At 36.8% G+C, this 67,988-nt stretch overlaps 1 protein-coding gene across 2 annotated transcripts; it reads right to left on the bottom strand.

The window, feature by feature from the left end:
* Window positions 1-7,585: 7,585 nt before the first annotated feature.
* On the bottom strand, window positions 7,586-58,053 carry Slc38a11 (solute carrier family 38, member 11). Of its 2 annotated transcripts, XM_005393302.1 has the most exons (12): window positions 57,914-58,053; window positions 57,371-57,485; window positions 55,347-55,421; window positions 49,984-50,118; window positions 48,968-49,033; window positions 46,421-46,527; window positions 44,629-44,708; window positions 26,450-26,520; window positions 25,609-25,770; window positions 22,455-22,567; window positions 17,827-17,958; window positions 7,586-8,040 (listed from the first exon to the last, which is right to left on the bottom strand). In XM_005393302.1, exons 1-12 carry the CDS (start codon window positions 57,950-57,952, stop codon window positions 7,747-7,749), a joined length of 1,389 nt encoding a protein of 462 aa, XP_005393359.1. In that variant the 5' UTR covers window positions 57,953-58,053; the 3' UTR covers window positions 7,586-7,746. The 2 variants fall into 2 exon arrangements, with proteins under 2 accessions (XP_005393359.1, XP_005393360.1); XM_005393303.1 differs by lacking the exon at window positions 25,609-25,770.
* Between the last annotated feature and the right edge of the window lie 9,935 nt (window positions 58,054-67,988).

The raw sequence follows: 67,988 nt of genomic DNA, 5'->3' as shown, positions 1-67,988 counted from the left end.
GAAGACTGGCGCTCCCCACCTGTGGCTCCCTGTGTGCCCCCAGTTTCTAAATTCTATTTTTCTCAGTGTTCAGTCTTGTTTTCTTTCCTTGTCTATTCTTACCTTTTTTTAAACTGTAGAGTTTTTGAAACATGAGACCCAGCACAAGAAATCCAGGGAACATTAACTCCCAACCTCTGCATCCTTTACAGAGTACAGCTGTTAAAATGTGCAGCCCAGACACTCTTTTTTTTTTCATACATATCAACTTTTATTCACACAAAAAGGAGAAGAAAGTATGAGGTGAAGAAGTATTTTTCCATAGAAACTAATCAGCATAAATATGTACAAATGCATTTTGCATACACAAATAAAAATTTAAGACAAATGACTGTCCAAAAGCCAATTAATGACAACTTTTGTCTGAAGCAATTTACTCTCAGTTTAATGCAGTGGCAGCATTAGTTGTTGGTCTCAAAACTTTGAATTATGCCCTATTTTCATGATTATATTTGCAAACGGAAAGGGGTTCAAGTGTGGATGGCGTAGGAAGACAGAGGAGTAGGGCATGAACAACAGAAAAGAAGAATTAAAATGTAATACAAGTGTACAAAGTTTACTTAGTAAATGTCATCATTATATGTGGCAAACATGTACAGTACTAATAAGAAATAAAAACATTTAAAAACCTTTAGAATATGCAAATCTTAAGAATGAACAAATGGAGATGGAAATTGGCTTGAAGAAAGTTGTTCTACCTAAAGTCACAGGTCCTGAGAATGAGGTACCCGTGGATGAAAAGGGAAAAAATGAAAAACAAGAGAGCCAAAATTCTGGGATCAGGGGGCTTACAGCCTCTTGGACTGCTGCCTCGAATACCAATTTCGGTCACCTTTTATTATGCAATAACCAAGGGCGAAGCTAGTACAAATGGGAGGATACCATACAGTTTAGCAAGGATAATTAAAGGATTACCCTTGTACACATGTAATCCAAGACAAGTCTGTAATCCCAGCACTCAAGAGGCTGAGACAGGAGGAGCGTAAACTCAAGGTTAATCCAGGCTGTATAATGAAGCCTTATCTTAAGATACTCTAACAAATAAAAAACAAATCATTGTGTCCTCAGTGCATTCTAATCAAAGAATGTCCTTCTCCACATTTCCCCCTTTTTGTTTTGCTGCAATCCTTTGAAGCATCAGCGAGATTGTCTTCCCATTGTCTTCCCATTTCTCGTCATTTTCTGGATGAACTTTATCAGATTAAGAGGTTACATCTTGTGGTTATACTTTTCTACTGGATGTCCAAGACCAAGTTAAAATGAGACTTGTATAAATAAAAATTTAACCTTTTGCTCTCTACCAATGGTCAGTTAAGTCTCCTCAGGAATCATCTGGGAACCAAGTGCAGCATCTCTTGATCTTCAGTCAGTGTCAGCCATCTTAGCATCTTCAATTTTCTTTTTAAGTTTTAAAAATAAAAGAAGGAAAACATTAACAAACAGACAATCACTTACAAAGTAGTAAAAGAACAATACAAACAATACAGAGTTACAAACAAAGTGTTAGGAAATTAACAATGCTTGTTCTATTACATATTGATATCTTCAAAGTGGTTTCTCAGGAAAACAAATAGAGACATGCAATATTGATCAATCAAGGAATCATTAACCATTTCTTTCAGCAAAGAAATAGAAGATAGTAGTTCAACTTTGTTAACAATCCTGTATATACATACAAAATTTCTCCTTCTTTCCCTTCTCTTTTCCCACATCCCAGTTGCCCTTTACCCTTCAGCATTTTCCTTTCATTTCACAATGTCTATCATACCTCCTAGGTTTTGTTCACTCTTTCAGGATTCACACTAGTGAGACAATGCATTGCTTGTATATGCAGGTCTGATTTATTTCACTTATGAGTATGGTCTCTAGTTGTGACCGTTTACCTATAAAAGCCTCGAGTTTATCTTTCTTTATAGCTGAGTAATATTCCATTATATAAAAGTATCACAATTTTTTTTATCCAATCCTCAGTGGATGGACATGGCCTTAGGTTTCAAAGAGCTTATGAATAAGAAAAATACACATTATGTTCATTTAGCAATGAAACAAATGAAAAGATAAATACTGATTTTTATGTACTTGAGCCATTTAAGACTATTTTACATAATTTTTGAGGGTTCCATGTAGAGTAAATAGAAACAAGAGATCCAGTTCATGTAAAACAGCTTGTTAGATAAATGGCTATATCACATTAAATTACATCTTTATTGGATGACAGTTATAACTGGGAAACCCAATATAATATTTTGCATTGTTGTTGGTGTAATTAACCAATTTCTGTTTCCCAGCATAACTCTCATGTGAAATTCTTAAGAGTTTGTGTTCTGAGGCACCACATCATGGGCGATAAAGGATGAAAAGGGGCTTTAAAGCACATTCTCCATTCTCAAGGAACTTCTAGTATGGTTGGTCAAACACGGTTCTTTCATCTAACATCACTGTAAGAATTACAGAATCCTCAGGAAGCACCAGCTTCCCATCAGTGAGGCTGTGAGGACTGAATGTGGAGAAGACTCAGGACTGATAGAATTTCCGTGGTGGCTTTAGGCATTTCACATGAGAGAATGCCAAGGATTCAGGGACAAAGGTGAAGGTGCACAGAGCATTTTCAGGGTGAAGAAATGCTTCCTTTGGTTACACGGCTTCTTCCGCAGTAACATCCCAGACCAGCATGTTGAGGCTAAACTATGAAAGGTTTGAATATAGGCTGCAAAGTTTGTGTTTTATCCTACAAGTGCAAAAATTTCTTGGAAAGCTTTAGAGCAAGCAAGTGATGCTTTCAAAGCATTGATTTAATAAAGTGATTCTTGTAGTGACAGACAAATTGTCTTGGTGGGAAGAACCGAAAGGCACATTGCTCAGGCTAGAGGTTAGTCTGGCTGTGGGCTGGTAAGGGCCAGAATCAAATGAGAGTTAGGATTCAAGGACAGGCTAAACCTAGTGTTTGCTTGTTTTTGTTTTAAGGGAGCACGTACAGATTGCATAAATGAGTAATATAATGAAAATATCAAAGCTAAACATATCAGGAATCTTTATGAATGAGTGAACATGAATGGAATGGTGAAATGTCTTACAAGAGAGGACAGAAGGATCTCTTTATATGGGTGATGTTATCAAGGACATTGTGAACGTTATTTATAACCTACTTTTATTCATGTTCTGTACGTAATATTACAAGTAAGACACTGTCCTCAGAAAACCTGAGGTACTTTGAAAAATATTTTTAACAAGTTTATTAACTGGCATAAAAGTGTAGAATTTGATAAGTTTGACATATATCTTAAAGAAGTAGCTTTGAGTTTAATTGACTTTATTATTTCTATTTTATATCATGGATTTATAAATTCAGCTTTTTTATAATTAATTTTTCTTTCAGTTTACTGGCTTTAATTTGCTGTTTCTGTTTCTTTTTTCTCTCTAAAGTTTATTTTTATCAGAATTATTAAACTGGGTATGGTGGTGCAAGCCTGTAATCCCAGCACTTGGGAGGCTGAGGCAGGGGGATCGTCATGGGTTTGAGGCCAACTTGGCTATAAAGTGAGTTCATGACCAGTGTGAGCAGCACAGTGAGACTCGGTCTCAAAAAGACCAAAAAAAAAAAAAAAAAAAAAAAAAAAAAAAAAAAAAAAAGAAAAAGGACAAAAAGGAAACATTATAATTATTAGTGCATATCAATTATACAAAATAATGTTTCATTCTGACTTTTTCATATATGTATATAATTAGATTTGATTGTAGCTGACGTACTTTTGAGGGCTGTTGTATTTTCTTCTTTCTCGCCAGGAGGCTGTAAAGCTCAGACAGTCTTCCCTGAACGCAGGCAGGCTGGGACCAGGCTTGCTGCCTGAGGACCACAGCTGTGTTGACTTTAGGTTGTAATATCTGTTTTCTCTTTTGTTCTTAATTCTTCTCCCCTCCCTTCCTACATCTTGTTTGTATTTTGCCCGAGCCTCTAAGCTGAGTCCTCATCCATTGCTTCACTGTGTCCAGCCTCCAAATTTTATTAGAGTGTGACCCTGGAACCAATAGCAGCAGCAGCTCCAAGGACTTCTCAGAGATGCAAATTCTCAGGCCCTTCTCTGGGGTACTCAGCCAGAAATTCTTGGAGGAAGGCCTGGATATCTGTGTCTTTTCATATCCTACAAGTTATTCTGCTGCACACTGAAGCTTGAAAACTACTACCCTGAAGAATAAACTATTCTTTCCCTTTAGGCCTATGCGTTCCTGAGCTTATGCTATCTCTGGTCCACTTTGCATAATTGTTCTGTTATCCCAGTAAATTATATGTTTCTGTTTGTTTGAGACAGGATCTTGCACTGCAGACCTGGCTAGGCTTGCATGCACTGTGCCGCCCAGGCATCATCGTCCTGAACTCATCATCGTCCTGACTCAGCCTCCTGTACAGATATGCACCACCCCACCCAGCTCTGTACCCTTTCTAGAATAAGTATAAATTCTTTAAGGAGTTTATCCAACTGGTGTAGCTAATCATTATCCTGCCACAACCCATGAAGCACATATAGGCAGCCTGCCTCGTGGCCACTTGCAGGACCATGCCTAAAGTACTCTCGGACTGGTGAAAACACCTGGTCCAACCAGGGGCTACCCCTCATTAAAAACAGATGAGAGCTGCTTTCCTGAGTATGGTCAGAGCAGATAAACCAGAAGGAGGCCTGCGCCTGTCCAAGAAATTGGTCTTATTGATATGAACATGCATAGTTTGATTTTCACAGATGATTAGTTAGGGTTTTCCTAAGTGGATGACCTGGATTCAGACTCTTTTTAGGAAAGACAAAAGGCAGTAAGTGCTGCTTGATAAAGGCAAGGACATTTGCTCCTTCTGGGGTGTGTGTGTGTGTGTGTGTGTGTGTGTGTGTGTGTGTGTGTGTGTGTAGTGCTAGGGATCAAACCCAGGACCTGCACATCCTAGGCAACCATTCTACCACTGAGTTTTATCCCTTATCCCCATTCTGATTTTTGAAGATGGTTCAAGAAATGGTTGAAATTAAAGATTCTAAGTTAACAAGAACCCAGTTCCAAAAGTATGTAAGACATCCTCCAACTTCTATTCTTGAAGGAAAGGTATTCCTAGGTGTTTCCATTACAACGTCCAGACACTGTTGCTTTCCAAACCACCTTTTAAAAATTGTGAAATACTGAATAAGCTTAAAGATAATGACAGCTTCAAAAGCTGGTGTAAAACCTCAAGTTTCTTTGTTAGGGATAAGAAATCGCAGGAAAGAATAGCCATACGCAGTGGCGTGCACCTGTAATCCCAGCACTCAGGAGGCTGAGGCAGGAGGATCGGTGAGAGTTGAAGGCTAGCCTGGGCTACACAGGTGAGTTCAAGGCCATTCTGTATGACACAGTGAGACCCTGTCTCAAAAACAAACAAACAAATGAACTAAGAAATAGCAGGGAAAAAAACCCTCTTATTAAATTGAGACAGAAAACAAATAGAGGAGGAAGATTTATTTTGCCATCACTTTGTTCTCCACAATGACAAAATAAACAGAAAAGCATTCTTGCAAAATAGTCGTGATATCCTAAGATTTATTCAGTCATAACTTGCAAGATGTTGGTGATCCATGCACTTGGTAGCCGGGCTAAAGGCAGTCGTGTTCTACAGGTGACTCACTGCAAACAAATATTACTACTGCTGCATCTCAATCCCATGAGAAACTTCTCACCTACTTGAAGATGCAAAGTGAACATGTCTGAGACAATATCTGAAGTACAAATAATAGATGGATAAGGCTAAATTACGTTACCCTTGACGTACTTCTCTTTGTCTGCTCTTGGAAATCTCATCCCTCCCGTCTTTATCTAGCGGCTATGTAGGTCAGTGTTTCTCAGTCTCGAGTAATGCAGGGATAAACTGCTGCAAAAAACTCCGAACATTCCCTCGCTCTAGAATGAAAGCATTTTTTATAATTATTTTGTCTAACCATGTACTAATCTAAAAATAGCCACAAAATGCTCAGACTTACGACTTTTAAACAGTGGTAAGAAACAAATTTCCAAGTTATAATTCGTAGAAACTGTTCAGGCGGCAGAAGTTAATTTAGTGGGAAGGGTGATATTTTAGGGAAGCAGATGTCACCACTTCTCTGAGGCTCCTATGGCTCAGGTTCCTTGGTAATTTTTAGGCCTTTCTACCAGGAGTAATGTGATAACTCAATCCTCGCTGCTTTCTTCACACTGCTGTGAAACTATTTTTAATATACATCCTGTGGGATTTGGTTTTGCCTGTGAGTTGTACAAACAAATTATGTATGTATGAACTCTGCCTGTGATATTTTCTCATTTTGCAACAATGTAGAGCCACAGAAGAATGTCAACCTGATTGAAATACAAATAAAAGGTTAGAAATTCAGTCCTGGATGGCGCTTGATAAAAGGAAACTACTCAGATGGTCCCATTTTTTTCTTTGTTACATTTTAAGCATTGCCATAGATACAAAGATGTGACTTCTTTGTGCAAAGGCATAGAACTCCTTGTGAAAAATTGAGGGCCTCTGCAGGGGACACAGCGATGCCTCTCAGCTCTCCCTCCAAGGAAGTGTGCAGTGCCCAGCCATCAGCAGACCGCTGGTTTCTAGCTCTCACTTCCTGTAGGGTTTGCTCAGCTGCAGAGAGCTGCCTTCCCCAAGAGCTCGTCCTACCCCAGGTGCCCACATTCAGTGACTGATGGAAGCCGCAGTATTAAATTTGGCAGTTTCCTCTGAATAGGGTCGACTCCGATGACCCTATGTGCTCTGGGCTCCGTGTGGAGTTGGCGGCAGCTTCCTTCTCTGGTACCGCAGTTCCACTTCTCTTTCCCAATCCTGGTTTCTTCCCTGTCTCCCACTTTCAAAACTTTTCATAAATGCCCTGCATGACAAACTCCACTTCAGCATCTGCGTCCAAAGAACCCAGTCAGTAATCGCTCCCAGCGTCCCTCCCCAGAGGCCCCGCAGGATTGAGAACGCCTCTGGAGTAGCCCCGATTGTGGTCGCAAGCTTCTAGTCTCAAAGCTCAGCTTCTGCTTGTGTGTTCTTGCTAGCACTGGAAATTCAGTGGGTCCAAATTTGATGCGGAACTCATCTTTTAGGTTCAAGTCTCAGAGCAATAGTGTGTTTTCTGTTTTATAATAGTATGGCCCTTTTGATTCCTCACACACCTTATTCTGCACGTTCAGTTTATTATTCATGCTTCTTACCCTCTGTAGGACTTTCTCATTTCTCCAGGGATCCCCTTTTCCCTAAATAAGGGATGCTACTGAAATTATAATAGACAGTTTCTTTTTGCTCTTGGGATAGCTACTTTTTGTAATACTTTTGGGTTTCCCTCTCCAACCAATTCTATAGACTTTAAAGCTGTTTTTTTTTTTTTTTTTCTCTAGAAGGACACATACAGAAAACTTCAACCCATAATCACCTACTTATTAAATAAAAGGGGAAATGGCAGCCAATGCTAAAGGCTTCACTTTTCCTTCTTCAACGAGTGTTAGTTCGGAGCAGCCATTAGAACAAAACATTTGTCCTAGCTGAAGATAAAACGCATTCTTTTTTTTTTTCTTTAACTTTTACTTTGCACTAAACAGCGAAGAAAGCAAGTCTTGGTAAGTGCCAAACTGAAAACTTTATAACAGAGAGACTAGAACACGTGAGTATTATTAGGTGACTTACAAGTCTATGGAAACATGCGTATTTTTAAGGCAGTAAGCTCACTGAAAGGTACTGGTGTTTAGGAGGGAATATTGTGTTGTCAGTTGAAAATAAGAATCTGAGGCGTTTGTGAGGGAGAAATTGTTAGAAAGGCAGTAGAACATTTCCTGCCCGTGAGTACAGTCCTGAGGATTTGTGATCGCCATGACGAATCCAAAAACCATCACCACAGCTCCAACGGGCAGCAGGACACAGGACATGATCTTATCTAAGTGTGTCCTTGGTTCTTCAGACAGTTTCAGATAACACGCTGACGGGATGATGAAAATCAGGGGCGCGGCGCAGAGTGCACCCTGTGTATTGAAATAAAATAGCGTTACTGGGCGGAAGCGCTTTTGAACAGCTTTGTCTTAATCATTTACAAAACTTTTTCACTGCATATATTAAAAGTTTGATGGGTTCAATTGAATCAAACAAAGGAAAGGAAAATAATTTTGAGACTGAGAAACAGGCTTTCCCTTTTCTAAGGGAATATTTACAAATGAATAAAGTAGAACAATAAAAAATACAGAAGATATGATCTGAGATGATCTGAGAATAATATAACAAAGTAGGTAGTAAGAGTAACTTCTGGCAAAAGTCATCTTCCATTTTTGAGTCACAGCCTATATTTCCTTCTCTTCACTTAGTCTCCCTGTCTATCAATTGTGTGAAAACAAACTTCATTGGTTTATTTGTCAATTGTGTATAAATGGGGACCTTGGAAAATTTTTGTGGGCATAACTGCTTTTCTTTTAGAGTTTGTATGAAAACAGACCTTGACTGTGAAAATTATAACCTTCAGGGAATGTACTGTGAAATGGCATTTCTAAATCCTCTTTCAAGTAAAATTAAACACATTATTTGATCCCCAAAATTGACAGCAGAATGAAATGATTATAACTTGCGCACCTCCCCCTACATCAGCCATGGATGGATTCAACCTCCGGGGAAATGTCAGATTGAAAATAATGAGTAGTAGAGTTTTCTATTATAAAAATTATCAACCACTATTGCTTTCAAAGGAAAAAAGGCTTTCTTCTTTTTAGGCCAAATTCTCAACAGATACTTTACAAGTAAGTACATGTTAAAATTTAAGGTATTTTAAGTAATATATTTTTCTAATTATGTCATGTTAATTATATTGCATACTAAATATCAAATGAGCCATAACATTAATAAAATATATTAAAATTTTATAATAAATGTTATTTTCCTATTCTATAAGATGTACATTTTCTTTAAAATTTTTTTGTGTACATGCAACGTTTTCTGGGGTACATATGAATAGTGAAATGGTTAGTACAGTGAAGCAAATTCACCTATCATCTCATGTAGTTTTTTGTGTGCTTGACAAGAACATCTAAAATCTACTTATTTAACAAAAAATACCAAATATATATATTTTTTAAATAGCAAAAGAACAGTACGGACAATACAGAGTTACAAACAAAGTGGTAGGAAATTAACAATGTTTGTTCTATTACATATTGATATCTTCAAAGTGGTTTCTCATGAAAACAGATAGAGACATACAATATTGATCAATCAAGGACTCATTGACAGTTTCTCTGAGCAAAGAAATAGAGGACAGTAGAACAACCATGTTAACTATCCTGTATATACATACATACAAAATTTCTCCTTCTTTCCCTTCTCTTTTCCCACATCCCAGTTGCCCTTTACCCTTGAATGTTTTCCTATCATTTCACAATGTCTGTCATACCTCCGAGTTTAAATTAACTCTTTCAGGTTTTACGCTAGTGAGACAATGCAGTGCTTGCACATGCAGGTCTGATTTATTAAAAATCCCCAATATAATACAAATTTATGAACTTACATTGTACTTAAACTTATAGTCCTTTTGCTATGTTAGGTCTTTAGAGTTGTTCATCCTACTTATCTACAGCTTTATGTACCTTGACCTACATATATTTCCTCACTACTCTTCCACCTCTGATAACCATCATTTTGTTCCTTGTCTCTGTTTATACAACCCCCTCTTTAAGATTCCACACACAAGTGAGATCACGTAGTGTTTCTTTCTGTTTTATTCAGCATAATGTTTACTCAAGTTGTAGCAAATGGCAGGATTTCCCTCTTGAGGCTGAATAGCATCCTGGTGTGTATATATGCCACATTTTCTTTATTTATTCATCCACTGATGGACCCTTAGGTTGTTGCCATGTCTTGGCTATTGTAAGTAATGTTTCAGTGAATGTGGGAGTCTAGATATCTTTAGAAGATTTTGAGATAAGATTTAGGATGCTACTAGGCATTAAGGACAGTGACCCTAACATGGAATCAGGAAGCCCAAAATGGAGTGTGCTGAGTTATTACCCTCAAGGGATCTCACAAAAACATCTGCCAGATGTCCTGAAGCTGTCACTGTCTTCTCCAGACCATGACAGGATGTGACTAGGCAGGCAATTGGCTCAAGGGTGCATGGGTCTTGTGTGGGCACTGTAAACATTCCATAGATTGGACCCCAAAAAAGTAGGTAGTCTCCTAACAGATACAGATTGTAGCACTTGCACAACACCCTGAGCTTCCCTCTAAATCCCTTACACCCTTAGGCAAATGGTCTTTGGGGGTATCCCACTCAGAACACCTTTCTGGCTAGGGGCGCTCTACTTTGTTGTCTTTAAATCTTTTAAATATTATTGCTTGTGCTGTGCCTCCTCTGTCCTAGGCTTCCTTCTTCATCACTGTGGACATGACTCTGAAATTTCCTGTCCTTTCGGTATAAAAGCCCAGAATAAAATGACTGGATCATATAGTAGTTTTGTCTTTAATTTCTTTAGAAACCTCAGCAATGTTTTTCATAATCTATAATATATTACTGATTTTTATATCTATACCAAATACTAACTACACACAATAATCAGTGTGTTACTGATTTTTATATATTGGTTTTTAGTCTTTCATATTTGCTAATATACTTATTCACTCTAACAGTGTTGTGTGTGTGCACACACACGCTCGCATATGTGTGTGTGTGTAATCACTTTTTTGGTACATATAGGGTTGTCATTTGCAAATAGAGATAGTTTTACTTCTTTCTTCCTAATTCAGGTATATTTTATTTCTTTTTCTTGTCTGATTGCTCTTGCTAATACTTCTAGTAATATATAGAGTAGAAGTAGTGAAAGTAGGTGTTCCTAGTATACTGGATCTTAGTGGCAAAGCTTTTAGTTATTTCCCATTGATTATGATGTTAGCTGTGGACTTTTCATAAATAGACTTTATTATGTGGAGGAACTTTACTTCTATGCCTAAAATGTTAACAGTTTTTATAAAGAATTGATGCTGAACATTGTCAAATGCTCTTTTTCTATCAACTAAAATGATCATATAGTTATTATGTTTCATTCTGTTAGTGTGATATATCACAAATAGTATTCTCTTAAACCATAAAATTAAGTTTTTAAACATACAGTGAAGGGGCTGGGGATTTAGCTTAGCTGCACAGCTCCTGCCTGGCAAGTGCGAGGTCAGGAGTTCAATTTCTAGTACCAGAGAAAAACCAAAAAAACCAAAAAAATAAAAAAAAAATACAGAAAATAGGAAATGTGATACTGATTCACAATTAAATTTGTTTCCATTAAATAAGTTTTCTATATTTTAAAAGGTTATTATGCAGATTTATATATATATATATAAGAATGGTATAATGAAACTGTGTAAATCTGTCACCTACAGTTTACAAACTGTTGACACATAAGTTTTGTAGATTTTCCCAGGATCAATCAAAGCAAACTAAACTTGAAGTTGCATGATGTAAAAATAACAAATCACACCTGAAATATTCAAAATAATTATTTTGACAATATCACTAATAAAGTTATTTTTGTTTCATATGAAGTGCCAACCCCAAACCAGAAATATTACCACTAAAATTTCAATAATATGTCTTTTTATTCTTTTTTATAAAAAAGGAAAAGACTCCAGAGAAATGACAATTAAATTTTCTATTGTGAACTCAAATAAATGAGGCAGTTTCTAAAAATTTGAAGACACATAGTAGGGAGCACACTGCCTGAAATATTTTTCACAGGAAGAGATATAAAAATAAGAAAATACTACTTGTTACTGCTTTTGCATTCTAATTTAAAATATATAGAAAAAATACTTTTTCCATGCACAGCACCTGAATAGAAATGATTACCTACAAAAATGTATAATAAATAGAGATTAGTTGTGACTGGAATTAAATCAGTTATGGATTCTGTAGATTCTGTCACAATTTTTTAAATTATAAAAAATACTATAGACATCAATCTGTATTTTTAATTAAAATATTACTCTTTGATTTCTTTAAAGTAATTATTTCTGAAAACAAAACAGTTCAAGTATATGTGTGTACTGGTTTTGCTCTATAGTCTCTTCCTCTGTAGGAACAAACATGTGAGCTAAGGATTGGAGATACAGCTCACTGGCACAAATGCCTGCCTGGCAAGAGCAAGGTCCTGAGTTCAATTTCTGGTACCAAAAACCCAAAAAACAAAAAACAAACACATGAGCTAAATCCTTCTGAGCTGCAGATGAAAGGTGCTATCAGGATGAAAACAGCCACTAGCTGCTGATAAGAAGCTGTCATCAGTCGGCCCTTTGGAACTCTTTCAATCTAACTTTCTGGGCAGCACAATGTAATGGGTGTTCTGTTTATATTGTAATTCTCAAGGGTTCAGAAAATAACAATTAGAGGGAAAACTACATGGCTGACGTTTGTACTGAAGGAAGCCCAGTTGATTATCTTGAACAGATACCAGTTACTTTCCAGATATCTAAAAGCTTAGTTTTGACAAAGGTCATTGCAAAGATTGAAGATTATTAAAAAAAATGACAGCATAATTCCATCTGATCTATCCTCTATAAATTAGTCCATCTTGGCTCATCTATTTAATGTAGGCCTATCTGAGGATTCACCACTGGCTTTGAAATGATTTATTTTAAATTAGAGGACTGGTCATGAAACCATAACTGCTTATTAAAAACACAGTAAAATATGATCCTATTCATAAGGACAAGATAATGCTATTCATTCACAATAACACCACGAATGCCAGGACATTCCGCATTTGCAATAGAGAAAGAACACAAGGTGTTGAAGATTTTTACTAGCAATGCTGTTTGGAAAGTGTCTGAATGCTCTTGCCTGAATAAAAACCTCTCAAGGATGGTGAAAACTAAAAGGGTGCTTATACATCTTTTAAATTTCTACTTTGTAATCAGTTCAGACACATGAAATTTATTCCTATATCATAAAAATGAAGACCCTCTCTCTAGCTCAGGATGTCTTTGGCAATGTGGACTGCAGCTCGCTCACCCTGGTGACTGCGTTTCTGTGACTGGGCTCTCACTGCGTTTGGCTCGCTTCCTTCCCTCCACGCAAATGCACACAGCCCTTGTGGGGCTGTCTCCTCTTGCCACAGGCACCAGCTGTTTCATTTTTCCTCTTTGTGCTGCTGCAAGTTGCAACCCATAGGGCCCAATTACTGCAGATGCCTCTTTTCTCCAATAGAAGCATCCCTGCCAAGGTGCCCAAGAATGGGACTTATATTTATTTTGTTAGCTTTTAAAATGAATCATTTAAGATTGAGGATGGTTGGTTTTGGAAAAATATTTCATGGTGCTATATTGCCATGAAAATAGTGAAATTAAAGGAAAAATTTAAGTGATGTTTTAATTTTATTGAATACTATGAACCCAAATAATTTATATTCTTTAGTGTTACAAAATGACAGCATTTCCCTACTGCTGACAGCATTTCCTTGCAAGATTGGATCTATACATCACATCTGTGAAGGTCATTGTTCTTCTCAGTGACAATTCAGAAACTAAAACAGAAAAAATGGCTGGGGATTTAGCTCAGCGGCACAGCGCCTGCCTGGCAAGCACAAGGTCGTGAGTTCGATTCCCAGTACTGGAAAAACAAACAAACAAACAAAATAACAACAACAACAAAAAAACAGAAAAAAAATCCCTAAAATACTACAATGATTAACTAACATGAGGAGTGTCCGTGTTTAATCCCAGTACCTCTCCCACAACTAACTAGAATGAAAGCTATCGATTAAAAATTAAGACAAAAAATTTAGCTTCATTTTATTTAATTTCTTGGTATTTAATCCATTATTAAAATCTACTCCTATATATTATGGATTAGTCTTAACATTAGAGATAAATTCAATGCACATAGATTTTTAATTGTAAGGTCTATTCGTTTATTGAAAGAAAGAGCTAATGATTAAATTTTTTTTTTCTTGACCAATTTTGCATGCTTATATCTGGTAATCAGAACAACTAATTTGAAGACAACAATATGCAATCTAACAAGCATTGTTGAATCGCTACCATCTTGTTTAATGAATGTCTTATCATTTCTAATGCTTTTTATTACTTGTTATTGTCTTTAATTGTTTGATCAATCTTGCATTCTTATATCTGGTAATCTGATCAACTTCGTTGAAGATAATGATATGTAATATAACAACTGTTGTTAATTCCTAGCATCTTGTTTTGAAATCCTGTATCATTTTTATTGTTTTTGTCTTCATTGTTGTTATTTATTTATTTTTTCTCTTTAAAATAAAAAAGTAAGTAGAAGAGCAGAATTACTTCATGTAATTTAACCCCTCAGACCTAGGAAATCTCAGACTACTACAATGCTTAAAAATGTGGGCCAGAGGACCCAAATACCTACAACTAGTATGACCTCAGATTGTTTATTTAATCATGGGGCCTTTGTTTCTTTGTCTGTGAAGTTAACCTGGATTAAGAAAGATAATGCATGCAAAATACTTACCACCGTATAAATAAATGTTCTCCCATATTTTCACCATGAAGTGGAACACAGCATGCTTTACTGGCTTCTAGTATGTAGCATGCTCCATCGTGTATTAGTTACTGACAAAAATAATGCTCCACTGGGCTCTACTGGACATGGTAAGTGTCCACACAAACAAGAGCTGGGTAAAGACATGAGTGTGCCATACCAAAAGACTGTTAATGATAGGGGAAATGTGTATTCTATGGTAGTTTTTATGGAAGGGGGGGCCCAGACTTCATTAATTCCCATAAAGTGCTTAAAACTAGTGCAACTGTCTGGGGTTATTAAATCCTAATAGGCAATGTAGCGCTCTTCCTTAACCGTTTTGTGTATGTGTCTATTTAAGCAAGTTCTAAAAAACATAAATGTCTTGAAGTATGTTTTAAATATTAAAAACAATCCTTCACATCCTGCTCATATCTTGATTTTTTAATAGATAAATGTTCACGAAGTAATTTTCTCTTGTTATAATGCCCAGGATCCTATTAATCACAGAACATTTTCAATATAAGTAAAATAGGGACTAGTTAGTGTACGTGTGCTTACAATTATGTTGCACATGCATCATAGAGATTAACCATTAGTTCTATAGAAAATAGTGGTCAATTTTACAGAGATATATCATTCTTTAAAAATGAGCAATATGAGCTTAGAATGAACCAAAAACTTCTCAGGCTATCAAGATGTGGTGTACATTCAGGCAGCTGATAAGCACATTTGCTCTCAGAACAAAATCTTACAACATTCAACAAGCAAATGAAATGTGTAGATTCAACGAGACATTTTACAAACATTTATAATATAGAGAGATTTTATAAACAGGGCCAGGGATGATTGTGTGGATCCTCTCTATAGCATACTTGAAAGATTACAACTATTGTCAGTATCAACACTTTTCTGTAACAATTTCCTGGTGCTATGCCAAAGAATGTCTCTTCTGACGGAGAGAGGAGGGATAAAGTGGAATGAAAGAATTAAGATATATTATGTACGTGTGCCTACTCCCAAGATGAATGTACTCAGTATGTATTGCAAACATGTACTAATAAAAATTTTAAAAAGGACATCTCTTATGTTAAGGAATATTTGCAGAAATAGGTCCTGAACTGTAGTCTCAAGAACACTCATGTAGTAATTTGAGCACATTGTCCTTATCCCCGCACAAGATGTGGTGGAAGATGGAGAAGGTGGTTAAATATTCTTGTCTTTGAAGATCGTACAATTTGGTAGGTAACTCAAACTTATAAATAATTCAAACAGTACACAGCATGAGATAATATATAAATCAAGTTATTGCATCAGTGATTTATTTACACAAATCAAGGTTGCCACACGAAATTATTTTGAGCAGTCCTACTCTCCTTTGTCCTGTGCAAAATAAGAAGTAGGTTGAAATTCCCTTTGACATTTGTCGACCCCTTGTGTAAGATTTTTTCTCCCAGAGATGGGGTCTCACCACGTTGCCCAAGCTGGCCTTGAGCCCCTGGGCTCATGTGATCCTCCTTCCTCAAGCTATAACTGTAGGCAAACACCACCATATTTGGGTTTTTTTTTTTTTTTCAGTATAAGTGGAATAGAGAATAATTTCCTAGTCACCTGCAGTTTTAGAAAGATGCATATTTTCCATTTTCCATTAACTGTGCAACAAGAAAATACCCAGTAGTATGTTCTTGACTGGATCTCCTACTGCCTTTATCTGGAATTTCAAATCAAAATGGCATCTGGAAGGAATAGTGACGTGGCCACTGACAATAACACTTTCATTTATCCCTGAACTCTCAATGCAGACTTGGGATCTTAGCTCTAAAAGTTAGTTCTCTCTGTGATAAATGGCCAATAATGCTAAATGTTGTGATTCCGATGAGAAATTCTGTAAGGATTGTCATGATCTGGTAGTGGCTGATTTAGCTCAACTCCTGTCTCCCCAAATGCTACCATTCTCCTAGTTTCAGAAAATGGAGCCAAGCACTCATTCTTAGGGTGCTCCTTTATCCTTCTCTTCTCCTAATTGACTCTGTCAACAAATAGTGTCATTTTTTTTTCCCCCCAAAAATCTCTTGGGAGCCAATCTACTTCTTTCTGTCTTCTTTTACAACCTGTATAGCAGCTGGACTTTTATGTTTGTGAGAAATCATAGATCCTTTCTGATTTCCTTCCATTATTATATGTCTATTGTGTGGCACAGAGTAATTAATAAATATATAATTAATGAATAAATAAAATAGAAGTTGTACCAGACTACAAGGTCTTTGTAATATTTTGATAGAAATGAAAGAAAAATAATTATTAAAAGAAAGGAAAAATAGCTAAGATAAAAAGATAAAGAAAGACTTGGAAAAGTGTGTTTATAGGTCCAAAATAAGATTTACTAAAGTTTGGATAGATTTGGGAAGTAAATGAGAAATTGTTCCTTAAAGATATGGGTCAGGTTATTACAGCAACAGAGCTGACACTTACTCTGAGAGGAAAATGGCATTTTATGGGGCAGGATGCTGATTAATTGAAAAGAGAACTCAACTATGTGGTAGTTGAAACAGAAAGGAAAAAAAAAAAAAACAAAAAACAACAGCAGTATAACCAAGATCAGTTAAAATGTGATATGATGGAAACTTAGATTTGGGTTGTGGCATTAGAGGCTATAAAAGAAAAGTCCAGAGAATGAAGTATTTAAAGAAAAAGAAAATTGGGCCATGAATCTCATTAGACATATTTTTAGTCAGCAAAGAAATTTCCAGATCTCTTTTATTTATGAATATTTTTAGAAATATCTATATATTACAGTAGTGAGCTATGCAACCTTGGCAGTATTGGTACTTTTCAGATCAGATATTATTTATTATGAGAGGTTGTTCTATGCACTGGGGGATGTTGGCAGTGCCCCCAGCCTCTTCCAGCTAGGTGTCAATAGCACTACCAGCCCAGTTATGCAACCAAATATGTCTCCAAACACTGTCAAATATCCCCTGGGGAAGGAAGAGCTCCCCATCCACCTGTATTTGAGAACCACTGCTTTAAAGAAAATGTACAGTCCTGTAAGTGCAGAGTATCATCATTAAAAATGCTATTGTATTACAAACACATTTTAATTTCACAATACAATTTTATTAATACAATTTAATTTTAATACAATGCTATTGCTATTGTATTACAAACACATTTTAATTTCACTTTAGAAGTGACACTTTTATTAAGGAAAATATATCTTATATTAAATGGAAACATTAAAGAAATTTTTAAAATGAAGGAGTAAATATTCAAATGTACTTACATTGAGTTCTAAAACTATTCCAAGGCAGTCAATCAGCAACGACACCAGCGTGGCTACAGTAATGATCACCATTGTTATAACAATGTGGAACACTGATGAAAGATTCCCACCAAAAAACACATTGGCAATTACCTACCAAATAAACAGATTATTTTGAAAGTTACTATTGAGGAATGCAGGATTTATTGACAGGGTATTTCATAATAACACTTAGGACTATATCAAATATCACCAATAAGATAATTAAGCAAATTTCAAGTTACTATGAATTTTGATCCCAAAATACTCACACATTGACACACACATCCATATTACTTGTTGAGCTATTAGTTGGGTTAGACTACAGACCCAGAGCATGTTCCCCCCGTGTTTGACTTAAGTATAAGACAGCCCTTGGCAAGTCACCTTATCCTTCTTCTTGAGCTCAACATGGTAACTACTAAAATAATGTATGACTATTATTTAGATTTTTTTGAATGACCTCTAAGGAAGATGTAAGTTACCAAATTAGCTTTTAATCATTGTAGTGGTTAAAGGTAGTAATATGCTTTATTAAAAGAAAATTAATTCTATGTAAGTTAAGTCCCACAATTTAAGTGAATTTTATCTTGCCTTTCCCCAACAAAGATGATCAGAATTTCAATCAGACAATCAATCAACAGCCAGTCATCCATTTAGTACATCCCATACTGTGATACTGCTTGCATAAAGAAAATGCCTAGGAGATGTTCCTGTTTTCAGGAATTAATATCCTAAGAGGAGGTCTACAACCAATCTCAAGAAATACACAGACATCACTTTGTGACAGGACAGGCAGAGCACAGAGAATTTAGAATTACAAGGAGCTTCACTTTTCCAGGTCTCCTTACTGTGGCTTGGGGTAAGGACTGAAATATGAAGAAGATTTGCAGCAGAATTACAAGTTGAGGCAGCAGGGAGGAAAAGAGAAAAGAGAAGAGTAGGAAGAGTATGTGTTAAGGAAAAGAAGATAGTCTGAACAGAGTGGGGACCCTGCAAAAGGTCAGACAGGCAACAGTTGGAGAAGGTCAGACACTGAACATATAGAAGTCAGCTCTCCCAGCCTTTGGGCTGGCCCCTAGTCACACAGGCGCCCAGGAGGTGGGCCGCTGCGCCTGGGAAGCTGCACAGCAGCGCGCGCTAGCACGCATCGGCCCACAAACTGGCCACCACCTCCCAGTCATGTGAGGTGGCACAGAGAAGCAATGACACAATTGGCCTGCCACGCACTGGCCATGGAGGCCTGCCCGGGGATGTGCGTGAATCATCCCGACATGGAGAAGCCCCTGGGAAAACATGCCACATAACAGGTCGCTCTTGCCCCTGCAGTTGAGAACCAGAAAGGTCCAGAGTCAGCAGAGGAGCAGCTGCTGAACAAGGACTCAGAGAACACGAGAATACAGGCTATGCCTGAAGATTCAGAGGTGTAGTTGACCGGGATCATGAGAGCTGTTCCAAAGCTGGAAACCAGGAGGACTTTGTACAATATCTCGGGAGACCCCCTGGAAGCTATTCTTCCCCTGACAGTACAGGCTGCAGTGGAGGAGCGCGTGGAGCTCCGGAGAGGTCTGCACCGAGATTCCTGCTGCCTGTGCTGATGGTTGGGGAGAAGACACTAAGTGGTTGCGGGGTCCCAATGTGCTGGGAGGCTGGAGAGAAAAAGCTACAAAAAATGGCTTTCGCCCCAGATGGGTCACATGAGAGGTTAGTAAGAATTGCCTCCTCAGTATTCTATAGCCGTGAGAAGGAGAAGGCTGAGGAGAGAAAACAGAGACTGAGAAAAAGCAGCTGCTTTTGCTGTAGCACTAAGAGAAACAGACCCTAAGTCTGATTCCCGGGGCCCCAAGAAGTCGACGACTGCATTCATCTGCTACCACTGTTAAAAGCCAGGCCACCTCAAGAGCAACTGCCCTAAGAAGCCCCCTGGGCCATGTCCTGAATGCAAAGGTGACCACTGGAGATCGGTCTGCCCTCTGAAGTGGAGGGCCCAGAGCTCAGACCCATCCTACCAGTTGGTCCAACAGGAATGAAGGGGACCGGGGCATACTCTGCCTTCTCCTTCTGGCCAGACTGTCATCTCCATGGAGGAGCCTCAGGTAATCATGACTATAGAGGAAAAAGAAAACAGCCTGTTGCTAGACAAAGGTGCAAGTCTCTCGGTCCTTCTTTTCAATCCTGGCCTTCCTTCCAGCTGTCACACTTCAGTGAAAGGAGTCACTGGTGAGAAGTTAATATGCTACTTTTCACAACCCTTAGGCTGTAACTACTTAGATCTTTCTTGTGTATCTCTGTCTTCCTGAGAAACCACTTTGAAGATACCACCATGTATTACAGCAGCCATTGATATTTTCCTACTAATCTGTCCATAACTCTGTAATGTTTGTATTGTTCCTATGCTATTTCGTAAATGGATGAATGTTTATTACTATGTATTTCCTACAACAACCATTGAGAATAGTCAATGAATAGTCAATTGGTCACTCATGTATAGCTCTATTTTCTTTAGAAGCCACTTTGAAGATACCAAAGTACAGTACAACCATTGATAATAACCTACCCCTTTTGTGTGTAACTCACTATTATTTGTCTATTTGGTTTCCTGAGAAACTATCTTGTAGATAACAATATGTAAAACAACAACCATTGATAATGTCCTACACTTTTTGTGTAATTTGGTAAGCCCCTCCCATTACTATGTTATCCTTCTTTTACTCTTTAAAATTAAAAAAAAAAAAAAAGAAGTCAGCTCTCCAAGTTCTTTACCTGGATGGGTAAAACCCTCTTAAATCAAATGTTTCAGTGACTGTTACAGATTTAATGGAGATACTAATAACTTTAACTCATTATAATTTAAAATGCTTCTTCAAATATTATCTTATTTAAAATCTGTGTAGGTACCTTTAAAATTTGATCATGAAAGTAAAAATCATGTAGTGAGATGGGCTACTGAGGGATATGTATTGGGGTACACAGCATTTTCATCCCCTTTATAGATATCAGGGTATTTTGCCAGAGAGTGAACATGATTGTGATTATGCTGAAAGTGTGTCTGTGTGTCTGTGTGTGTGCACATATACCCACTGGAAATAGAAAAGAAGTTAATGCACGAGGCGGGGAAGTAGATCTAGATAACCAAAGCTCTTTCTAGTTCTAGATTCTATTTGATCTATTTGATTTTTTTATTTTGTCACAAATTGACATTCTTCTGCCTGTATTTGCTACCATGGCAGAGCTCTTGATTTAGTTCTTTCTTCCTGTCATGGAAGCTAAAAAGGAAACTCAAGTTGCAAATGCTGAAGACAGGAGCCTCACAGGTGACGTGAGTCAGACAGTGCACATGCGGTTTACCAGAAACCGTTCCGGACTGAACTATCTGTTCTTGCCAATCTGCAGATCAGAACTAAACCCAAAGCACTGGGCAGACACTGGAAGAAGACCATTTCCTGCATCTAACAATAGTTAGAAAATAGTTGAAAGGTCTTACATTTTAAAAATAACCCTGAGTTCATTTGCTTCTCCTTTCTAGTCAGGGTAGAAGAGTGGCTGGGGAGTCACACATTCAGTGAGAAGAGGTACTCGCTGCAGAGGGCACATGCGATGCTGAATAAACGTTTTCTCTTCTGCACCTCTATGCTGTTCCTCACCCCAGACCTAGGAAGGGAATGGGCATGAGGCTGCCGTGAGAGCCTGCTGATGGCTTGGTGTACTAGGGCTCTGCAGACATCTCCCTTCATACATTAGACCCATTCACAGTGCACGGTGTAAAGAGCCTCTAGGAACAGACCCGATGACTAAGCCCTGTTTAGGATGACCCCTGAAAAACCACCAAGAAGCAGGATCTTGGTTTCCTGTTAACCAGCACAGTGGGTGTGTAGCTGACAGCAAAGGCACTGCTGACAAGCCGCGTCATCCAATTTGACACCAAAAGCACTAGTTCTCTTTCAGCTAATCTTTCTCCGCAAACCCAGGTGGACTATGTCACACATTCTGGAGCTGATTTTATAAATGAAATATATATAGAGACTACACATTTAAACCATTATATATTATTTTGTGTTATGTGTAAGTGTACATGTATAAATACATTTCTATGGATATATAAATGAAATATATCTGTTAAACTATATTTCTCATGGAATACGATTTTTTTTAAAGTAACAAAACCAATTAGAATTTGGCCTATGGTGTCTTTAACGCATGCTGACTTACAAAATAGCTTAACAGAACACAGTTTTGCAAAAACATTCTTTAAATTTTGATACATTAATTCTTAATAACAATGCTTTAAAAAGAAGTCAATCACTTAGTTTCGCTATACTGGAGGCAGGTATTCACTTTGGAATATAGTTGTATAAATATGTGTGTTTACGATTATATGAACCAAACCACCAAACATAATTTTCAAATTCAATTCTTGAAAAAATTACAAACATTGAATCATAAATTCATCTTTAAATTCTGATCCTTTATGGTTGAAAAAGAAAATTTTAGAATTATATCACTTGTTATGTGCTTGGGAATTTGAAGAATAGAAATATGCATAAATCTCCCATCTTTAAATGTGATGGAGAGATCACCTGGATAAAGTATTGAAGAGAGACTGTGCTTACCTCTCTCGTCACAAGGCATTCAATTGGATATGTCAAGATGACAGTGACGCCGTAGCAAAACCTCCCAAAAGTTACCAGGTCATCACTTCTGCAATAATTTTCAAATAAATCTCCTGAGAATAACATAAAATACATTCATTTAAGAGATACTGGATATTTGAGGTACTAATAAATGAGATGCTAATTATTATGTAAGTGAAGCTCTATTAGTATTATGTTATTTAATTAAGATGATAGGCCTGGTTTAAATATAACCTTTTTGTATTCAGTAAACATATAGTTAGTTATTTACTGATGTTAAAACTAATATATGTTCCACTCAAAGATAAATTTAACTCTAACAGTTTTCCTCACTGTTCATTTTGCTAGGTTTGCCTCAAATTTATATCAACTACTAAAAATACTTTAGCTATTGTCTTCTTACATCAGAATCAACTCCCCAAATTTTTGTGCATCAGCAATATAAATTTGCTTCTGGTCTTTGTTTCTGGTAAGTGACTGCATTATTTGAAAAATAAAGAACTTTGTTAAAATAAACAAATTCTCTTTGAAATGCTATTCTTAGATCAAGGGCAATCCAGAAAGGAAGAGTAGAGCAGTGCATCTGGGCAGCTGCTTTCCTGCATTACACTATAGGGTAACTCACAGACTCAGAGCCAACCCAAGGAGTTCCAAGCGCAAGTTGTCTTTTACATCATCTGATATGCCTACCTGCAAACGCACTGTTTCTAAATTGTGAAAATAGGGCTGTTTGCCAGAAGAACCATATATTTAATTAGTGCCCAACTAAATAACGGGCCCTATATACCTCAAACTAATTTTTATTTAGAGCCTCTATGTTTTTAGAAATCTATAAAGAAATGCAGGTATCTAACGAGGGCACAGAAGACATGCCTGATAAAAGCTCTTGTTAATGTTGAAACACAGAATTTTGGCCTGTTTATTTCCTGATTATGTCATACTTAAACTTGAAAGTTGCAGTCACCTTTTTAAAATTAAACTTAATAGAAAATTAGATCAAAGTCACATATTTTACAATACTGTTTACAAAGGGCATAACAATAACTCTGCATTTTTTTCATTAAGTAGCTAAATAGCCTAAATGACCTGACTCTTCCTAAGACTTCCTTTAAATGACTGCCCCCCTATCAACTAGAACAAATGCACATTACTTTCTAATGTCCATTTCTGGAAGGAGATTATACCATCAAAGTGAAGAGAGAACTGCAGAGAACTGCAAAGAACTGCTTCAAAATTGAATTAAAAAGTTCCAGTTGTCTGGAAAAGAAAACACACAACAAAACTGAACTTCCCTGTTCACAAACTTTCACTAATAAATAGCCATGCATCTTTTCAAATGTCACCAGGAAAATCAAGAACAAGCTAGGATGTATCTACTGAAACACAGGAGAAAAGAGGCATGTGTTTTGTACAAACAAGACCAGATTTGCCTAAGGAGAAATGGCTTGGAGAAACAATGTCTGCTTATTTCAGGGTAAACCTAAGTGTATTTTAGGGAATTACAGCTAAAGGTACAACAACGACAAAAACCACACCAAACACCCTTTGTTAGATAAATATTTAATTTTATCTGAGCAACCATCAGTGATAAAAACACTGGGAAAGTGTGACTCCCAAAACAGGTTTATGTCTTAGAAAAGTGGCATTTAAAGGCCAAGGTCCTCAGTAGAGCAGAGCTTTTAGGCCGTTCATCTTGGCAAGATATGAAGCAATAAAGATACATGGCAATGTTTTGAACTGCAGTTCTTATCAAGACTTTCAAGGACACTTAACTGCACTCGATTGGCATATGCAGGTATTGTATTTTTGACCGCAGTGGTGTCACGTTAATCATTTGTTAAGCCATTTCTCTTAATTTCCTGAGAAATACTTACGTACAAAAACAGCAACCTATAAGTTCTATTTAAAACAAGGCAGCCATTCTCCCAAGAGCATCCCGGTGTCACAAGAAATGAAGCCAAGAGAAGTCAGAGGCTGAGAGACAGCTATGGTGAGTGAGTAGGTCATGGGTGGCCGAGAGAGGGGAGTCAGAGAGAATGGAAAGAAAATTAGCCTTAGGCGCCAGAATCCTTGTTTTCCAGTTTGTCAGCAGCCAGCCTGGGCAAGCTACTTCACCTTTTTGTGTCTTAAGCAGGAGGTAAAACTAGTTATTCCACTTACCTTCAAAGGGTTGTTTGAAGGTCAAATGAGATAGTAGAACTTCGAAAGCAGTGAAAATATGAATCACCAAATTTAGCCTGCTATCAGAGTAACCTGAATGTAGACCACGAAATGAACGGGTCAAAGGCAATAAAAGAGAGGGCCTCTCAGTAGTTGGGCCTGGATGAATACAAGAAGAGAGAAGTTTAGGAGGAAGGAGCACAAGTACTGGTTTATGGGGAAGATGATGTTTTGTGATTAAAGCAAGAATGAGGCAGTTAAGCAGGAAGGTCCCACAGGCTGGAGATGAAAAGGAAGGTCTGGGCTAGGGTGAAATGGTGAAAACATCCAGAGAATTTGCCAGCAGAAATGCAGGCAACTTGCCTGACCTAAGCATCTGGGTGGGTGGGGGATTAGAGAAGTCAAAGAAAGAAAAGAAAGGACAAATATTAACAGAGAGAAAGAATAACAATAATAATGTAGCAGTGCTTTTTCTTCTAAGGGAAGACAGTTTGAGCAAAGAATGTTCAGTACTGGTAAATGACTCCGAGAGATACAGGAGAACCAGCATCATGGAGGCCACTAGCTCTAAACATTGGGAGGCCATTGATACCTTTGAAAATGAAGGTGCAGCTGAGTAGTGGGGAGAGAAACCAGAATTTCCATGAAAGCATAGAAGAAGAGAACATGGAGTACAAAATTAATTTAACAGTATAAGAAGGAAAAAGTGGGCTGTGGATATAGCTCAGTGGCACAAGTGCCTGCCTCGCAAGCGCAAGGTCCTGAGTTTGATTTCCAGTACCAAAAAGAAAAAAGAAAAGAAGGAAAAAGCGATGAAACAGTAAAGAAGTGAAAGAGTAGAGAAGGGGTGGAAGAGGGATTAGTTGAAATAGAAGACTGGACACACTTGTATCAAAAATGATAGGACACTGGTTATACTCGTGCCAATGTCTGGAACACCAAAATATGATGTCACTGAATCTTTCATTTTTACCTTGGGTGAAGCCAGTAAAAGTCAGGTATCCACATGTAGCAAAGAGCACACAGATAAATACCGACACCAAGATGGACATGTGGATGATGCGGGACCACTTAGCTACTGTGGGTTCTTCCAAGGAACCGTAAACTAAAAAGCAGTTGTGGTGGCAAATTAATGCTGTAATAATAATAAAAAAACATTATTAAAGCACGTACCAGAGTTTTTTAATTCTGAAAATTTAAAAATACATGTTACTTCAGAATATCAATCAAATAAAGTTCAGCTATCTTAACTTACTAAATATGTTAGAAAATCAATTGTCGAATTTGTCAAGGAATGAGAAATTCACATCAAGCTTACATGGTACTTTCATGTCATACTTGATATAAACTAGATTTATCCAAACTTCCTCCTCGTGACCCTTCCCATACTAAGAAAAATCTAAAAAATACCGTAATTATTTTTTGTCAACTGGGATATAGGATGGGATTAGACATTTGAGAAGAGGATTAGACACTACTACTCTGTGTACAAGGTTTTGAAGATATTCGTAGCACTGGCTAGAACTCCAAGTTAAGAAAGAAGATAATCACAAAAAAACCCAGAAAAAGAAAATAAACATGATAATCATGATAAATTTTCTGCAAGAGAAATAGATTTCTTCAAAGTGAAGCAAATTTAAGTGCTGAGTGACAAAAGTATGAGCCTAATTTTACATTGGTACAAACTAGACCATATCCTGCTAATAAGAAATCTACATCTTAGATCTGCTACCCAGACAGAAATATGGAACAGTACTTTTTCATGGCATGGATGACTGCATCTTGGGAAAGGACCCTTGAAGCCATGTACTCACCAAAAGACATAACTCCAACAGCCTGAATGGCATTGGGCTTTGCAAAAACCCAGGCATCTTCTGTTTTTGATCTAGAAGAGAATTACTGCGTTACTGAACAAATGCAAACACAAGTATATTAGAGAATAAAAAATGGCACCACAAATAAAAATTGAGAAGCCCCTGTTAATCTTATTTAATTATAAATAAATTTCCAGGGGATATCAGTGTTTCTTCAGCCCTTGTCAGCTAAAATGTATGTTGACAATTTGGAAAGATTCTAGTTCTACATATGTAAACTATCCACTGACTATGTATTTTTTTGTGAATTTGTTTATTTGCTCATCAATGTAACACAAGCTTTTGTTAAATATTTACTTGGGATCTGTTGAGAGAGATACAAAATTAAAAATGTCCAATTACTACTCTTTATTTCTTCATCTTTTCAGGCTCAGTCTACCCTTAGGAAATGTAATTTATTGAGGGAGGCAGACATGAACTAATACCAACTTAGTGTGCATTATGTCCTCTGTTATCTCATTTATAAGAGTATTCAAGTGTTATCATCATGTAACACACGAGGAAAGTCAGTTTCCAGGTGGTGATATAATTTATCAAGCTTCCACAGATAAGCAAAGAAGCTGAGATTTGCCTTCTTGATTTATTGTATCCAATATCGTCTATGTTGAACTGTCAGTGGCCTCAAATTTCCACCTGTGGATACACTTCTCCAAAGGAGTTTTGTAAACACAATATATGCATTTTAAATAGCTCAAGGCATTCTGGATCCTAGTGGAATTAAACTGTTCCATATCCACAGGCCTCATCTATCTGACTAACACCTCCTCATTCCAGCAATGATGGCAAAGAGGCCAAGTCAAAGAGTCTGTGTTGTTCTTCCAGCTTTTCCCACTTACTAGCTGTGTGAACTTAGGCAAGATACTTGACCTTTGTATACCTTGATTTCTACATCTGTAAAATGGGGATAACAGTAATATGAAGTTATTGTGCAGATTAAATAAAACATGTAAAACTTCTGAAAGAGAGACTATAACATAGTACACAATCAGTAAACGGTCATTAGTTTTAGCATCATTATTTTATTATTATCTACTCTTATTTAACAGAGAGTACTGAACAATCTAAAAGCACGACCAACTTTTCTAGAAAGGAAAGATTTAAGTGTGGCCCCAAAGAAAGCATGAAGATAGATGAGGAGCGCAGAGAGAGCACCCTGGGAGACATGAAAGCACTGATAATTTTAAATAAAGAAGAGCAATTCCAAAGGCTGATGCAACCTCTCATAAATGACAATTTATTCCTATAAAGACACAAAAAAATCCTGTTTCATCAGTTTGTGGGATTTACGCATTGTATTATCTTTCCTTCCACCTATGAACCGAGCGATTGTAGTCACAAGGAGCTGTCTAGAGAAGCCAGCCAGGGAGAGGCCTCCCGCTGCTTCGCGACCTACTCCAATTCCAGCTGTTTGAGTGGGCGCTGCTGCCACCTGCTGCCCTCATGGCTCTTAGTGCAGTTCTAAGCGCTCGTCAAATTGCAGCCTCGGCGCGGAAAACGGTTTATCCTCCTTAGAAAATGACTGAGATCAGGCAGTACGGGCAATTGTGCAACTCTGAAAGTTGTCTAACTTTCTAGTATGTTCTAAATATACTTTGTCAGGAAGACTTTCGCATGTGGAGAATACTTGTTTTCCACTTAGTGCAGACTGTGATGGTGCTTTTTACTTTTAAAACCTTATATCAGTAAAGAAAAGATCGGCTCAAGAGGAACTGCCCTAAGAGGCCCCATGGGCCATGCCCTGCATGCAAAGGAGACCACTGGAGATCGGTCTGCCCTCTGAGGTGGAGGCCCCAGAGCTCAGACCCATGCTACCAGTTAGTCCAGCAGGAATGAGAGGGCTTGGGGCATGGCCTGCCTTCTCCCTCTGGCCGGACCATCATCTCCATTGAGGAGTCCTGGGTAATCATGACTATGGAGGAACAAGAAAACAGCCTGTTGCTAGTCACAGGTGCAAGTATCTCGGTCCTTCTTTTCAATCCTGGCCTTCCTTCCAGCCATCATACCTCAGTGAAAGGAGTCACTGGTGAGGAGGTAATATGCTATTTTTGACAACCCTTAGGCTGTAACTACTTATTAGATCCTTCTTGCATATCTCTGTCTTCCTGAGAAAACACTTTGAAGATACCACCATGTATTACAGCAGCCATTGATATTTTCCTACTAATCTATCCATAACTGTGTAAAGTTTGTAATGTTCCTATCCTATTTCATAATGTATGTTTATTATTATGTGTTTCCTACAACAACCATTGAGAATAGTTAATGATTTTTCAATAGGTCACTCATGTATAGCTCTATTTATTTTCTTTAGAAGCCTCTTTGAAGATACCAAAGTATAGCACAACAACTCTTCATAATCTCCTACCTCTTTTGTCTCTAACTCACTATTATTTGTCTATTTGTTTTCCTGAGAAACTATTTTGTAGATAATAATATGTAAAACGATAACCATTGATAATTTCCTACCATTTTGTCTGTAATTTGCTAAGTCCCCCCTATTATTATGTTATCCTTCTTTTATTCTTTAAAATAAAAAAAAAGAAAAGATCGGAGTTTGATTTTCATTTTTTCCTATCGATTATTTTTTCCCTAGTCCATTTTGCTCCTTAAGCGTGTTCCTGCAGTGGGTAACAGTGCATAGAGGTAATTTTGGATATTCTTCCTTCACGTTAATGACGGTGGCTTTATAAGGTATAAAGTATCAAGAGAGATCTTATGGATTGGATAACATATGTGTCCAAATTTAGGGAAGAGAAGGAAAACAATATTACTGTATGTGACTTTCTGATGCTTTATGATATAGACATGGATTAAGTTCCATTAAAAATGTTCCAAAGATGAGAGAGAGAGACACAGAGAGAGAGAGGTTGAGGGAAAGCCTACCAATATATTGATGAGAGTGTTGAAATCTTGATACTCAATCTGGATGAAAAAATTACATTCTAGTGCTTCTGACTTTAGGTTATAGATATTAAAATATAAATAAAATATTAGCAAGTACAGTCAAGTAATTTGTAAGATTAAAATTCATTATTACACAGAATTTTCCTGTAAATTAAAGGATAGATTAATAATAGAAATACATATCAAAGTTTACCATATTAACAGATTAATGGACGAAAAACCTTGCAAACAATTCAAAAAATACAAAAAAGCTTCTGATTCAGTATTCACATTGATAAATATGTTAAGCAAATGGTTAGTAAAATAGAACTTCCTTAACTTGATAAGAAATCTCTATAACAAAGGCTATAGCAAATGACATAACTAAAAGTGAAGTCAGAAGTATTGCAATTAAAAGAAACTCAAGATTAGGATGCTCAGTGTCACTGCTTACAGAGCACATAGATTCTGAAAGGAATAGATTATTTGTACACCATATAATTGTGTACAGGGAAGGTACAGAGACCCCATGGATAAGCTTTTGGAATTAAGAAGACAGAAAAATTACTGGACAAAAATTCAACGCACGCAAAAATCAGTAAGTCTGATGTATATAACTAAGAATATTTTTACTGGCAATGACAATAGAAACACCATTTTACTTCAGTTTTCATTTTTGTTCCTACATGCGTACAGAACATAATGATTACATTCCTTAAAGGGAGTCAGTACAATTACATGTCACATTTTAATTTTTTTCAGTCCATTTCCCTTCTCCCTAGCTCCTCCCTTCAGCTCTTAATCCCCTTTGCATATGAGAAAGCTCTTCTCATTCTTATTGCCTACTTCCTATTATCTATCTTTCATTTTGGTCTTCATGTATTTTGGGGGGCTTCTCATGTAAGAAAAACCGTGCAATATTTAAGCTTGTGTAGCTGGTTCATTTCACTTAGCATTATGATCTCAAGGTGCCTCCATTTCCCTACAAAGGATTCTAATTTATCCTTCAGTATGGCAGAGTGGTTCTCCATTGTATATAAATACCACATTTTTTAATCCATTCATCTGTTGATGGGCATATAGGCTGCTTCCTACATTTAGTTATTATTATAGATTGTACTGCCATAAACAGGTATGAATGTGTGTGTCACTGTGACATAAGGACTTTAACACTTTCTGGAAGAGACCTAGGAGGAGAATAGCTAGGCCAAATGGAATTTCTAGTTTTGGGTTTTTGAGTAATCCTCATACTGAATTCCACAGTGGTTATACTAGTTTACATTTGCACCAGCAATGTGGGAGAGTTTCTTTTTTCCTCCTGCAGTATTATAAGCATTGATTATGATTTGATTTCTTGATGATAGCCATTCCTTCTGGAGTAAGATGGAATCAGTGTGGTTTTATTTTCCATTTTTCTAGTGGTCAAAGATGATGAATATTTTTCCATGTAGTGGTCATTTATAATTCCTCTGAAAAGTGTTAATTAATTTCATTTGTTTATTTTTAATGGATGTTTTATTTGGAAAGCCTACAATTTTGAGTTGTTTATATGTTATAGTTATTAGTCCTCTATCTGAGGGATAGAGGCAAAATTGTCCCCATTCTGTAGGTTATTTTTTCATTTTGTTTGTCTTTCTTTTGCTGTGCAGAAGCTTTTTAGTTTTATATGATACAATGTGTTGATTCTTGGTACTATTTCTTGTGCCATTAGTGTTCTGTTCAGAAAGATTTTTCCTCAGCTTATGACTTCAAGAATTTTACCTATTTTATCTTCCAACAGGTTGGTTCTGCTTTTTACATTTAGATCTTTGATCCATTTTTGGTTTTAGCTTAATACATGATGAGAGATATATGGGTCTAGATTCAATCTTCTGCACGTGGGTAGCCAACTTTCCCAGCCCCATTTATTAAAGAGGCTATCTTTCCATCAGTTTATATTTTTGGCTCCTTTGTCAAAGATAAATAGCTGAATATGTCCGAGATTGTTTCTGTATCCTCTTTTCTGTTCTATTGATCCTCATATCTATTTTTGTGCCAGTACCATGCTGTGTTTATCACTGTAGCTTTGTAATATGACTTCAAATCTAGGATTGTGGTATCTCCTGTTTTGTTCTTGTTCCCAGAATTGCTTTTGCTATTCTGGGTCTCTTCTGGTTCCATATGAATTTTAGGAGTGTTTTCTCCAGTTCTATGAGTTGTTGGTATTTTGATTGAGATTGAAGTAAATCTGTGGATCAATTTTAGAAATATGGCCATTTTGATCATATTGGTTCTGCCTATCCAGCTACAAGGGATATCCTTTAATTTTCTGATGTCCTATTTGGTCTCCTTTTTCAAGGTACTGTGGCTTTCATTGTAGAGGTCTTTTACTTCCTTCATCAGATTAATTCCTAATTATCTAATTTTTCTTGATGCTATTGTGAATGATACTTTTTCATTATTGGTGTATAGGAACACTGTAGACTTTTGTGTGTGAATTTCATGTCCTGCCACATTGCTGAATTTGGTTATTTTAGGAGTTTTTTGGTGGAGATTTTTGCATTTTCCATGTAGAGAATAATTTTACCTGCAAATAATGACAATTTGACTTCTTCCTTTCATATTTGCCTATCTATCTATCTATCTATCTATCTATCTATCTATCTATCTTTTATTTATTTTTTCTTCCTTGAGTGCTCTTGATACAGTTTCAAACAATATGTTGAACAGGAATGGGGACAGTGGATATCCTCGTAATGATCCTGATTTTAGAGATGAAGCTTTTAGTTTTTCCCCATTTAGTATGATGTTGCCAATAAATTTGTCATAATTTTTTAAATCAGTTTGAGATAGGTCCTGCTCTGTCTATTTTCTTCAATGTTTTCATCATGAGTGGATGTTGGATTGTCAAAGGCTTTCTCTGTGTTTGTTGAGATGGTAATGTGCTTTTGTCCTTGCTTCTGTTTATGTGATGCATTACGTGTGTTGATGTGCGTACACTGAGCCATCCTTGCATCCCTGGGATGAAGTCTACTTGCTCATGATGCATGATCTTTTTGATGGTTTACTGCACTCTGTTTGCCAGAATATAAAACTTCCGGAGAGAGGACCAGATGACAAAGTGAGGTTAATTTAAATCAAGTTCAGTCCTTAGCACCACAGAAGATAGCCAGTCCTCACACCCAGCCCTGTGGGATGTAACGGTACATATGTTCTGGGAAGAGCATGTGTGCAGCTCATGGGAGCCTGGGTAGGCAAAAATCACTTTTTCTTCCAAATATGCAGGATCTTTCTTTACTCTTGTTTCTGATCACACGGTGAATACAGAAAAGAAAAGCATCCATGGTTGTTCTATCTACTCCTATTGTTTCAAGCTACCCACTCTAACTTGCAGGGAATTTAAAGAACCATGACCTTTCTTTTTATACTTTTTTTTTCTTTGTTCCTCTTGGGAGCAAACATTTCAGATTAATGCATTCAAAAATAATTGTGAAAGCAAGAAAAATTAGAAACTACATATGCCCAAGGAAAGACCTGAAAACCTTTAATCTTACATCTCAGACTGATTCTTAGCCCAGATGCAACCTACAGCAATTTTTTAAAGAGTAATAAACAAAAACAACAAAAAATAGCAAACCCCAGAGCAGGAGAAAGTTTGACTTTCAGAGTTATCATATTATTAAGATCAATTGTTCATATTTCAACAAAAAAGTCACAAGACATATGAAGGAAACATAAAATATGGCTTATTTAAAGGGAAGAGAAAAACACCAGCAATAGAAACTGCCATAAAATTACCGGAAGAGTGTTCTACTGGCCAAAGATTTTAAAACAACTGTCTTAAAGATGACTAGTGAAGTACAAGAAAATGTGGACAAAGTCAAGACAACGATACTGGAGCAAAATGGAAATACCAATAAAGAGGTAAAAAGCTGAAAAGAGATAAACAAAAAATTATGAAAAAAGTACAATAGCTGAAGTGATAAATTTGTCATAGGGACTCAAAGACAGATTTGAGTAACGAGAAGAAAGAATCAGTGAACACAAGAGTGTGGATTTTGAAGTCTAAGGAACAAGAAGAAAAAAGATTTAAGAAAAGTAGCAGAACCAAAGGGACCTGTGGGACACCATGAAGTGAACCAATATATGTGTTGTAGGAGTCCCAGAGGAGGATAGGAAGAGAAAAAGAGAAGGAGAAGGGGAGGGTAAGGAACAGGAGAGCCCCTCACAGAGAGAGAGAGACAGACAGACAGACAGACAGACACAAAGAAATAATGGCTGAAAATGTCTCAAATGTGGTACAAGATATGAATATAAACATCAAAGAGCCTTAATAACAGTAAGATGAACTCAAAGAGACTTACTCTGAGATACAGTACAATTACTTTCAAAAGCCAAATAATCTTATTTGTTTATGAAAATTTCCACTTATAAATTTCCACTTATAAAGAAAATTTCCACTTATAAATTATAACAAATTTATCACTTCAGCTATAAGTGTTCTGTTAGTATTACAGAAATGAAATTTATTTCTTTTGTATTGAACCATACGGGAAAGATATGAAAGAGAATATCTATGTTTTATGGTTGACATTGATAAAATGTTTAGTACAGTGGCATTTACATTAATTTCTTGAATACCTAATCCTACCTTTTCATAGAGACCCAGCAACTATGTATTTGATTCAAGGAACTTATAGTTTCATTTTCACTTGTAATTCTTGTATTTTTTTAAGATAAAGGGGCCTCATATGAATAAATCTTCAGAGGTGTGAGTGTATGCTTGTTTCAAATTCTTTGGAAATAAGGGAAATTAATTTCTCATGGTTTATCAAATCAAACTTTCATTGGATGTATAAATAGGCAAACGTAATCAATACCCAACTTGGGGTATTAAGTAAAGAAATATTTAGCACAGCAAGATACAAGTCTTACTTTGGTCATTGCCTTCCATAGATCTCTCCCCAAAGCTTTCATTTAGATACAAATACTCATGGTACTTGCTTTCCATTTTTTCCCTGAATATTTTAATCAAATACAAAGTAATAATGGTTATAAACTAACTGGTACAGAAGGGAACTGGCTAATACAGTAATTGAATACCTTTTAAAATATTTTGCATTGTCACAACTGCACATATTTTTGGGCTAACATATGATGTTTTGATAATGTGTGCATTATACAATGCTCAAATCAGGGTAGGCATGTCTATCTCATCAAACGTTTATTGTTTGTGATGAAAATGTTTAAATACTTTCTACCAGTTTTTTTGAAATGTACAGTGCATTATCACTTATTGTTATCTGTGGTCTCCCTACTGTGCAACAAAATACAGATTTTTTTCCTCTTAATTGTAACTTTTTGGTTGAACTTTCCTCATCCTCCACCACAAGTCTCCTCAGCTCCTGGTAACTACTGTTCTACTGTCAACTTCTATGATAGCAACTTTTTTATATTTCCCATAAGTAAGATAAGGTAGTACTTGTCTTTCTGTGCCTGGCTTACTTCATATAATAATAATAATAATCCCCAGTTCCATCCATGTTGTTACAGTACAACATTTCACACATTTTCTGGCATAATAGTATTCAATTGTGTTTATGTACCACATTTTCTTTATCCATTCATCAGTTGATTTAAACTTAGGTTGCTTTCATTCCTCGGGCATAGTGAACAGTACTTTGACAAGCAATTGGATAATTTAACAAACAATTATCTATCTTCCAGTAAACTAAGCCTGCTATCCGTTATAGCACAATATAAGCTCCACACAAAAAGAAATAACATTCTTAAGGTATAAAATATATTTCAAATATATGTTTGAATTTGTATTTAAAACTCTTACAGAACTCAATACTCAAAAGTTAAACTTGGGCATTGAGGATGGAAGGTGTTACAGCCCATAACGAGAAAGAGCTGATTTCTTTGCAAAACTCTTATGTGTGCAAATCTCAGAGACACCACCAGAAAGACAGTGAGGGCACTCAGTAAAAGCAGAAAGTAAAGAAAATGGAATCTCTGGGGTCTGGGTAGAGGGAATCTGACACGATAAAGGGGATAAAGGAGGTCCTAGTAAAATACTGGGGGAACTGAGACATCACCTGGGTAGAAGGAGCAGCATGACAGAAAGCTCTGGGAGGGAGGTACCAGGAAAATTAATACAATTCTAGTGAACTTACTTGAGTATTTGGAAGAGATGTAACAAAAATGATCAAGTTTTACAAGCCGGGCTGCATACTCAGCTAAACTAAAAGTGAGGAAAGGAAGTATTAACTGTAGGGAAAAAGAAAAGTGTAAAAGAAGAGAAATATAAATAACTTAAAAAGCTGTGGTATATGTCTAGGTATTACAGTATGTAACAGGAGAAAGATAACTGAGGGACTGCCTTTGAGCAGTCAGCAGCCTTCGCACGGTTAATACTTTTATAAGAGTGATTGCTCCCCTTACCTCCCCACATCCCACCAGGTGACACACTTCTTAGTTTCCTCAGGGGATTGAGGCCAGTGCCTTACACACTTTACACATCAGCAGGCTCTAGCACTGGCCTTCACCAGCACCCCCATGTACTGCTAATAAACCTTTTTTTGTGCAAGGAGGAAGGGCAGGAAGTAGAGAAATTTGAGATTAAATTCATTTTGCAAACTTTGGATGCTTGGATTCAGGTGCTTCTTCATGTTTTGAAATATAAACTCCTTGTCTTCACAACAGCTGACGAGCAATAACACAACACAGAAAGAAGCCTGTCCTATGCAACATTCCTCTGGTGTTCACACCCTGAACACACCAGCTTCAGCTATTGCTCCTCAGCCTTAGAAGGTGACAGAAGTGAATCAGGGGAATCAAATCTAGCACATACCCAAACCCTTTTCAGCCAAACAGGGGCACCTTCCAAAATTATATTCAATAGGTAGGGCCTGCATTTTTGCCATAAGAGCTTTATGTGTTAACCTCTTTAAGTAGACATCTCTGAGAGTTAAGTGCTCTGAATGGCACACAAATGAAGACTCTTCACTTCCTGTCACACTGTAAGCTACTAACAACCGGCAGATCTGACTGCTTCCCCTGGCTCCGGCATCAGCTGCGGGTTCTCTGCCCCTTCCGCACTCCCAGCCCACTCGTCTGTGATTCTGCTCAGTGATACCAGGGGTTTACACGAACAGCAAAAGCTGATCAGGAAAATTCTTCTGAGGGAATCACTCTAAACATCAAAACAGATGCATTTTTTGAAATAAAGCTTTTAAAAGTTGATTTTGATTAAAAATTTACACAAAGTTGTGCTGTTTTTGCCAAAATATAACTTTATTTTTAAAGTATGAACCACTTAGTAATTTTTGCACCATAACCTCACAATTTTTTTTTGGTGTTTGTGTCTTACTGTCATCTGTTGTGCTGATTTTTATTCTCTTGTTACTGCCTCCTGAGTAGCTGGCGTTACAGGCATGCGTCACCGTGGTGACTGTTGTATCGATTTTATTGCTTCCAATTCTATCAACTCTTTGAAAATTGTTTACTATGTCTACTGGTGTTTGTTTAGAGTAAACAAGCAGAGGAGGATTTTACTTTTTTAAATAAACTCCACGAAGGGGGGCAGAGTTATCTGACACAAGAAGTCAGTGAACAGAAGCTCTAAGATGATAACGGGGAGTGAACTGTTCAGACAGGGGCAGGGTGACCTTCGTTTGTAGATACTAACTCCCCAGACAAGGGCACGGCACCCCTTCTTTCCAAGTTCCCTCTAATATTAGCATCTTGAACTTTTTCTGCTGTTACATAGATCACATTTCTGGACCTCCCCAATTTCTGCTAACAGTACTTTTTCACCTCTCCCTACCACCCTTGACCCCTTTTAAATCCAACTAATCCCTGTGCATTTTTTTATTTTAAATAGAAGAAACCAATAGAAATGATACAGAGTTTCAAAACAAGATGATAGGAAATTAACAGTGGTTATTAAATTGCATATTGTTATCTTTAAAGTAGTTGCTCCCTGTGCAGTTTTTTGAGCAGCAGATCATGTACTCTCCTACCCTGAAGTATTACCAGCACACAAGGCTGGACTGGGAGCCCTAGCACTTGCCTGTAATTCTATTACATGTTCTATTGAGAATGTCTATCATATGTCTGTTCCATAAAGAATAGTGATCTGAGGTCAGTGACTGTGCTTTCTTCATCTTTGAAGCCCCCAGAACTAGAAGAATGACTAGCATCAATTAGGCATTTAAAAATGTTCTTACTCGATCAAAGAACAGGTCACTATTTTTTCTCTCTGGTTGTGAGTTTGTACCAGAGACCATTCTAGCTTCTGACTGGTAAAACAGAGAGCTGATAAACCACATGAAGCTAGCCATTTCTAAAAATAAATCGTTCTGACTGATAAAGTCCTAACAATGAGCAGACTGGGCTGTTCCCACAGTACTACTGACACTCACAGGACTAACCCTACCTAGGTGTACCCCATCTTGCAGATGTTTACCCTATTTTTGTGTAGACTAAGCCAGGCAGTAGCTTTCCACGTTATTTTGCATGGACAAAATGTGCCACTGGCTCTAACATTGCTTTGGAATCTGGAGTCAAATGGTATTTTAGTAAATGAGTTAGGAAATTCTGCTAGCTTTGATGTAGCCCAACAAAAATTTTCTTTGAGAATAAATGTATGTAATGATCTTAAGACATTCCTTATTGTCCCATTGCTTCAAAATCTTGATCAGCAGTGGACTAAAACCTAAGTCCAATGACTAAAAGCAGAAAGCATAGGATTCATTCAACTGATCATTCAGCAATTATTTGCTGTACCTAATTCTATGTTGGGAAGTACGCAATAAAGAAAGTGTTATCTCTGTTCTCGTGGTGCTTACAGCATGATGAAAGGAATAAAATATACATATAAAAATTTAAAAAGGCAATTTTACAAGTCACATAGTAATTTCATCCCTGTGTGTATATCCTTTCTTACTTCTCATGGTGAAAGTTGCAAAGTTCACCAACCAAAATATTCAAGCTATGACACTACTCCCACTTATTACACTCTCGGTTTTCTGGGCATGAACACTCAAATTCTCTACTATGATCTTCAGAATGTATCCATATTTTATTCTCCAAATCTTTATGCTACTATTTCAAGAACAAGAACTACTGATTCTCATTTTCAGGTAGTACCCTAATGATATCTCAAGCTCCAACCTTTCAAGATTTCATGGCTCCACCTTTCGACTTGATTTATAGCATGTTTAATATCTCCTATGGTGAAGAAAAGGTATTTTTTTTAGTGCTTTTTTTTTTTTTTTTTTTTTTTGTTTTTCTCCGGTACCGGGAACAGAACTCACTACCTTGCGCTTGCCAGGCAGGCGCTTTGCCGCTGAGCTAAATCCCCAGCCCCTTTTTTAGTGCTTTTACTGTCTCAAGCCAATTTTTCCAAGTTACTTCCATTTATTGATATTCTTCAAAAAATGTGGAAGAAGAAGAAAAGGAGGGAGAAGGGCAGAATTTGTCAAGTCATTTCTCTATCATGCACTTACATCTGTCTAATCTGATTTCCACTCTATCTTTGGATCAAAATTTTTATCATCTGAAGTAGACATCTGTAGTTTGGATCATACAAGGCTACTCTCTCTTCTCCTGGTATCACTGGCTAGATTTCTTTTGTGACTACCCTTGTTTTCACTTTCAGTCTGTATCCAAGTTGACCCTATTTTTAGCTCCAAGGGTGGATATGTGTGACGTGTCTGGGGTCACCACAGATCCTCATTACAGCCAGTAAAAAGTAATTGCAGGAATGAGGTTAGAGGTATCCTAAAAGAGAAAGCACTTTCTATGGACTTGGACTCGAATGGATGTAGGGTGAGATTTCAGCTGCCATCTTGTCACAGTGAGGAAAGCCTTTCAGAAACTAGAAGTTATTTCCCTTTATTGCTATTCTATTCCATTTATTGATATTCAAGCAAAACAGAGATAGAAAAAGAAAAACTATGTCTGCTTTCATTAACTGAGCTCCAAAATCTAACCAGGTCTTATAACAGAACTACAGTAAGTGCTGTCCCAAGAGTAAGTTCGTAAGTTGGATTCATTTGTAAGTCTGACAGTGTGGGTCCTGTACAGCTTCTAATAAGAATCTTAAACTTTACAGTTGAGTCAGTGCATTCTCTTTCGTCTCAGTCAAGTAACAGTTTTGTGGTTGTCATTTGCAGCAAAAATGTCAATAATTTAGAAGTCATCAAAGAATACAGCAGCTGGTATTTGCCATAACCAATGATTCCCTTTCTCAAACATATCCTCTTCCTCTGTCATTACCCAGTATTTTATCTTGTCTTTAAACCCCTCTAGTTCTTCATGTGTAGCATTAAACTGTAAAACTGCACAGTTAAAATGGATAAAGGGTAAGGACAGCAATATGCACTGAGATTTTGGGAGATTTTGAGATTTTTTTTTGTGTAGAAATGCCTGTTAAAAGTGTAGACACATTTATTATGTTTAGAAAACAAAACTATTGATTAAATTCTGTAAAAGAAATGCCATATAAAAGTGAGATAGCTTTAAGTTTAAATTGCATGTTTTCATTTTCAGTCTGAATGCAAAAAAGTTGAATATTAATGAAAGTTTTTGCAACAATAATGCCTCTTATTCCTCTTGGGAAAAAATAGAAGAACTGTGTAACTGCATTTTTATGCTTGCAGACTTTCTGGAAAGCAATTAAATTGCTTTGCCACCTCAGTTTTTAGAAAGCAAAAGGTTAGAAAATACAATAAAACCGAACCTAATTTCCAAAAAGAATTGAAAGTCATTGGACTGTGAGATATTTGAAATCACATAAAAAAAGCAGAATTTATGGCTCTCTGAGTTATGGAAAAGGAAATTGAATTGTGTTTTATTTTTAAAACACAACCACTAAAAAGGTGTTTCCATAGTAACCAGGTCAATACCAATAGCCATTACAGACCTTCCTGTTTTCTGATAGTGGGTTTAAAGATTTTTTCAAATACCATTTTGAAAGCCCTATGAAAAAAACTAAAGCTTTTCTGATCATTCATCTGAACCAAAAATGAAGAAAACCACACATGGTGTATTGAATTTCTCATGTTTTATGGATTATAAGCATTCTCCGCTGTCATATTTTCAGAAAGAAGCCTGCTTGACTAGCTTCCATGCCAACCCTTGAACATGAGACTTAATTAACCTGACTGTAAATAGGGACAAACAGAAGTTGTTTGCAGTAGTATTCAAACAGAAATAAAAGGCGACATGGTGGTAAAAAACACACTTCCTCAAAGTTTAAATATTGAAAGAGTTAAGTAAATAACCCCTGTTATTAGAAAAATTTCAAAGGCTCAGATAAAACCTTATATCACTCTGAGAGAAACTTGTAAGCTGCATTTTGTTTACAACCAAAATACTTAGCTCTTCTGCTGCAAAATCAATTCACTTAGCTCCACCCAGAAGTAGGCTCCCCTTCCAATTTTCTGTCTCCAGCTCTACTGCCTACCTGGTAGTCATTCTTGTGGCTTTATCTCCTCTAGTCTGCTGTGAGCCCCTTGAGAGAAAAGATCTTTTATTTCTCTTTGTATTCATGTGTGCACATGACTATTTGTGTATAAAAATACTGAGACTAACTGAAGAATGCATCATGAAAAATAATCGCACAACAGTAACTAAGCTGACGTAGAATCTCTGTGCAGCTTTGGAAGTGATGTATCAGTTAATGTATCCTCATGATCTAAATATCTCTTTTTTTTCTAGATGCTGTTCAAAAACTCATTAACTGCTGAATAATGAATCCAATTGCCTGGCCCTTAAATCAACTGTGTCAGAATCTCTGCAAGTGGAGCCCTGGCATCAACAGTTTTTCAAGCTATTCAAGTGATTCTGACGTGAAATTAGAGTTGGAAATCATTACTTTACATGATTACCTTGGGACACAAATGAGGATTGACTTTTTAATTTAGCTATTTTTCCCCCATCAATATTGTCTCATGGTACTATATATACCAAATACAGAAGACCTTTTGAAGAAAACATGATGATTTCTTTTTTAAAATCATTTTTCACAATGAAAATTTTCAATTAAAAGTTTGGTCTCCTTTGATAAAAATTTTAGTCCATATTATCATTTATTGTTAAAGTACTTGTTAACTTTTTGTTGCCATAAATTTATCTTTTGAAATTCAAAGCTGCCTGACACAATAGATAATGAATAAGTATCAGTAGAAGTGAAAATATACTTTTATAACACTGGTGTGGTGGCCTGTAATCCCAGCACTTGGGAGGCTGAGGCAGGAGGATTGCTGTGAGTTGAAGGCCAGCCTGGGCTACACAGGGAGTTGAAGGCCAGCCTGAACTACATAGAAAGACTCTGTCTCAAAAAAAAAGTATTATTTTATAAATACTTTGTGGGAAAAGTTTCCTGATCTGGACTCACCATTAAGCAACCCATTTTTTTTTTGTTGTTGTTGCATTGTCTCTGCTCCTGTTTTTATGCTTCTACTTTATACTTATCACACTTGTACTTTGTCATTCCTTTTTCTTATTTTTTGAAAAATAAACTCCTTTTCCATACTTGTGAACAACTTGCAGCAGTGTTATGGTTTGTATCTAGATGTCCCCTCAAAGTCTCATGCATTCGTAGGTGGAGCTTTTCAGAGGTGGTTAGATCTGGGGTGCATAAATGTCGATCGAGGGTGTGATACTGGGATCAAGGCTGTGCAGTACTGGGTTAGTCCACTAATTGCTTTATTGTACTTCTGGGTGTGGGTAATGGAAAACTCCACCCTGGTTGTGGGTGGCACCACTTAAAAGGCTTGTAGCCTGGATGGGAGAAAAGGGAAAAGGAGGCTTGCTGCTGCTGCTTCACTTTGCTGCTTTCTGCCTGTTTTACCATGGACTGTTCCTCCTCTGTGATGTCCCTTTTGCGTGCCACTCTGCCTTGGAGCCAGTGTACTATGGACTGAAGCCTCTGCAAAGTGTGGTCTAAAATAAACCTTCCCTCCTTTAACTGGTGGGTGTCAGCAGTACGAAAGCCACCAAGACAAGCAAGCACTGATTTATGCTTCTCTCTGCTTGTTTGTCAGGATGCAGCCCAGCTGCAAAAGATAGGCACTCACTACGTGTTCACTAAATGGTCGTGTTAAAGCAAGCCAAGTACATTTCAAAACCTCTACTTCTGGAGACAGAATTGTCTCCTACTAATACACATATTAAAGCCCTAACTCTCGGAGTAATGGTATTTGGAGAAGTAGCCTTTGGGAGGTAATTAGGTTTAGATGAAGCCTTGAGGGGGTCCCGCATGATGGGGTTAGTGCCCTGATCAGCAGAGGTGACAGTGATCTTGCTGTTTCTCTACCATGTGAAGACACAGCAGGAAGCTGTCTTCTCAAATCCAGGAGTGCCCTTGCCAGAACCCAAACGTACTGACACCCGGATCTTTAACTTCTAACCTCTAGAACTAGGAGAAAATAAATCTCTGTTTAAAGCACCCAATCTGTGGTGGTGTGTTCTGGCAGCACGAGCTGACTAATATAACTGTGAATCAGGATGAAAAGATTTAAAGAAAAAATTAATATAAACATGATGGATGTTTATGCTTCCTTTTATTTAAATCTCCTCAAAATAGGAATTCACTTTACAAACCAAAGCTATCTGAAAGGCAATTAGATCACCTATTTCATACTTTCTTTCAAATAAATTTGAGGGTTTCTTTTTTGATATTTTCTTGATAAGCTAAAAAGCCTATCATAAGCATATACAATTGAGTTATTTTGGAGAGCAGCACATAAGCAATAAGAAAACAAATTATTTTGTGGACTGAATTATCAACCAGAACTGTTAACCAGATTTCCTTTGTGATCTTTTCTAACAGCTATTATGCACTAAAGACCCAGATTTTTGTGCTGCTTGAGACATCATGCCTTAAATTAATTTTGCTTTGTCTTGTCTAGTATAAACTCCTTATAGTGTAAGGGGTGTGGTTGGAAAATATGGTGGATATTTAAACTTTTAAAAGTTTGTAATGGCGAAAGACACATTGCCATTAATCTACCTTAAAATATTCCTCTTCCCTTCAGATGCACTTATCCCATTGTCCTTGCCACTTTCAGTCTGGAAGTCCTCTTTTGTGAGGGTTTTGCATTTTGCCATCTTGACTGTCTTGATGTCCTGAATCAGTTCAAAGGTTTACCTTTTGTAGTCATTCTGACTGTGGGGAAGAGCCAGAAGTGGCAGGTTGCCAGATTTGGTTAAGTAAAGAGGGTAAGGATTGATTGTGATGTTTTCAAGCCTGCCTTTCTGTTAGAAAGTCAAATTCCAGAACTGCTTTCAGAAAGTGACAAGAATGATGGGATAACTGTATTTGAAATGAAGGGTGATATTTTGAGGAAGACTAAATGGCAATGTGTCTTTTATTGTAATAAATCTTTAAATTTAAAAATTCACTGTGTATTTTGATTACATCTCATACTTACTTATTAATAATTATTTATTATGTTCAGCCTGGAGTACAGAGCAAGTTCAAAATTAAGTGCTTTGGAAATGCAACTCTGTTTAATGCCAATTTAAACTAATCTTATTCCAGTATGCTCTTGGGACTATGACTATAAGCTACTTGGTTTTCTTACCTGGTAAACTTACTGTACAGCTGTAGTTTAGATTAACAATGCACCTACTTTTACATTATAAGCACAAGTGATAGTTTTGAAAAATGCAAAAGTAATACCAAGTTGCCAACATTTTCCTTGGTCAAATAATAACATTAAAAATAAATAGTGCTACCAACTATTAGTGTTAATTAACAAACAATAGAATGGTTTAAAACAAAATAAAGAATATAATATTAGAACAGAATAAAAGACAGTTTTCAAAGTGACTACCATTAGTTCAATGGATGAAAAAAAAACAGTCATATTCTTTACCCTTTTCATTTCAGCTTGACTGATGAAATTGTTAAAAATAAATCAATGTCTACCTCACTCCTGTTTATCACTTTCAAAATCTCTTCCTTATTCTAGTGCTTAAGGATGGCTTGCGAAATGCTAACTAAACTTGATTTTATTCCATTAATCTTGTAGGGTTCAACAGAAAAATACGTTTACTTACATATAATTATTTTCTCCTATTTTTCAAATACTGAAGACAAGTGGTGTTTCTAGTTATTTATATTTCTATATCTTCTTTACAGTTCTGATTGCTTTATATTTCTGAATTATAATATGTCTTGTATATATCTCAGTGAAGGCTACAAATCAAAGACTAACAAGTGTAACAGCAAAACTTACATGTGTGGACCCAGTGAAACTACCCTTGTTATTACAATTCCAAGAATTAGAGTTGTTAAGACTGTAGAAATAAAGGAGATCTGCAAAAGAAAACATGTTATAGATTTAGAACATCTTTTCTTTATGTAAAATATTATGTACTTTTCTTTTTTACTTGGATAAACTAATGCACAGATTTTTAAATCCAATTCTTCCACAATTTATATTCTTATAAACGGGTGTGGATAATCTTAGGCCTGTAACTTCTTGTGAGATCATTGTCCTGTTACCCCCATAAATGAGCACATGTCAAATATGACTATTGCTGTAATTTTGTAGAGGGCCTTAAATGTTTTTAGTGCATAAAGTATGAAATGAGAACTTTTAGTTTATAAATATAAAATGAAAATTTGTTTTCTTCATTCTTCAGGCTTTAAATAGATTTGCCCTTTTAAGAAATTTATAATTGTTCTTCTACTTCTATCTTTCTCTTGCCCTTTCTTTTCCAGCACAACACATATACTACCCCCTCCAGTTTTGATGCCTTTGCATTTTTTCTCTGCTTTCCAGCTTTGTCATTTTTTTCGCTAATGGTTCTGCCTCTGCTTCTCTGTTGTGACTATTTTAACTGGCTCAAATAGAAACTGCAGTGTGTGTATGTGCTCTGTGCAATAGGTTTGTGTTTTTATTTTTTTACTTATTTTGTTTTATTTTATTTTTTTGTCTTTTTGAGACAAGGTCTTGTTATACAGTTCAGGCCAGACTTGAGCTCACTTTGTAGCCCAGGCTGGTCTCCAACGCTCAATCATCCTTTTGCCTCAGCCTCCTGAATGCTAAGATTATAGGCATGCGCCACCATGCCTGGCTCTGTGTTTTTATTTTTATTTTTTAAATGATTCAGCTTACTTTAGTCTCTCTAATAAGTATTTCTCTGGTAAATAAAAAAATCAAATTGATTTTACTTTATATCATTATCTTTAATTTTGTTTTATAAATTATTAATTTTTAATTAGAAAGTGTTTCCAATTTAGCTGAGTCCATGGTTCTTCCCAGGAACAGACAGATTCAATGACATGCCTAAGTTCATACAGTTAGAAAGTGACAGAGGGTGAATTCAAATGCAAGCAAGCCTGACTCCAGATCAGGGCTCCATACTACTTTGCTTAATAGGAGATTTAGGTATTTAAACATCTCAGTATGATACTTTCAAGAAATATTTAGAGGGAAATCTTCAGGTATTGATATGGTAGGTATTAGTAGCTTGCTTTTTATGAATGCTTTGCTTTCTGTATTTAGAGGGTAATATTAATAACTACACTGAACATGTGAAATAAAAGAGTAGTTCAGTCATTCAGCTAATTCGTGCACCCACACCTACACAGACACACACACACCCCTTTTTGATATACTCATGCTATGACTGAATGATTACTAGCAATAAAAAGTACAGTAGTCAGAATATTCTTGAATATTGTTGAAGCTATGTACAAAAATTGGAACATTTTCCAAAAATGAAAGTTGCTTTAAGTATATTTCTTTGTATTTTCTAAATTTAGAAATGTGCCATTAAATATCAGTTAGGGCATCTATCTTGAAAAAGGATGAACATCTCTAGTTCACTTCCATCAACTTTTTAACCGTCAGTTCCCAAAAGCAAGTTAATAATTCAACCACAGTTCACTGTAAAACAATCATAAACCAGAAGAAACTAAAAACATTGTAATTAAGAATTTTGCCCAATGGTTTGTGGATAAACAAAATTAATGGGGGTAACAATGTTCATTTCTATGTCTATTTAAAATACAATAATTACCTTTCCGAGCTTCGCTATGTCTCGGTGCAAGGACAAAGGCAGGGTGCAGCCAACGGTGGAAAGCACAATAATGAAGTGCCGACCGATGAACAAATTTTCAGGATCAACTAAAATACAACAAATATTATTTAGTGTTTGTAGGTAGAAGTAACACATTGATGACATGACTAAATAGTTGAGCTATAATTATTTAAAAATAACAACCAATGTAAAATCTACCTCAATGACAATGACTTTGAGTTAATAAACTCCATGTAACAATAGAAATCAATCACAAAAATGTAAATGTAAAATAACTTAAGGATGAATCTATACTTAAGTGATGCTATAAAATTCTGCATCTTTATTTTAACAGATTTCCAATTAGTTTCTCTGATACTTTTCTTAAGAGAAAACAGGCTAATCCTTTCTGAATTATTCTAACAATGATATTGTGAAAAGCTGAATGGGAAGTGAGGTTATGGTACATGTTGTAAAGACCTACTTGACTGGCTGGCTGGCTCCCTGCCTCGTAGGTGCCCGGAAAGAGGACCCCTGGCACACAGGGAGCCACGGGCAGTGAGCGCCGGTCTTCTGACCGGCTCACTCCCTGCGTCGTAGACTCCCGGAAGAAGGGCCCCCCAGCGCAGGGTGAGCCATGCGGTGGTGAGCTCTGTTGCGCGCAGGCTCTCAGGCCCCCACCGCTGCTCAATTGAAAACAACCATGACACAGAGAACCAATGATGCAATTGGCCCACCATGCACTGGCTTCAGATGCTCACCCACAGACGTGTGTGAATCATTCAAACATGGAGAAACCCCTGGGAATACATGCCATGCAATGGGACACTCTTGCTCTTGCCATTGAGAACCAGAAAGGTCCAGAGTCAGCAGAGGAGCAGCTGCTGAACAAGGACTTGGAGAATATGAGAACGCAGACTAAGCCCGAGGAGTCAGAGGTCCTGTGGACTGGGGGCATGAGAGCTGCTCCGAAGCTGTAAACCAGGAGGACCTTGCACAAGTCCTGAGGAGACTCCCTGGAAGCCATTCTTCTCCTGACAGTACAGGCTGTGGTAGAGCTCCGGAGAAGTCTGCAGCAGGATTCCTGCTGCCTGTGCTGACAGTTGGGGAGAGGACACTAACTGGTTGTGGGGTCCCAATGCGATGGGAGGCTGGAGAGAAAATGCTACAAAAAATGGCTTTGGCCCCAGACGGCTCACTTGATTTTTGACAACCCTTAGGCTGTAACTACTTGTTAGATCCTTCTTGCGTATCTCTGTCTTCCTGAGAAACCACTTCAAAGATGCCACCATGTATTACAGCAGCCACTGATATTTTCCTACTAATCTATCCATAACTCAGTAATGTTTGTATTGTTCCTTTCCTATTTTGTAAATGGATGCATGTCCATTATTACGTGTTTCCTACAACCATTGAGAAAAGTTAATGATTATTCAATAAGTCACTCATGTATAGCTCTATTTATTTTCTTTAGAAGCCACTTTGAAGATACCAAAGTATAGTACAACAACTCTTGATAATCTCCTACCTCTTTTGTCTGTAACTCACTATTATTTGTCTATTTGTTTTCCTGAGAAACTATCTTGTAGATAACAATATGTAAAACAATAACCACTGATAATTTCCTACCACTTTGTCTGTAATTTGGTAAGCCCCCCCATTATTATGTTATCCTTCTTTTACTCTTTAAAATAAAAAAAAAAGATCTACTTGAGAACGTTTATAGAAGTTTTTTGTAGTCACCCCACACCGGGTATAATGCAAATGTCCTTTAATTGGAGGAAAAATTATGCTTCTGTACATCCACAAAATGGAATGCTGAACAATTAAACACAGATTCACACACAAACACTAACACAAACTACTGCTACACTCACAGACATAAAAAAACCTCAGACACACCCTGCCAAACGAAAGGAGCCAGACTCAGAAAGCTACACGCTGGATGCTGCCGTTTACATGATCCTCTAGAGAAAGCAAAACTACAGCTGGGACAGAAACCCAGTCAGGGCTGCCAGAAGCTACAGATGAGGGAGTATTTCTTTTTACTACAAAGTGGTATTGGGAAAGTTTTGGAGAATGACGGAATTGCTGTATATCTTGACTGTAGCTGTGGTTATATGACTATATACATTTGTTAAAACTTGCAGGGTGTACAGTAAAAAAAGGCTAACTTACTGCATTAAATTATAGCTTAACACAAATAAGGGCACAAAGGGCATGCTTATTTAAGAAATTATACAATATAAATAGGATATGAAAACATATTCCTATAGACAGTTGGTGACATGAAGCATAAGGAATTTGAAATGTAAAGTATTGTAAGTGTATGAATAATAATAACATTTTAGTTAGCTAAATAAAAACCAAAATATATAAAAGTAGGTCAATAGTTCACATGGGTCATAGAAATTGCAAGACATCTGAAATAATTCAATGCTTCCACTTTCCAATGTTGAACTTGTAAGTTATTATGAACTACATTAACTATAAATAATTACATAAAGTAAATGTATTTAAAGCCTGAAAAGTCTTAGTTTAGCTTACCTCCTGGGATTCTTTGAAAAACTTTGCTCAAAGTATCTCCAGCTATTATGTTGTAACTTATCATAGCTAAAAGCATAATTAAAACAAGTCATCAATAAACCATCATGTACATTATCTTAAGTATTTTGAGTATAATCAGTTATAACTTGCCAAATATTAGCATAATCATACTACTTTCAAATATATATTATGAATACCAATATGTACAACTTTAAAAATAATCACACAACCAGTTTATCATAGGATACTGATTTGTATTACAAAAATATTTCACTTTATATATTGATTTATCCCAGAACACCTTTAAATAGTGAGTTTTGATAGTCATTCAAAATGCAATTAAAATTCAATTTCTAAACACTTTTTTTGGAACACATGTCCTACTTAAAGTGAGGCATAATAATAGCAAGTTTTAAGGCACCAAAATAACTCCTTAATAGAAAGTGTAAGACTTTGGGGGAAAATATAGTCTTAGCCATCTGTGGAAGCATATGGAACTAGTTGTTTGGACAGTAACTTCTGTAACACTGATTTTAGAAATGAAGTCATTGTGGTCACTGGTTTAAATTAACATTTTATTTATTTAAGAAGTATGAAGTAACATACTCATTATTATGGTTAAACTTTAAATAGTATGTTATCCTAGTGCATGGCTTTTACAACTTCTTAGGTTTTCTTTTAAAAAAATTGAATTTATTGAGCCCTAGTAGTCTGTATCATCTCTTATTCACTGTCAATCCCAGATCATTTTGGGTTTTTTTTTTTTAGATTTTTTTGCTAGAAGGAAAACCTAAATGTTAAACTGTTGAAAATGACCTTCAGTTTATTTCAGAAAAGTACTCAGAAAATAGACCAAAAAAACAGTTAGTAATGGATGTAAATATTTAATTTGGGAAATATTTCAACTTTTAACTTTTCTTGAATGATTCTTAACTGATGATTTAAGCTATTTGTATTCAAAAATGGTTGTATGTTAATTCAAATCACTAAGATGTTTATCTCAACAGTCATCTTACCTATAAAAGGGTACAAAAACTGTAGAATGGAGAGCAGGAGATAGCCTGTAAAGCCGAAGGTTTTGTTAACCAAAGACTGGTAGGTGTCTGTTCCAGAGAGGGCCCCTCCTTTTATCAATAAAACGAGAGAAAAGTCTACGGTAAAAATAAAAATTGGACAAAGGTCAGAATACATTTGATGCAAAGTATTTTGACTTAATTATCACAGAGAAAAGGGAAATTTTTAAAGAAGAGTTTATTGCATGATTTTTCTTATATGAAAAGCCCAAAGAATAATAACTTTAAGCTCGAAATACAGGTAGACAATAGGAACAGGGAGGTAGACCTTTGGCAGATGGGAAGGGGATCTAAGGAGGGATGGAGAAGTGAGGAGGGTCAGGGAAAGGAAAATAAAGAGTAAGACGCAATGTACATACGCGCAACTCCCCACGATGAATGCATTCATTATGTATTGCAGACGCATACTAATCTGAGCATTGTAGATGAGGATAGTGATATGTAATGTAACAACCACTGTTATTTGTAATATTTTGTCTTGGGACTGTATCACTTTGAATGTTCTTGCTTTGATTTGTTTATGTTTGTGATATTGGTATGCTGCTACTGTTCTATCTCTTTGTTTCTCATTTACTACTCTCTTTAAAATAAAAAAAATAAAAAAACCATTTCAAACAGAAATAAATAAAAATAGTTGTTCTACTTTTAAAAAGAAGAATTTATTCAATGACAAAGTTCTGCTATGAGAACATTCAGTTTTTTTCATAAAGTATCACTTTGCATGAAACTGTAACATTTCCAGTTGTATATTTTTCAAGCAGGATGCAATATACTTCCCATATCCAGGCAACAAACTGGGCAGGACAAGAAGGCACACAGAATCAAAGTGCTAAGGTTCCAGTTTAATTTCCTAACCCAACAACGCACCCGCAGATGACAGGATGTGGTTCAAAGGTCCAAGTAACATGATGTAAGTAGTCATGTATTTCACAGGTATTTGAAGTGGGCAGGCTGAGAATGAAAAATGCTATGGACATTTTAGAAAACAGTAGATTTAAGAGATACAGAAGATTTGTTTTGTAACAAAATAAAATAACACTCTAAGAAATTTTCTTGAAATTTATAATCTAGAGAATTCAGTCTTAATTTTAGAATTAAATTTGAAAGTATAAACATATATATCCATGTATATATATATATATCCATAAATATATAACCATAAATATATGGATATCATAAGATTAAAAGTTAATTTTTCTCTTTTTTCATTTATGTCTGTGCCTTTTTACTGAAAGACACTGTGGCTGTATTGGGTACAAAAATATGCACAGGATGTGGTGCTTACTTTTTAAAAATCTCTCTTTTTCCTATCATAGTGATTTCTTTCTTATTCTTGGGTAACTTGGAAATGCATTAAACTACGAAGGAGAAAATACAGTGCTGTATGATTTGCACTCTGATTCCCTCCTACACCAATGAAACGTCTTCTGTTAAGTTCATCAATGAGCTCCAAGTTGATTAGTCCAATTATGTACTTCTTACACCTTATATTATTTGCTCTTTCAGACCGATTTGCCATTTCCCTTTCACCTGATTATCTTCTCTCAGTCTTTGTGATGCTATATTCTCTGGGTTGTCCTCCTATCATTTGAGAAGAACTAGTTTTTACCAGTTTATACTGTTTATACTGGATCTTTAGGCTATTTTCTCAGTCTTCAAGATGTGTGTTTAAATGTCTACCAAATGCATGATGTGTTACAGAGGATAAATAAATGAGAGATTGTGCTGGTTTTATTTATGTTTTACAGGATGGATATGATGGCTGAAAAAACCCATTGCATCTGGAGTCAGATTATAATAATAACAACCACAAACCACTAGCAAAAGCTTTCACAATGCTACTCCACTTTCCAGGTCTTTTCTAAGCTGCTTTACCTATAATAACTAATTTAATGTTCACAGTAACACTGAGAATGTGCCATTATTATCATTGTTTAATAAACGAGAAGAGTGAGACACAGAAAGTTAATCAATTTCTGATCTGCACATTGCAGTAGTGGCAAAGTCAGGACCCAGGTCCTGATAGCCTGGCCTCGTAATCCATGCACTTACCCATATATCCCAACTGCAGATTTTGTGTAAGTCATTTTAAACCACTTAAGTCACAATCTTTCCCTCCATAAAAGCAAAATATGAACACTTTCTTCATGGGGTCAGAAGGACTTAGTGTTGGGGCTGCATTATGCTCAGCATCTACACAGCCCTCAGGAAATGATAATGACTGTCTTTACATGACAGGCTTCGTATCTGCTCCTGCAACCTGCTCCAGTTTCCCTTCTGTCCACTGTAAACATCACCCCTACACTTTAGCAGGGCTGAATCACACATTTCCTGTGTGCACTTCCCTTACTCAGTACCTTTCCTTTACTTTCCTTACTAACTCACTTTCCTCCTGAACACTCAGTGGCGCTATCTCCTTCCCAGAATATTCCCACTTCTTTGCGGGTAACTCAATGCCAATTTCCTTCTCCTGGGGTACAGATTTTTATTATGGTGTTTTCATGATGTATTATCATTACGTGGTATTTGTCTGCCAGGCACGCTGCGCTGTGAGCTTCATACTGGCGTGGAAAATTGTTCTTTATTTCTATACTGGAAGCAGTGTCAAGCCCTAGCCCACTGTGTTCTGTATATATTTGAAGAATAAATTAATGTCAATCTATCAGGATTGCTAGATGGCTACCTGATTCTAACTAAATGTAACAAATGACCTAATAAAGATATTTAAAAATATTCTGCAAGCATAATGAATGTAGTTATTAATTTTAGTGGGGCGGGGCTGGAAAATGCTCCACTGAAAATTTGAATGCTGTCCAGAGGATGAACTAGAATTTGCCTGGTAGAGAAAAAGAGGAAGGTCAGGCAACAGGACTCTCAGTGGGAGGTGTGAGGCAGCGTATAAACACGCCCTATATGTGGGCAGTTGAACAGTTCAGAATGGGTACAGGGCAATGTCTGTGAGGGAGTGCTGGTGACACGTTAGAGATAAGGCTAAAAATGTAGACTGAGGCCAGGTCATGAAGGGATTTGATTGCTATAAATTTTTGTTGTGTTTGTCATTACGAAGTTTTGGGTGCTCTGAATGGGGAATAACAGAGATGAAATGCAGGTTTTTAGAAAGATAATTCTTGCAGCAATTTGGAGGACTGGTCAGAAAGTAGACAGATGGTAAAGACAGGAAAACTGGAGTTGCTGATCAGCTAAGGAAGAGAACCAACGAGGAATTGTGTCATGAGAGGAGGCAACCAATTTCATAAATGTTGTGAGGGTTAGGGAAGAATTGCATACTTGAAATGAGAATGCTGAGGGATTCTGAAAGTTCAAAATGTATGGCCTAAAGTTAACATTTCAGAGTTATGGCAATAATAAATACACATGCTTTCATCTGCTTGTAAAATACAGGCCATGAACCTATTCTCTTAAAAGTTTTAGGTATTTCAGCTGGACACGGTAGCCAGTGAGTATAATAATCTCAGCTACCTGGGATGCAGAGGCAAGAGGATTGCAAGTATAGGCCAATCTCAGCAAGTTAGCAAGATCCTGTCTCAAAAAATAAAATAAAAAGGGTTGGAGCTATAATGCGGTGGTACAGCATTTGCTCAGCATGTGTGAGGGCTTGAGATCAATCCGTAGTACTACCAAAAAAAAAAGAAGTTCATGTATTTCAGATATCAGTGACTATAATTTTTTGACCTCTCTGTAAATATATGATAGGTAAACTTTAAAAAATAATCCATGAATAAATGAATGCTATTCAACAGTGAAATTTTCTTTTGAAGCATGCTGGGGCAATAAAAGTCATTTTATTCTCATCACCAAATATAAAATCTTAAAGCAAATTAAAATAAAATCATTTTTATAAGTATTTATAATTCTTCAACATTTCACAAACACAAAGACAGAATTAAAGAGACTACTTGTTGCTAAAAAGTGGTCGTTTATGCTATGCTTTATTTACTTATCATATGATTTGGCTTCAGCCAACTGTTTATTTGCTTGAAGTCCTGAATTCTCTGGTGATGTATATTGTTTAATGTTTTCTCTCTGCTGGCTTACAGTATGTGTAAACATTTACAATGCACTTAAACCGTAGCATTATGCCTGGGTGGAAATTAATTATTTGTCAGCTCAGCTTATCTAGGAAACAGGAAATTTAAAAATGACAGGGTGAATCTTTGGATAAGGGAGTAGGCAGTATCTATTGACAACGATTTAACAAATGAAACGCAAGTTTTAAATACCAGTAACTCTTAATAAGCACAGAGTTATGGGTCCCATGATACCAAGTAATCAGGGTAAATTACTAATTCATTTACTTGTATGACCCAAATCCTCCAGTAATTTGGAAGGGAGTGGACGGATCAGGCAGCTGAAGCGGCTCACCAAGGGTGTGGTCTTTGGCGTGTCTAGCTGTGTCCTAGCATTGTGGTGAGGGGACTCTGGAGCTCCAGCTACACCACGTTTGGCCAGGAAGCTGGTTTTTGGATCCCTATCAGTTAGTCATTGGCTGAAGACTATGGAAATATAGGAGTAGAAGTGTCTAAAGGAGTCAAAGCTTCACAGAAAGGTGGCTCTTTTGAGCCAGGGACCAACACTCCAGAGAAGGGGCTGCCTCTTTCATAGTGATCCCAAGGCAGAGGGAAGATGCCGGGTTTGTTATAAGGTGAGCTGTTGGAATCACAGGGCTTGGATTGGGATAACAGAAGAGATGAATATGAGGATTATGAGTGGTAAGAGCTATGTTTAGCTCAGAGTGACAAAACCTGGAGTGAACGAGTCCATTACACGAAGAGGGGAGCAGAGGAAAGTGACTTAATAGTACCTCAGTGCTGCATTTAGAAACGGGCAGGCCGGGAACAGGGCAGGTTCAGGCAAAGTGGGGAGAGGTGGTGAACCCTGATATCGAGCACCAGGCTTCCAGTTCCACCTGCACAGATGCAGCTGACAAAGGCAGCTCATTTGCATGCGCCTGCTCACAGAGCGCCGCTGTCTGCACTTTCTGAGCATGGTCCTCTCTCAGCCTTAACCTCCAAACTGGCTTTCCCACACACCCCTTTCTGCCTGAAGCGAAAAGGCACATGAAAAGGATTTCAGCTGGGTAATATATTATGCTCTTCTACTTTTTAAAATCTGTTTAAAGGAAAGGATTAGTATAAAAATAAATCTCCTCAGACATAATGCTTAAATTCTTCAGGATCCTTTGATGCACTTCTTAATTAACGTGGAAATTTAATGGCAGGATATACTTGTGTGTGAAGTCATTGTACAATTTAAGATGTAGGTCTAGGCAACTGAACAGTACTTACCTGTAATATAGGACACCCAGAATAAAAGCAGTATTCCCAAAGGAAACCCAGCTTGCTTCATTGAATAAGGCAGTCCTGGAAAAAGCATAAAAACCCCAACCTCACATTAATAAGACATAGAGAAATACAGAAGTGTTATCCCAATTTCTGCATGTAATACTATAAATTAAGTAAATGTATATATTTATAAGACATAATTTTAATAGTACAAAAGATAGCCTTAAATTTAAATGCATATTAATACATTTACTTCAGACTAAAAAGTTACTAGGATATGTCAAAAGAGTAAGTTTACAGGGTTTTGCAATAAGAATGAGAAAGCAGTAAATCAAAAATAGATGGAATCTCACATAAATAAGATTTATTTCAGGGTGAGGGTGACAGATGCCCTGGAATACATGGATAAATGGCTTCAGTTCTTCCTTATGTGCCAGTATGGAAAACTGAGATGATAATGGACTGAAGCAGGATTATGAGATATTATTAAAGCTGACCCTGTGGGAGGCTGAGGAAGGAGGATCAAAAGCTGGAGCCCAGCTTGGGCAGCTTAGCAACTTAGTGAGCCCCTGTCTCATAAAATAAAATAAAATAAAATAAAATAAAATAAAATAAAATGAAATGAAATAAAATAAAATGAAATGAACTGGTGATGGAGCTTAGTGTGAATGCCTGGAGTTTAGTTCCTAGTACTACAAAACAAAACAAAATAACTGATCCTGAAGTCAAAATGAGGCAGCCATAAAAGAATAGGGAAGAAAAACATGAATTTCAAAGCATTTTTTATACAGCTGAGGCGGTATATAAAATTATTTCTTATAACTTTTAGAAAAATAGATGTAGACTATGGGAAATAAAATATTCAAAATAAAAACTTTAAACATTTTCACTCAGATGTTTAATTTTCTGAAAAGATTTCCTTAAAAATGGCTGTGGAACAGAATAATACTCTTTTAGTGTTGCTGACAAGAATCAGTTTAAAGCATTCACATCAGGAATCAACTCTAGAATTCTGCCAAGCAGAGCTGCCCCCTCCTCCGTGGCACAGAGATGTAAGATTTTAAACATGTCTGTTCCTGTTTGTTCCCGCTTTACCTCAGGTAACTCTAATTTGTGAATCATTTTTTCAGTTCATATATGAATAAAAGTAAAACTAAGAACATCTACTTGTGAGAAAATAAGAAAAACAACTCAAAGCAGATAAGCATAAAATTTTCAATAGTTTGGGATGTCAAAAATGGTACTAAAAAGTTCTAATCTCAGTGAGTAATGCAGTTTTCAAGATTTTGTTTTTTCTTCCCTTTTCTGAAATGGAATGTTTTCAAATGGCGAAAGAATAATAAACATTGAAAATGGTACTTTAAGTTTTTTCCCCAAATTTTTCCTTGCTTCTAACACATTGATAAAATATGAGCCATTCCTTTCTTTTAATTGATTGGTTGGCTCCTTTGTCAAAAACAATAGTATCCATTTTCAGTCATCAAGTTTGTGCCATTGACTAAATAATATTTAAAATTAATGCACCATAAATTCATAATTTAACATTATATAGATGGGTAAGGCAATATTATATAGGTTTATTTTTTTCACAAGATTTCTTTCACAATAAACTTCAGTACCTGTAATATTTACAAATATTTGGAGGTTTTTGAGGTCACAGTAAAAGTATTTCAAGTAACAATGACGTTTCAGGAAGAGGAGAAGCGTGAATCTGGTGACCAGAGAGCACATAGAAAAAAGCAATTTTTCAGCTTCTCCTTCGTGCAGCCCCACAATGTATGTGCAAAATGGTCTTAAGTGTGGGAGAATGAATCTCAATCACATTTTCTGCATAAAAGAGACTTTCTCTGGTGGGAGGGAAGACAGCTTTTAAGGCAGAAAAATACCAATTTTCTCACTGAGATTTTTTTCCCTTTAAAAAGAATCAATGAACACTGGCAGCAACTGAGAGTCTTAAATTTGGCCTTTGCACTCGGAAACAAGACAAAACAAAAAACCCACAATCACACAGAACTTAGGACACTTACCTATTATACCGGATCCTATAATCGAGTTGACAACATTAAAAACAGCAGCAGACTGACAAGATTTCCCTTTATTCTCATGCTCAGAAACGAGGGTTTCTCGGTCATCTAGATCCCCCTATTTTAATAGATATAAGGGTCATGAAGCAAGTATTTATAAGCTCAAAAATATAGAAAGTGTCCAACAAATATGCAGCGCAAGGTTCTAACATATCGGTAATAATACGTAAGGGCAATAACGATAGCACAACAGTGATGAGGACATAAGGAGGGACAGTCACAGCCACAGGTGCGGCCGAGCTCGGCAAGCCCCGCGGCCCCGCGCTGCGTGGAACACACAGTGCCCGGTCTGTTGGAGCCAACAGTGCTCTTTCTTGTGAAATTGAGTTATATTTTAAAAAGTGCTTGTCAAGGGGGAAAATATCAGATTAAAGCATTTTTTTTTCCTCCTGGACAACTTTCTGCGGTGCTACATCAAGACCCCAGGGAGAGGTTGCCAGGGGCGTGAAACTCGAGGGGACCTGGCCTGGAGCTGCGGGCCTTTACCTGCGGCGGGACGATGCGCTGCTGTCCCTGGTAGCCCATGGCCACTCCGAGCTCCACCCCTGCTCTGGCGCCTAGGGCTCCGGCCCAGGTCGGCGCCAGCCCGGGAGCTGCGGGTCCCTCGCGCCCTGCGCGGCTGCAACCCCGCCGTCTGGGCCGTCTCCTCCCCACTGAGCTCCGCCGAATGTCCCTTCCCCCTGGTGCCAGGAGGCTGCACGACGTTTCCGAGCTGGGCAGCGCTCCTTCCCCGCACCCCAGCCACCCACTCTCGCTATACCCCCTCCCCCCAGGGTCGCCGAGTGCTACTCCTTCGGCAGCTGCAAAGTGTGACCTGTTCCCCCACCGCCCTGCCCGGATCGCAGTCAGGAGTCCCGATTTCCCGCTGAAGCTCATCCCGCACAGCCGCTCTCATGCTGGCTTCCTGTGCCCCGCGAGGACGCCGCAGCCTCCTGGGAGAGGACAGGGGAACATTTAAAACGTTATGTGAAACAGACCTTGAAGATGCAAGGAAGAAAAGAGGTTTCCTAGGATTTTAGAAAACTTGATTGCTGTGCATGCTTATACTTCCTGGTAACTTTTCAGAAAAGGAGATTTAAAGGGAGGAAAAGAAGGTGCTGACGGATTTAGGTAATGAGGTTTAAAGTGGGGGGAAAGAGGAATACAGGGGAACGGGAAAGAAACTGCGCTTGGAGTGTCTGAGCCAGGAAGAACCTGTAAGATAACATTTTTGTTTCTTAAAGTTTCGTAAGTTTACATTTGCAGTAAGGAATGATGACGGCCATCGTGGGGAGCTGGTACACAACACATCCTAGTTCTTTTTACTTCCCCTTTCTTCCCAGAGGAGCAGAGCCTGTTGGGTTAGTGTTAACAAATAACACAAAGTGGAATTGCTCTGGTCCGAATGTGTCCTCGCACGATTCGTAGGTGGGAAGAATCTCACGTGACCGTGTGTTCTCCCCTTCCGTATTATCCAGATGATGAAACCGAGGCCGGAGCGTATTCAGTCACAGAGACGCAGATATAATATGCACAGAATACTTTCAAGGACAATAAGAATGGCAATAATGCATAATGCTTATCAAATAATTGAATAGGTTATTTTTAATAGACATTTATTTAAAATAAGGAATGAGTTTTAGAACCATGAAAAAGTTACAGAGTTAACTACCATCAAATTAGCAAATGCTAACATTTTATTACATTTCTTCAAATTGTGAAAATAAGCATTTAATGTTACAATGAAAACCTCACTGACCTTCCCCATTCTTTACGCCTCTCATGATCTGCGCTGTCCCTGGAGTCACGAAGTTGATGTGTTGTCTTTTTTATCCATGTTTAATAATTTAATTCATACATGTACTAATAAAAAATAAAAATTAAAATGATTGCTAGGGGTTTTGGTAAGTGAACAATCCATTTAGAAATCTTTACACTCAGTTGGATATTCACATAATTTATGTATTTTTCAATCTTATAGAACTTGTTGCTTAATTTAAAAATATTTTGCATTACAGATATTTTTGTTTATATTCTTGGGATATATACTCAGAATACTGAGATCAACAGTAATTGGTTTTAAAAAATAATTTTTTCCTCCAAATAGCCATAATAACATATAATATTAATGATTTATAACATTGTATATGATATGTAAAATTGTTATCTGCTTTCTAGATTTACAAGAAAGGTATAATACTGTGTGTTATTTTCCCACTGGCAGTTTTGCTTGTTTATTTACTACATAGTTTTCAAGATGTATGTGTGTAAATACATGCGAATATGGTTTATTCATTTTACCTACTTTGCAGATCAGTTAGCCTGAATTGACTGAAGTAGACAAAAGTTTTTAATGTTACAATCTCCTCATTAGTCACTATTTCTCTAAAGGTGAAATTTTTAGGTAGTAGGGCATGAACATTTTCAACTTCACTAAATATTTCTGAGTTGCTCTACAAATTAATAGTACCAATTATACTTCCAACAGCAGAGGCAAAATTCCTGTTATTCTTTATCATCAACACTAGGACTGAGTTCAATAGTTTTAAAGTGTTGTTGTTCCTGCAAATTTTAAAATGTTTATGATAGAGCCAGGTGTGGTGGCACACGCCTGTAATCCCAGCACTTGGGAGGCTGAGGCAGGAGGATCATTGGGAGTTCAAGACCAGCCTGGGTTACAAAGTGAGCTCACAGCTGGCCTGAACTGCACAGTGAGACCCTGTCTCAAAAAGACCAAAAAAAAAAAAAAAAGTTTATGATAGTTGTATAAATCAGCATTATTAGGATTTTGTTTTGAGATAGAGGATCTTTTCATGTATGAATTAAATATTCTCTTTGTGAATTTAATGTTGCATACTTTGCACACTTGATTTTGATTAGTGTTTTTCTTATGGATTTGTAATAGTCATTCATGTATCTGAGGCAACTACATGCCAGTCAACAAATTAACAAAGGAGAGATAGAATTTGGTTCGTAGTTTCAGGGAATTCAGTCCATGCCCAACTGGCTCCAAGGCGAGAACATCATGGTGGAGGGGATGGGCTGAGAAGGGCTGCTCACCTCACGGTGGTGGGGAAGTAGAATAGGGAATCAGTGCCAGAGAGGATGAGCCCAGGGACTAACCATATCACCCTCGGGATTCCTCCATGACCCACCCAGACACACCCAGAAGTGTGATTTGCTAATCTCTTCTGTGGCTCAGAGGTCAGCCAAGTTGGCATAGCACATTTAACCATCATAGTGAACATTTTTGTTCCATTTCTGAATAAAAGGTGAATGCTCCCAAAATGTCCCCATAATGAAAATGTTTGCTAAAATTGATCAGTTTAAGAAAATTGTTTTCTATTCCTGTCCTACACGAAGTTCATTAATCATGAATTCAACATTTTCAAATGTCAAATGTCTTTTCCTGCACAGTAACATGCTTGTCCCTTATAATATTTTAATGTTATAAATTATATTTATAGGTTATTTAAAATTTTTTTTTTCCAGTACCGGGAATTGAACTCATGACCTCGCGCTTGCCAGGCAGGCGCTGTGCCGCTGAGCTAAATCCCCAGCCTAGGTTATTTAAAATCATTTTTTTTTCTGGAATGTATTAAATGTGGTTAGGAAATTGTTAACTTTTTCATAGAATTGAGTTCAATTCACTAATAAGTTCTTTGAGACTCTTGCGTTTATATACTTAGTGAATATGGCTGTAATTTTATTCTTCTTACAATACATTCATATCAGGATCAAGATTGCTAATAAATATCATATGATAAACATCAAAAGTTTTAAAGAAGCCCTGATAAATTATGTACAAAATATATGATTTTTGTATTAAAACCAGAAGTTTTAAAAAGCAGAAAAGATTCAAAAGTTTTTCTGGTAATAATTGTATTTTTACTCTCAGTGATAGCTAAGATTTTTAAAAAAATATATTGTATGTATCTGCTTGTGATATGTCTACAGATTCACAAATAATCTGTTCCAGAAGAGGAGATTTATTCTCCTTCTCTTGAGTGTGAGTTGGACTTAATAACTTTCTTCTAATGATAACATGTGATTGAAGTGATATATGTCATTTTCATACTGTCATTAAACTCACTGTGGCTTCTGCCTTTCCAGATCCCTCACTTTGGGAGAGGCCAGCAGCTGTGTTGTAAGGAAATTCCAATTACCTATGGAGAGGCCCACTTGGTGAGGGACTGAAGCCCCCCGCAAATGCCCTGTGAATGCGATGTGTGGAGAAGTGTGTCCTTCAGCCCCAGATGCTTCAGGCCCTGACAGCTTCCTAACTGCATCGGCATAAAGACCCTGAGCCAGGCCAGCCAACCTAACTGAATCCAAATTCTTGATCCACAGAGAAAGTGGAATAAGTGTGTATTGATTTTTGAGGCTACTAATTTTACAATTATTTATTACACAGACAAGTAAGAGAGAATCCTCTCTCTATGTATTTAAAAATTTTAAGGATCTTTCTATACATATATTTAGTGACCTTTCTTAAAAGATTTTTGTATAATTTCTAAAATACTGTTATTTTGCATAACTTCAAGGTAGTATACTCTCAATGAGAAAACTTAAAGAAAGAAAAGGGCACACAGACTCACTAACAATCATCCCATGCAGAGATAACTACAATGTGTGAGAACCCTACAGTTTAGCCAGATTATATAGCGTTTTGTTTGTTGGATAAATGCATATTCACATAAAAAAACAGTTTTAGTGAGTCTGTCTTAAACTCAAATAGAGGTCATGGAAATCATACTTTCAGGAATATAGAAAGTCTTAATTTGAGCTGTTTACAGGATTGTACAATTATATACACAATACACTATACCCCTGAAAGAATATCATTTTTCTTTCTTTGGTTATAGTCCAGTCCAGCTGACTTCTAAGAGCACCTAGTTCTCATTGAAATAATTGAAAAAGGCTCTGTCTATGCAGAAGTCTGAATTTAGAAAGCTCTTTTTGATGGCTGATTAATTCTTTTCTGACATCATGAGGTTTCAAGTTGGGTTGAAACTAAAGCCAATAACCTTCAAAACACATTTCTATGGCACATTTATTTTCTCTAAATTTTAGAAAAGAGTGAATAAGAGAGCAATTTTTATAATAAAAATGATTGCTTGATAGTCTGCACAGTATTAGGTTATTGGCTTAGTTGCTATAACAAAAAGATCACTAATAGTCAACATCTCAAACAAGATAGGCCTCTCTTTTGGTCTTTTTTAACTTTCCAAAGGTAGCAGTCCTCAGGCTTTGGGAAGTCTGGAAAGAGCGCTCAGATACTTTGGGCTAAATAACCAAAATACCTTCTTTCTTTTCATGGATGAATCATTTTACAAAATTATCCTGTGACTACCTGGTATAATCAAAATATTATTCATTAAACACAATCTAATTCTTGTGATAGCATGCTAATATTATTGCATAACTAACATTTTGATATCTTATTTGTAGAGGCACTATAGTGACATTTCTGGTTAATAGTATGGCATGGGGCTTTGAAGAGTTAAAAATTTGACTATAAACTTTAGTTTGCTCAAAACAATCTTTGTGTAGGCTTATAGTCTAGTCTTAGTGTAATTATGAGCAACATAATTTTCATTCTTAAAAGTGGATTATATATCATAATATCATACTAGTACAAAGAGACTTCAGGGCTAATACTACCACTCCATATCTGCAAAGCACTTCTCAGTTTTATCTTATAGCACCTCTGCTATAAGATAAATCTAAACAACGTGGACTTTTGGTTAACTGTTTAGTTAGCAGATTGGGAGCATAGGCTCTACAAGCAGAAAAGACATGGGTTTGAACCAAAGCTCAAGGGGTCTTGGCAAGTTGCTTAAATTGTTGTGTTTTAAGTGTACTTTGATCTAAAAGAGAACAACAATACTTCTCTCTTATGCATAGTTGTGGGAATTAAATGAAACAGCTTATTTGGATTAATTTCCTAGAATGGTGGTAATAAAGTATATAAACTGGATGACTTAAATAGCTAAAATTAATTGTCTCAGTTCTGCAAGCTAGACAGCTCAATCAACTTATCTACAAGGCTATGCTCCCTAAGAATCTTGCAGGAGAGAATCTTTGCCTTTTTAAAAATTCTGATGGCAAGACAGTAGTCTTTGTCACACCTTGGCTTGTAGGTGCATTGATAGATCCTCTATGTCCATTAGACCTTCTCCTTGTATCTCCACATATTCATTCCTCTGGGCATGCCTAGATCTGTCCAAGATCTCCCATGTTCCTAAGGACAACAGTCACCAATCACATTAGGTTAGCGCTACTCTAATGGCTTCATAGCAATTTGACTCCACTTGCAAATACTTTATTTCCAAATAAGGCCATGTTGCATGGTACTACAGCCAGCACTTCAGTGCATTTCTTTTGCAGGAGATACAATTCAAGCCATAAAGATCTTTTAAAAGGATTTTGTTAATTGCTTGCCACATGATGTTATAAGTATTTGTGTCTAATATGTCTAAACATGAAATTACCTTGTTATGTTCAAATTGTACAAGGTACGCAGAGTTTTCTCATAACAGTAGAAACTATCATTTGGCTCAAAATACTTGTTCTCCCTTCTTTTTCCATGAAAGAGCCTTGAATTTTGTCTGGATTGTTGCCACCTAGAAGGAGACCTGAAATTCACATCCTCACTTGTGGCTGTTATGGTAAAGTGGCTAAGTCCAAAATAGAGAAAGCAAACGGAATATGTGTCAAAGAGAAGGATAATAATAGTTTTACTGTCTTTTGCTCATTCTTACTTGCTGAAGTGCAGAGGCCACGATGGTTGAAGCTAAAGCATTATCCTGGGTCAACAATCCGTTGGAAACTTCACACTGAAGATGGTTAAATAATAAGGCTTCTCATTCTCAACCAAGGTGATGGCTGTATTAACCACTGCTCGAAAGACAGGTAGGCTTTTAGTGGGGGAATTTCCATTGCTGGCAGCCTTCCCCTCATCCCAGGCTAACACTCTCTGCTTCTGCTCTTGTTTTCCCTCTGGTCTGTAGTTGTAGGCCATCTTATGCTGAAGAGTTGTTGTTTGGCTGTCAAAGGATGGGTGAACTGGTTAACTGCAGAAAGACTTTTCAGTCACTTATAGAGGATACCCCAGTGCCACTGCAGCCAAATGTAGTAGGGATGGTAGACAAAGCAGATGAAGTCCCTTTGGGTTGGATGTCTTGTCCATCCAATGGGAAAATTCTTAGGTTTTTTTCTCAAATAGGATTTACAACTTTCATACTTTCTGCTTCTTCCAAGAGAGGGGTTCAGCCACTTTCTTTCCATTTGACTTCTTCCTTTTGGGCATCTTGGGCAGCTGGAAGAAAGAGAGAGAGTGAGCAATTAAGTGTTTCAACAAGCTGGGGATGAGCACTCCTTGAGCTGGGTGCCAATTCCTTATCAAGTGACCAGGCTGCACCATGTACTGTAGCTTCATCAAAAAGGAATGTGGAGTGAGGACCAGGAAAACTGCTTGAAAATCAACACTCAAAAATCAATATGTTCCTATACACAAACAACAAACACACCAAGAGAGAAATTAAGGAAACCATATCTTTCACCATAGCATCCAAAAAATTGAAATATTTAGGAATCAATCTAACAAAAGAAGTAAAAGAGCTATGCAGTGAAAACTACAGCATTCTGAAAAAAGAGACCAAAAAGGATTTCAGTAAATGGAAAGATATTCTTTGCTCATGGATAGGAACAACCAAAATTGTGAAAATGACAATACTACCAAAATTATTGTACAGATTCAATGCAACTCCAATTAAAATACTATTAGAATACCTCACAGATGTAGAGAAAACATTCCTAAAATTCATCTGGAACCAGAAGAGACCCAGAGTAGCAAAAGTAATCCTGGGCACCAAAGACAAGTCAGGTGGCATCACAATTACCTGAAATTATATTGCAAAGCTACTGTAATAAAATCAACATGGTACTGGCTAAAAAACAGACCTGAGGATCAATGGAGCAGACTGGAAGAGGCAGCCACAACCACAAGCACACTCAGCCACCTGATCTTTGACAAATGGGTCAAACAAACTCACTGGAAGAATGATAGCCTCTTTAATAAATGGTACTAGAAAAACTGGCATATCACATGCCAAAGACTGAAAATAGACCCATGTCTATCACCATGCACCAAACTCAAGTCAAAATGGATTACAGATCTTAATAGTAAAACAGAAACACTAAATCTACTGGAAGAGAGAGCAGGTAAAAATCTTGAAGACCTAGGGGTAGGCAGAGAGTTCATGTACAAAAACAAAACTGCATGGGGAATACTTCAAAAAATCAACAACTGGGGTCTCATCTTTCTGAAAAGTTTTTGCACATTTAAAGAAATCACCAGCAGAGTAAAAAGAAAACTCACAAATTAGGAAAAAATTCTTGCCTACTGTCCCTTGGACAAAGGACTTCCATGTAGAACATATAAAGAATTAAAAAACATCAGCCCCCCCCGCAAATTCAAAGGCCCAAAACAAAAATGGGCATCTGAGATGAACACACACTTCTCAGATAAAGAAACACAAATGGCAAATAAATACATGAAAAAAATGTTCAATATCATTAGTCATTCATGAAATGCAAGTTAAAACAACACTGAGATTCTACCTCACACCAGGAAGCACGGCTATTCTTAAGAAATCAACCAATAACAAATGCTGGTGGGGCTGTGGAGAAAAAGTGACCCTTCTCCACTGCTGGTGGACGTGCAGACTGGTGAAACCACTGTGGAAATCAGTTTGGAGATTCCTCAGTAAACTAGGACTAGACGTCCCACTCAACCCAGCTATTCCCCTTCTGGATATCTTCCCAGAAGTACTGAAAACATCATATTACAGCAGTATATGTGCAGCCATGTTTTTAGAAGCACAATTTGTAATAGCTAAATAGTGGAAGCCACCCAAATGCCCATCCACTGAGGAATGGATAAAAAAGTTGTGGCATTTTTACATAATGGAATATTACTCAGCTATAAAGAAAGATAATCTCGAGGCTTTTATAGGAATATGAACACAACTAGAGACCATATCATAAGTGAAATAAATCAGACCCACATGTGTAAACACTGTATTGTCTCACTAGTGTAAGAACCTGAAAGAGTGAATAAAATCTAGGAGGTACGATAGACATTGTGAAATGAAAAGAAATTGCTCAAAAGGAAAGAACAACTGGGATCAGGGAAAAGAGAAAAGAAGGGGAAAAATCTCTATATATGAGTACACAGGATAGTTAACACAGTTGTCTACTAACTTTTATTGCTCTATTGGAAGAAACAGTTAATGTTTAAGTATATGGTCAATCTTACATGTCTACATTTGTTTACCTGAGTAACCAATTTGAAGATAATGGATATGTACTACAACAACCATTGTTAACTTCCTATCACCTTGTCTGAAATTCTGTACTGCTTGTATTTTTTTTTGTGTGTGTTATTTTGTGAATGTATGTGTGTTTGTTAATATGTCTTTGTTCTTTTATCTTTAAAATAAAAAAATAAAAAAGGCTTTTGTTTTTCACATCAGTTCATTTTACTTTAACTTTTCTCTTTAGCTGTTTTCCTTTCTTATAGATGCTGTAATCTATTGCTTACTATCACAAGAATCTAAGCTGTTTCTTAAAAATGCCCATATGAATGCAGGGACTGCTTCTCACATAGCCACCCAGAAACTCGGTCTGATTTTAAGATTACATTTTAAAGCACCATAGGCAAGAATGGTAGGAATCCATTTAGATGCACCGTCTTCAACTTTGTCCAAAAGACTTGCATTTCCCTAAGGGCTGAGACCAGAACAGAACAGGAAGCAGCCACATTCCCATGAGCTAGTTTCTCAGGGCTTGTCCCAGATGTGGTGGGACATAGGACAACAAATCTCTTGCTGTCTTACTGAATCTTCATGCAAGGTTCAGCCTTAAAAGGCTTCGTTGTTGTTGTATTGGGACACTTAGGCCCTTCACATTGAGCTATACCCCCGAACTTTTAAAAATCGTTTTTATTTTGAAAGCTGGGACTCACTAAATCGATCAATTGCTCAGGCTGGCCTTGAATTTTCCATCTTTCTGCCTTAACCTTCCAGAGTACAAGGATTACAGGCATGCACCACTGTGCTGGACTAGCAAGGACAAATAATGTAAAATACGTTAAAAATGAAATGGCAACTGCCACAAGAAAGAAGCCATGAACTTAAAGATTGGACATATAAAGGAAGCAAAAATAAAGTAAGCTATAGGAAGATAGGGCCTATGTGTATGCATGTGCATTTTGAAATTGTAAAAATCTAATAACATTTGGTGTGAAGAGAGTGCCTATAAATTTTAGTCTTGTGTGCATTTTTGGAGAAAAATAAGGTTCCATTTTTCCCAATATATGATATTGACAGCTTTAACATATTAAACTAGTGGAATAATGATACTGAGTTTCAAAATCAATTTCCAATTTATTGATTTTTTTTTACTTTTTGAACTATATCTTTAATACTTCTCCCAAGCACAGTACCTCATATAAGAAGATCCTTAATAAATATTTGTTAAACTCATATATATTGGATAGGGAAAGTGCAATTTATTA

Source organism: Chinchilla lanigera, unplaced genomic scaffold (genome assembly GCF_000276665.1).
Source record: "Chinchilla lanigera isolate Chin_1 unplaced genomic scaffold, ChiLan1.0 scaffold00048, whole genome shotgun sequence".
Lineage (NCBI taxonomy): Eukaryota > Metazoa > Chordata > Mammalia > Rodentia > Chinchillidae > Chinchilla > Chinchilla lanigera.
The sequence above is the reverse complement of the archived record's forward strand: the minus strand, read 5'-3'. Positions and strand labels throughout refer to the sequence as shown.

Bases quoted from the DNA above. Each gene is read 5' to 3' on its own strand.
- Slc38a11 (XM_005393302.1), bottom strand. From the start codon at position 57,952: ATGGGCTACCAGGGACAGCAGCGCATCGTCCCGCCGCAG. The intron at 57,486-57,913 runs GTAAAGGCCCGC...CTATTAAAATAG, and splicing joins AGCGCATCGTCCCGCCGCAG to GGGGATCTAGATGACCGAGA. The intron at 22,568-25,608 runs GTAAAAATGAAA...TGTTATTCTCAG, and splicing joins TTTTACTGGCTTCACCCAAG to GAGATTTATTTGAAAATTAT.